Genomic DNA, 71,779 nt, shown 5'->3' with positions numbered 1-71,779 from the left:
TTGACATGAAAGAGACTTTTTTTTTGTCGATCAGTGTCAAAAAAAACAAATTAATTCCACTGTGAATCAATATTGTAAAACAGTAGAATATGAAAACTGCCAAGTGGGGTGAATACTTTTATAGGCACTGTAACTCCCTCCCCAACACGCAACCTACCAGTCTACACATAATCCCTACCACACACCCAATCAAGTCTACAGGTAACTTCATACTCACTCCCACCTCAGTCAAAAGGTAGTTCCATCCTCACCCCCAGAGCAGTCTACAGATAACTCTATCTCCAACACTGACCCAGCGCAGTCGACAGGTAATTCAGAATCCAACGCTAATCCAGCCTAGTCTACAGGTAACGCCATCCCCACTCACAGTTCAGTCCACAGGTAACTGCATCCCCAATCACAGTTCAGTCTACAGGTAACCCCATCCCCACTCCCTGCCCAGTCTACAGGTAACTCCATCTCAACCCCCTGCCCAGTCTACAGGTAACTCCATCCCCACTCACAGTTCAGTCCATAGGTAACCCCATCCACACTCACAGTTCAGTCTACAGGTAACCCCATCCACACTCACAGTTCAGTCCACAGGTAACCCCATCCCCACTCACAGTTCAGTCCACAGGTAACCCCATCCCCACTCACAGTTCAGTCTACAGGTAACTCCATCCCCACTCACAGTTCAGTCTACAGGTAACCCCATCCCCACTCACAGTTCAGTCCACAGGTAACCCCATCCACACTCACAGTTCAGTCTACAGGTAACCCCATCCACACTCACAGTTCAGTCCACAGGTAACCCCATCCCCACTCACAGTTCAGTCCACAGGTAACCCCATCCCCACTCACAGTTCAGTCTACAGGTAACTCCATTCCCACTCACACTTCAGTCTACAGGTAACCCCATCCCCACTCACAGTTCAGTCCACAGGTAACCCCATCCACACTCACAGTTCAGTCCACAGGTAACTCCATCCACACTCACAGTTCAGTCTACAGGTAACTCCATCCCCACTCACAGTTCAGTCCATAGGTAACCTCATCCACACTCACAGTTCAGTCTACAGGTAACCTCATCCACACTCACAGTTCAGTCCACAGGTAACCCCATCCCCACTCACAGTTCAGTCTACAGGTAACTCCATTCCCACTCACACTTCAGTCTACAGGTAACCCCATCCCCACTCACAGTTCAGTCCACAGGTAACCCCATCCACACTCACAGTTCAGTCCACAGGTAACTCCATCCACACTCACAGTTCAGTCTACAGGTAACTCCATCCCCACTCACAGTTCAGTCCATAGGTAACCTCATCCACACTCACAGTTCAGTCTACAGGTAACCCCATCCACACTCACAGTTCAGTCCACAGGTAACCCCATCCCCACTCACAGTTCAGTCTACAGGTCACCCCATCCCCACTCACAGTTCAGTCTACAGGTCACCCCATCCCCACTCACAGTTCAGTCTGCAGGTCACCCCATCCCCAATCACAGTTCAGTCTACAGGTAACCCCATCCCCACTCACAGTTCAGTCTACAGGTAACCCCATCCCCAACACTCAAGCCAACACAATCTACACAGGTCCAGCCTGGACCTTGACCAACAGCACCCCAGGCCGGGTCTACACAGACTGCCACTGGAATCCCAGTCTCCCCTTCCCCCACCACCACTCAGCTATCCCGTGTCTTTCAGGGCCCAACTCTAGCTGTTGGGTCCACAGAGACTCCATCTTCCTCCCACCCTACCTTCCCTGGATACCTCAACCCTCCCCTCTCCTCAAACACTCAACCCCCTTCCCCTCTCCGATCCCAGCTCCCATCCATGCCTGATCTTCACCATCCCCTCTGACCTTCCCCTCTCTGAGGCAGAATGTTCTGCTCTCAGTAAGGGCCTCACCTTTGTCCCCCTGCAGCCACACCTCAGTGAGTTTCATGCCTGCCATGACACTGAACTCTTCATCTGCTGCCTCCAATTCCGTGCCTACTTCTTTGGCAAGGAATCTCCACCCCACACTGATGCCCTCTTTCTACTGTCTTCAACCCTCCTCCTGCAGGACACCCCACTCTGGTCTTCTGCCTGTTCTGGACCTTTTCATTGCCAGCTGCTGATGGGACATCAACCATCTCGACTTCAACACTCCCCTCTCCAATTCCAACCTCACTCCTTCAGAAAGCTCTGCTCTCCACTCCCTCCGCACCAATCCTAACCTCACCATCAAACCTGCAGATAAGGGAGGTGCTGTTGTAGTCTGGCGGACTGATCTCTACCTTGCTGAGGCCCAGTGAACGGAACCCCTCTAAGGAGCAGGAGGCCATTGTCACCTGTACTGACCTGATTAGCTCTGGGGTTCTCCCATCCATTGCCACCAACTGCACCTCTTGTTTCCGGCACCCAGCACCTCTTGTTTCTACGTCCTACCCAAGACCCAAAAACCTGCCTGTCCAGGTAGACCCATTGTTCAGCTTGTTCCTGCCCCATTGAACTCATACCTGCATACCTCAACTCAGTTTTATCCCCCAGATTCAGTCCCTTCCTACCTACGTCTGTGATACTTCACACGCTCTGGATCTTATCAATGATTTCAAGTTCCCTGGCCCCCATCTTATCTTTTACTATGGATATCCATCCCTGTACATCTCCATCCCCCCACGAGGAAGGTCCCAAAGCGCTCTGCTTCTTTCTGGGAACAAGACCCAACCCCAGTTCCCCTCCACCACCACCACCATCCTCCTCACCCTAGTGGAACTTGTCCTCACTCTAAATAATTTCTCCTTCGCCTCCTCCCACTTCCTTCAAACAAGAGGTGTAGCCATGGGCACTCGCATGGGTCCAAGCTATGCCTGTCTGTTTGTTGGCAACATGGAACAGTCTATGTTCCAAGCCTACACTGGTATCGCTCTCCCAACTTTTCCTTCGCTACATCGACAACTACATTGGTGCTGCTTCCTGCACCCACGCCGAGCTCACCGACTTCATCAATTATGCTTCCAGCTTCCACCCTGCCCTCAAATTTACCTGGTTCACCTCCAACAACTCCCTCCCCTTTGTCAGTCTCTCTGTCTCTGGAGACAGTTATCCACTGATATCCTTTATAAACCCACCGATACTAATAGCTACCTAGACTATACCTCTTCCCAACCTGCCACTTGTAAAAACGCCATTCCCCTCTCTCAATTCCTCTGCCTCCACTGCATCTGCTCTCAGGATGAGGATTTTCATTCCAGAACTAATGAGATTTCCTTTTCAAAGAAAGGGGCTTTCCTTTCTCCACCATCAACGCTTCTAATTCACGCACGTCTGCCCTCACCCCATCCACCTGCCACCCTACCAGGGATAGGGTTCCTCTTCTCCTCACCTACCACCCCACCAGCCTCCACATCCAGCACATAATTCTCCGTTACATCTGCCACCTCCAACAGGATCCCACCACCAAGCACATCCTTCCCTTCCCCTACTTTCCACTCTCCACAGGAATCACACTCTACGTAACTCCCTTGTCTATTCGTCCCTCCCCACTGATCTCCCTCCTGGCATTTATCCTTGCAAGCGGAACAAGTGCCACAACCTGCCCCTACACCTCCTCCCTCACGACCATTCAGGGCCCCAAACAGTCCTTCCAGGTGAGGCCACACTTCACCTGTGAGTCTTCGTCTTAGCCCACTCTTAGTCCAGTCTTTACCCTTCGGTCTGTTTGGCATGGATGACCCCCACCCCCAGGAGCACTAACTCCAGTCAATGTAGTTCTCTGGGTCATTGGGGCACCCAGGCCCACTAACCACGACAAGGTCACGGTACTTTTGCAGGCTGAGATCACAGGGAAGCCCTCCAACAAGCTATCATTCCAGGCCAGGAGACCAAGTGAGTGGTATGGTGCTTTGTACAAAAAATACACGTGTGAACATGTAAGTTCTGATGAAGGGTCTCAGCCCAAAACATCCGCTCTTTACTCCTCTCCACAGAAGCTGCTGATTTTCCTGAGTGCGTTACTCTGGATTTTTGGTGGCAGAGTGGAGATATGTCTCTGTCAAACGAGGTGTAAGGTGCTCCTTCCCTCCGCTAGCCTGTAGGTCACCCTCGGGCAAGGCGTAGCACCTGCTTAGCCCCCTCCCCGGATCAGGGTGACGTGAAGCCACGGGAGCGGGTGGTGGATGGTCGTACGAGCAGCCGGTGCACATCACAAGTCCTGGTTATGTGACCACTGACACCAGGCAGACAATCTCTGAAGAGCATTGATAATGGCCGCGGTCACCTGTCTTGTACAGACACTGCCCTGAGAAAGACAATGGCAAACTACTTTTGTAGAAAAATTTGCCAAGATCATGGTCGTGGAAAGACGATGATCTCCTACATCATACAACACGGCACACAATGATGATGACTCTGGGTTTCCATTTCCACCCATCCACCCCGTCTTCTCTATTCCCCACTCTGACCTTTTACCTCTTCCCCCAAGTCCCGTCCTCCTTCCCTTTCTCCTATGGTCCACTCTCTGCTCCTATCAGATTCCTTCCTATCCAACCCTTCACCTTTCCTACTCACTACACCTATCACCTTCCAGCCAACCTCTTTCCCCTCCCCCCCGCCTTTTAATTCTGATATCAACCCCCCCCCCACCCCCGAGTCCAGAAGAAGGGTCTCGGCCCAAACCGTCGACTGTTTATTCATTTCCGCAGATGCTGCCTGACCTGCTGAGTTCCTCCAGCATTTTGTCTGAGTGCTCTGGAGAATATTGCATGCTTGGGAATACTATTAAAAGGATAGGCCAATTGACACCACATTGAACCGGGCTGTTACCAGCCTCTCCCTGGCTTCAGGGGCCACTGGAATTTACCCCAGAGGTACATTTGATGTTCAATTCCCAGCGTAAACACCGGTTCCCATCGCTCTTGCCCAGCCGTTACTCCAGCTCCAGCCTCAGGAGGCTGACTTCCACTCGAAGAGGAATTTAGAGTTGGCCAATTGGCATGAAAGGTTAAGGGTGAAAGGTGAAAAGTTTAAGGGGAACATGAGGGGAAGCTGCTTCACTCAGAGGGTGGTGAGAGTGTGGAACGAGCTGCCGGAAAAGTGGTGCGTGTGAGCTCGATTTCAACGTTTAAGAGAAGTTTGGATGGATACAGGGATGGTTGGTGTATGGAGAGCTATGGTCCCAGTGCAGGTCGATAGGAGTGAGCAGTTTAAGTGGCTCAGCATGGACTAGATGGGCCGAAGGGCCCATTTCTGTGCTGTACTTTTCTATGACTCTATGTGGGGGGAAACCCACAGGGTTACAGGGGTATCACTGCCCACACCCTGACGATGGCACCAGAAGTCTAGGTCAGAATAAGAATCAGGCTTACTATGTCTTATATGATGGGAAATTCGTTGTTTTATGACAGCAGTACAGTGCAAGATATAACATTTAGTATAAGTTACAAAAAATAGTACAAAAGAGGAATCATGAGAAATTGTTCATAGTTTCATAGACAGCTCAGAAATCTGACAATCGAGGAAGAGAATCGGCTGTGGGTCTTCAGGCTTCTGTAGCTTGTCCCCGATGGTAGTAACAAGAAGAGAGCATGCCCTGGGGCGTGAGCATCCATAGCGATGGGTGTCACTCCCAAGACTCCACCTTCTGAAGGTGTCCTTGATGGTTGTGCTCGTGATGGAGCTGGAGCCTCTTGCATTCTTGTGCACGTGGAGTCTTCACACCAGATGGTGATGCAGCCGGTTAGAATGCTCTCCATCCTACATCTGTAGGAAATTCTGTAAAGAGCTTTTGAGCACATACTGGATCTCAAAAGTTCAAAGTAAATTTTATTGCCAGAGAGTGGTGAATCTGTGGAATTCTTTGCCACAAGCAGCTGTGGAGGCCAAGTCTTTCTATATATCTAAGGTGGAGGTTGATAGATTCTTGATTAATCAGGGCATGAAGGGATACTGGCAGAAGGCAGGAGACTGGGGCTGAGAGGAAATGGATCAGTCATGATCAGACTCGATGGGCCAACTGGCCTAATTCTGCTCCTATGTCTTATGGTCTTATTGTCAAAGTACATACTGTATATGACACCATATATAACCCTGAAATTAATTTTCCTTTGGGCATACTCAGCAAATCTATGGAATAGTAACTATAACAGGATCAATGAAAGATCAACCAGAGTGCAGAAGACAACAAACTGTGCAAATGCAGATATAAATAAATAGCAATAAATAATGAGAACATGAGATAATGAGATAAAGAGTCCTTAAAGTGAGATCATTGGTTGTGGGAACATCTCAGTGGATGGACAAGTAAGTGTAGTTATCCCCTTTTGTTCAAGAGCCTGATGGTCGAGGGGTAGCAACTGTTCCTGAACCTGGTGGTGCGAGTCCTGAGGCTCCTGTGCCTGATGGCAGAAGCAAGAAAAGAGTATGGCCTTGATGGTGGGGATCTCTGAAAGTGAATGTGATTTCCTACGACAGTGCGTCAAGCTCTTCAAGGTCTTAACAAAATAAATCAGTTAGACTGCCTCCTTGGTGGTTGCATTAATGTACTGGGCCCATCAAAGCTCTGGGTAACATCCTCGTGAATCGTTTTCTAACCCCCCCCCCCAACTTAATCATGTCTTTCCTACAGTGTGGTGACCAGAACTGTGCAAATGGTGCGGCCTAGACCACTTTTCATTGCCGTATAACAGCTGCTTTGTGGAGATGGATGTTGGTTGAGGGACGAATATTGGCCAGAGTACGAGGAAAGAGATCTCCTGGTCATCTTTAGATCAGTACTGTGCTCTTCGGTAAGCAGGCTGGATCTTGGGAGAGAGCTCATGTGAAAAATAGCACACCACACCTTGCAGAAGGAAAATTGGGGTGTCTGTGGTGTCCAGGGAGGGGTAACACCTCTGGTGGAGGGGCTTGCCATGTCTATTCTGGGGCAGCACACGCACCACTGGACACTCAGACCTCACCTGTAGCTGTTTGCTTGTGACAGCGGCTGCAACCCAATACACTGCTTCGACAGGTGGCTAAACCAGGTGAGGGTAATCAGTTCCCTCATAGCCTGGTGAGATAGGACCAGGCCTGTACCAGCAAGTGAAGTAAACTCCGAAGCACTGGGCAGATGAGATCTCCAGTGAGATCCAGTGGCTAGGAAGATGGTACTGCAACGCTCTGACAAGGCACAGAATATGCCATGGTCATCCTCCACAACCAGGGAAGACCCCAGCTTGCGCAGCTTGTTCGTGCCACTGCACCTGGACTTCTGAGGTCAAGAGAGTGGAACTGCCCCAGTGTGAAGGCCTTTCCACTTTATAGACTTTCTGGTCTATAAAGGTCTGCTGTCACTGTCGGACAACCACCACCATCGTACAACACTGAAGTGATAACATCCCTTGTTGACTCTTCAGAGTTGGAGCTGAACTTTCTACCCTTAAAGTACAATGATGCCATCACAACTCTACACCGAGAAGACTTTCTTTCAATTAAATGTCACGGGGAAAAAATTAAAAATTAATCTGTAGAAGTGGGAAATACGAAATAAAAAGAGAAAAGGCAGAGATATTCAGCAGGTCGGGCAGCACTTACAGGGAGGGAGACGAAGGGGACATGGGAAAATTTTGAATGGGACTTGGACGCTAGTCTACATATTGACTGACTGTCAGAGGAAGTGTTTGAGACAGGTCGAGCAACAACTAAAAAATATTTGGATAAACATGCGGACGGGTTAGACCATAGGATGTAGGAGCAGAATTAGGCCAGTCGGGTCATCGACTCTGTTCCTCCATTCAATCCTGGCGGATTTATATTCCCTCCCAAACACATCCTTCTGCCTTCTCCCTTAACCTTTGACACCCTGACTAATGGAAAACCTGTCAACCTCCGCCCCAAATATTCCCAATGACTTGGTCTCCGCGGCCGTCTGTGGCAATGAATTCCACAGGTTCACCACCCTCTAGATAAAGAAATTCCTCATCGCCGTTCTGTCAGTTCAGTGGGATATGGGCCAAGCCCAGTAACTGGGATGAGATTGAGACTGGCACAATGTTCAGTAGGGACAAGATGGGCCTAAGGATCTGTTTCAATGCTGAATTACCTTGTGACTCTCTGATGTCAGGCGGGATCGATGGAGGGAGAAGTGGAGTCAGCATATCGGGCCGAAGACGCAAGAGGCGGCAGTACTGGAAGCTGGAGAAACAGCCATCCCACCAACAACGACATATATAGGGTAATATGCTGGGAAAGGACCAGTAATATCATGAAGGATCACACGCACCCTGCTGATGGACTGTTGTCCCACTCCCATCGAGGAGGCTACACAAGACCTCCACGGCAGGACCACAAAACTCAAAAACAGTTACTTCCCCCACGTGGTCAGGCTGATCAGCTCCTCCACCCATTAGCCCAGCCCACCGCTGCTGCCACTTTATCATCTCTCGTCAGAGTCACGTTACGTGCGGGTGCTGGCGACAGTCCGCCCATGCTGGGAGGGGCACGTTCCTATCTCACCGGGGTACGAGGCCTGACGGCTACCCTCACCTGGTTTAGCCCGTCTGTACCGGGGAGCAGCCGCTGTCGCATGCAAACAGCTACCTGGAGCGACAGGTGAGAACTGAGTGTCTGGTGGGGATCAAAGGTGAGTGAGCTGCCCCCGAATGGCCATAGCTAGCCCCTTCACCAGACCCTCCCTGGTCACCCCACATACAGTATAAGTTAATATTACTGTATGTATTTATATTTCTTGTGGTCTACATGTTTATTGTGTTTTTCTATGCTGCATCAGATCCGGAGTAACAATCATTTTGTTTTTCCTTAAAGTTGATTGAGTATTCCTGCAAGGAAATGCATATCCGGGTTGTATATGGTGACAGATGTCTACAGAACTTTGGTAAAAAAATTTACTTCGAATTTTCGCGCCCAGGAGCAAGATAGATTAGCTAGTTGAGTGGTATCACAGCAAAAACCTTGCACTCGACACCAGGGAGACCAAAGAACAGATTGTGGACTTCAGAAAGGGTAAGATGAAGGAAGAACCACCAGTCCTCATAGAAGGATCAGAAGTGGAGACAGCGAGCAGTTTCAAGTTTCTGGGTGTCAAAATCTCTGAGGACCTAACCTGCGCCCAGCATATCGATGCAGTTAAAGAGAAGGCATGACTGCCCCTGTATTCCATTAGGAATTTGAGGGGATTCGGTATGTCACCAAAAGCACTCGCAAATTTCTGCAGGTATGCCACGGATCACATTCTAACCGGCTGCATCACCATCTGGCATGGGGTGAGGGGGGGGACTACTGCACAGGATCGAAGGAAGCTGCAGAGAGTTGTAAACTCAGTCAGCTCCATCATGGGCACTGGCCTCCGTAGTGTCCAGGACATCTTCAAGGAGCAATGCCTCAGAAAGGCAGCGTCCATCGTTAAGGTCTCCCATCACCCAGGGCATGCTTTGATCCGGTTACTACCATCAGGGAGGAGGACAGAAGCCTGAAGACACACACTCAGCGATTCAGGAACAGCTTCTTCCCCTCTGCCATCCGATTCCTAAATGGACATTGAACCCACGAACTCTACAGCACTACTTATTTAATTCAATTATTTTCACACACACACACACACACACACACGTAGTTACTGACATTCACAGTTTTTATTATTATATATTGTAATGTACTGCTGCCACATAGTAACAATTTCATTCCAGATGCCAGTGATATTAAACCCGATTCTGATTCAGTACTGATGAATGACAACAAACAATTTTGAATCCAGAATCTTGAACATGACAAGAGTTGGAAGAACTCAGTGAGTCAACTCTCAGGGTTGAGACCCTTCTTCAGATCTCTCCAATGAGTGATTAGGGCTGCTCAGCACATCAGTGGGATGCAACTACCAGACCTGAAGACAATTTACAACTCTCACCACCTACAGTGCACTCGTAACATCATTAAAGACCCATCCCATCCCGGACACTGTCTGTTCAATCTTCTGCCATCCAGTAGGAGATACAGAAACATCTTAGCCAAGACAGTGAGACTGAAAAACAGCTTCTTCCCGAGGGCTGTTATGCAGCTGAATAATGCTACACCCTGGCTTGCCAAAGGCCTTTGAGTGTTATGGACCATCAAAATCACTTGTTGCATGTATAAGTGGGATTTTTTTTTTACTTAAGCCATACTGCATGCAATGTAAATATCTGCTTTTGCATGGACTGGAGTAGCACCATAATCTCATTTTCTTGAGCAATGACAATACTTAGTTACTGCCTTTTAGGCCACTGGCTTTTAGTGAAGCAATGAAGATCCTCCATTCTGTCTGTTCTTGTCCAGTTTTGGTCTTGGTCTTGGCAGTATTCATCGTGCTAGTAGCTTCCTCTTGATTTTCGCTACTGTCAGCCATGCAAGTCCCGGGTGGAGACTCAGGAATACCGTCACACTCAGATGTAGAAGGATTCTTCATTGCTGTCTGCGTAACAATTTTGTTTTACCAGTCAGGGTTGTTGGCCCTGAGGTGAACCCTCTGAACCTGGAGGACTGGTCGTCCACTCTTAGTCTGACCTCTATCCTTTGACCTGTTTGGCATGGGTGACCCTACCAAGAGCCAAAGCATAAAGCCCTGACTCCAGCCAACATAACTCACCAGGTCATTGAGGAATGTAAGCTTCCAAACCCAAGGGCAAAGTTTGAGGTAGAGCAACGACAATAAAGTTTGATTTTATTCGGGACTTGAAAATCGATGGAATATAAACAGCAAAATGTGACCTGAAGCGTTTACTCTATATTTCTCTCCCTCTGCTTGGAGGTGCAAACCTAACCAACTAAGTATTTCCACAGCACTTTTGTTAGATGTGGGAGAAACATTGTTGGCCTTAAATCCTTCGGTCATATATGGCTTTGGAAAGCCTTGGAGTTTATTGGTGAATAACACAACTTTGGCAGCACTGAAATATTTTCAGGTTGACCTACGAAATATTAATGCAAAAATATTAGTTGCTGCGTTTCGTTTCTTGAGGCAAAAACGAGCCATTTTGCAACAGTAATCTCCAAGCAGCTGCTGTCCTGCAGTTGCTTCCTGTCAAGGTTCAGCTGGATTATATTCAGCAGCTGACGTGCCACGAGGGTACCGAATCTGTTTTGCCCCGTGTGTTGAGGCGGAGGGATGATGGCCATTGTTGGGTTTCCTTGGTTGAGGAAGTGGGGGGGAGGGGGGCACGGGAACGAAAGAGCAGAGGAATGCAGGTGTCATGGTGCAGAGGTCACGAACTACAACTCCCGGCACGCATTGCTGCCCTCTGGGTCACGTGGAGTCGCCGCGCTCTCGCGCCGGAAGTGGAATTGGCGCAAACCAACGCAACGAAAGTAAATAAACGAGATAAATATCGCCCGCAAAATGACAGTCGCAGCCGACGGGCTCGAAAAAATTATTCTCTGACGTGAATGTGAACTTTTGTTGCTTGGCTTCCAGTCTAAGTCGGTTTGTTTTCATCCGATGATCGTCGCGTGGAAGAAGATAGGGGGCCACGCCAATGCCTGTTTGACAATCGCAAAACTCTTTTTAAAATTGGTATCCTTGCTGTTGCTCTGTCTTCTGAGACCTGTTCTGGAAAATATTTCCATGAAAGTGGGTGAAAAACTAGTACCGCAGAAGTAAATAAAAAATATTTTCTTACTAGACTCCTATCTTCCCGAGGAGCTAGCCCTCTCCCACAATGTCACCGATTATTGGTTGAGTGTGGAAGGCGGAGTTCCACCTGGAACGGTCTCCTCGTCAGGTCGGGTGTCCATTGGTGAAAGGCCACGTCCGTCAAGGAAACCGAGGTCCAAGCCTAGTATAAAAACAGACGCAAGCGCAGTCTAAGGAGATAGAGCGAGTGTGCGTTTGTGGCTGCAGGGTTGTTCTGAGGAGTAAGGCTTTAAGAGGGGAAACAGCTTTCAAAGTGTTTTTTTTATTTTTTAAGAGAAACAGTTGTGCTGCTTTATCCGAATACGAGCCGCCGGCGCAGGATTTGTATCTGCACCCTATAAGTTCCACAAACTTGACAATTGAACCTTTTAAAGTTGCCATTTTGGATTTTTCTTTGAGTGCTGGAAAAAAAACTGTCAAGTGGAGGAGAGGAGAGGTAGTCGATAAATACAACAAAAAAACCCTCCCGTGCTGGAAGAGGAGGAGAAGAAGCGAGAAGGGGGCTGAATTGATTGTTCGCTGGGTGGCGGAATATGAATAATTCATTTATGCTGATGAGACGTGGCGACGTCATCGGCGACGTGGGATTCCGTTAGTCGGACGTAAACGCGGCGGGGCGACGCAGGCGGAAGGGGGGAAGCCCGAGTTTGGCGGCGGCGGCGAGGAAGAGTAGGGAGCCGGCGGCGGGGACCAGGGGGCGGGCAGGCGGGAGAAGAGGGGGCCGTGCATGGGCCGGGGGAGGCCGGCAGGAAGCGTGCATGAGCCCGATGATGATGATGATGAAGAAGAAGCAGCAGCCGCTGGAGGACGGGAGCGGCGTCCTGCTCAAGCCTGAGTACCTGTCCAAGGTGGCGGAGGAGGTGGTGGAAGGCGACCGGGTGGTTGAGTCGGCGGCGGCGGCTCCTGCTGCTCCCGGAGCCGAGCTGAGCCGGCCCCGCAACGGTCTGCAGGCCCGCGGCTGCAAGCGGCGCCACAGCAGCATCAGCTCGGGCTTCAAGCACCCGGGTTTCAAGCAGCAGCAGCGGCGGCAGCGGGCGGCCTCGGACTGCGACCCGGTGCTGCCCAGCAACTTCTTGCTAGGCGGCAACATCTTCGACCCGCTCAACCTCAACAGCCTGCTGGACGAGGAGGTGAGCCGGGCGCTCAACGCCGAGACGCCCAAGTCGTCGCCACTGCCGAGCCGCAGCCGGGAGCCGGTCGAAATCCTGGTGCCCCGCGACATCACGGACCCGCTCAGCCTCAACCGCGACTCCGAGGTACCGCCGTCGCCGCTCAAGCTGGGCCGCAAGCGGCGGCACCGGCACGGGCACCACTCGGTGGAAGAGCCTCCCGGGCCCGCGGCGGCGGCGGACGTGGCAGCGGAGCCCGAGCCCTACGAGCTGAACACGGCCATCAACTGCAGGGAGGAGATCGTGTCGCCGGTACTGCGGGGAGCGGAGCCGGGCTCGGCGGCCGGAGGAGGAACCAGGCACCGCAAGAGGCGGCGGACTTGCAGCAAGTCGGAGCCGGGCAAGCCCCCGGCCCCGGCTCAGGGGGAGGAGGGTGGGGAGGGCAAGAAATGGACGCCGGAGAAGCCGCGGGGTAAGGGCGGCCCGCCCAGTTTCCCTAGCCGCCAGCGGCGCTTCCAGTACGGGAACTACACCAAGTACTACGGCTACCGCAACCCGGACCGCGGCGACGACCCGCGCCTCGCCGTCCTGCGGGCCGACTGGTTCCGCGGTAAGGACATCCTCGACCTGGGCTGCAACTCGGGCCACCTCACCCTGCGCATCGCCCGTGACCTGCGGCCGGCCCGCATCGTCGGAGTTGACATCGACGGCGGCCTCGTCCACTCGGCTCGCCGCAACATCCGCCACTACCTGTCGGAGGAAGCGAGGGCCCCGGGCCGCCGCTTCCCTGTATCGCTGGCCAAGTGCAAGGGGCCGATCGCCGCGCCGCCCGTCGCCCTCGACTGTCAGACTGTGTCCGGCTTCCCCAACAACGTCACCTTCGTCCAGGTGAGAGGGTGCAGGGTGGTTGGGGAGCGACCGTCGGCGTACAGGGGGGTGGTGGTGGGTGAGACTGTCGGGGTGCTAGGGTGGGTGTTGGGGGGGTAGAGACTAGGGTGACTGAGTGGTTGGAGAGTGGCTGTCAGGGTATCAGAGGGGGTGGGGAGTGGCTGTTAAGGTGGGGGGGTTGAGATTTGGTGCTGGGGAGTTTGAGAATGTCAGGGTGGGTGGGGATTGGCTGTTAGGGTGCTAGGAGGTTCAGACTGGCTGGGTGGGATTTGCTGTCAGGGTGCTGGGTGTATTTGAGGAATGGGGGATGAGGGTGGACCTATCCAATTGTCACTGGTCTGTTCAGTGTTGGACTAAACTGGCATTTGTAGAATGTGCTGGCTTTGAGGGACTGGGGAACCAGTAGCCACAATGAGTGGGCTATTGTTTCACTGTTCCACATCTTTACTAATCTATCTGCTTTTCATCTGAAACCTTCATTTATTTAAATGCTGCTTGCCTTTAGAGTGTTCACCATTTCCCCTCCCAAACCAGGGGAAACATTTCTATCTTTTCTGTCAAGTGGTCAAAATTTTGTTTAGATTGTCTGAGATAGTTGCTGTTCCAGTAAACCTGTCACACACTATGGCAAGTATGTCTAAGGCAAAAATTGTCTTTTCATTCAGGTCCTCAGCACTGTTTGTGGTTGAGCCTCAGTTTATCACTTGTGCTGAAGTGTAGATGTCAGTTTTTGCTTGGGCTGAAAAATCTTGGGCTTCCACCTGTTAGAGTAAATATCACTGACTGGAGAAGATCCGAATAGCTGAATTTTTGTGAACTAGTGTTATCTGTCACTACATAGAGGCTTTAACATTCATGAGTTCCCATTTACCTGGCTGTTAAGTGTGCGCTTGCTTTCAAAAGAATTGAGCACTACTTGGTTTAAGTTTTTTTTGCAAGGCTATTGTTAAACATTGGAAGTGCCTTGTCAAGTGTACTGTGCTAAAACTGGTATAGTTTGCTCTGAGTTGAGAATGGTTCACTGCAGTGAAACCCCGACAGACAGACACAGCACTTTTTAAATGAAGCGTGCAGTGAGCATCGTCCCGCTGCTCCAGGGACTGGTCCATCTTCGCACAGAAAATGTCCATTAGCTCTACAGCTGGATGGTTTACCCCTCATCTAAAGACTCTGTTAATCAGCCCTGCTGACACTGAAAAGCATCAGTTTGGTCCATTTCCTGACAGTTGGCCATTGGTCCTTGGAGGCTGGATAGGTAATGCGAGACAATGATTTCAAGGTTCTGAAGTTTCATGGGGTGAATCGGCCAGCATGTCGACCCTTAGATTGGCTTGTTGCTGATGGAATTGTGAAAATTGATGACCACTTGGTCTACTGAAGTAAGTGTACTGGTGAAGTTAACGCTCTGCCCTGTAACATGCCACTGCTTTTGCATGTAAAGCCCTTGTGGCAATTGTATATTAAACCAGCATTTTTAAATGAGGTGGGTATCTTTTCAACTTCAAAGCTGACAATAGCAGCCACTCAAATCCAATTTTTGCTAGAATTTCACAAGAAAAAGATTTTCTGCTTGCATTTATCAGTCAAACTTCCCAGTAGTGGACATCAAACTGTAGGTGTTGTAATTGTAAAAGGCACACCATTCAAATTTATTACCATACTATGAATTTGAGCTTGGCACGGTTTCTCTCAATTTGACATACTTCTGGTAGAATTGACATGCCCAGTTGTTGGTCAGTTTGCTATTTTGATTCTTCTACAAATCTGGTGAAATTAACACTTGTGATGTGTAGTTAATGGTTATTTTATAGCTGTGTACTGAATTAAGTCTTGAGGCATTTGATCCTTGGCATGTTAATTTGAATTTAATATCTCTCCTCGATTAAGTGTCACATTAACCACTAATGGATCTTGGGAGATTGAGCACAAAAGCTACATCTGAAAGTTGTCCTCATCTTCACAGTACCTTCTAAATTGGGGCTGTACAGATTGCCCAATGTGGTCCTGTCAGGCTGGGAAATCAGCCGGTTGCTGAATGGGTGATCTGACTGTCAATACACGTGTTTCTAACTGTGGATTGCAGAGTTATTAATTCTATCTGCAGGCTACTATAGGGAAAAACTCTTCAGTCCACTGTCAGTTCAGTACTAGTTTACACTGATCTTGTAATCTCTCCCAGATCCCACATCACATATCCACTAGGGGGCAGTTTACAACTGTTTAAAAATAAGTGTTTAAGGAAAATGTGCAAATATCACACTGCCCCAGAGGTGAGGATTGAACCTGGAGTGCTGGAGCTATGTGGCAGGCACCTGTGCTGTTAAGACAGTACTAATTGCTTAGATGCTGAGAAGGTGGAGAAGTCACTGGTAGCAGTCTGCCACAAATTGACCTCGGTATTGATGACTTGGTGTTGTAGTTTACTGCTTGATTGCCAACAGGTTCAACTGGTCTTTATTTTTATCCCAAACTTTCAATTTTGCCTTTAACTTGGGACTTATTGACTTCTACTTTCAGTCTTTATCTGCCATTCTCTTGACCAGGGGTTCCCAACCTTTTTATGCCATAAGCGAGGGGTCTGGACCCCAGGTTGGAAATCGATGCTTTAGAATGAAGCTACTCCATTTATTTTGTATGGGTGATATATTTCCCAAATGCATCACGTGCTGCTCTTGGTTTGGATACCGCACTTGAGTGGTTTATGCTATGTAAACTTGAAACCATTTAGCTTCTCCAAAAAAGATGTATATTAAACTACTTTCAAAAGTATGAGGTATATTTAAATCAACTGAGAGAATGAGGGAAGTTGAGTTTTTGGTTGGCAATATAGCAATAAGTAATTCTCTCCAGTGATTGGTTTTAAATTACGTTAGTGCCTGTAAGGCTTGTGTAATCAAATTAATGGGACATGTTTAAAGCGGGGTCAGTTGTCCAGCTTGTAACTTCACTAAAGCAATGACTTTGCATTTAGTTCATATTCCCATCATATCTATTGGTAGTACTTGTATTACTGGGCAAGTAGACAAACCTGTGCAGCCACAGATTTGTACAGTAGGGATTTCCAGACTGGGGTCCACAGATCTTTGTTTAATGGTATTGTATTGGTCCATGGCGCAAAGTTTGGGAACCCCCTGCATTACAGATGTAACAAACTATATACATTACACAGTACAAGACAGGAATGAGGTTGGGTTTGTGGATTACAAGGGAATCTTTTTTACTGTGATTTCAGCTTACTGTACCTCAATGGGAGTAACAACACCACCTTCCTATAATTGTAGATTAGTTGTGCAGTGGATTTGTGATCATAGATTGGCTGATCTTGTCCCAGTCTCTGTGCACAGAATCCATTTTAACTTTAAAACTGTTGGCAGCCAGCATTGAAGACCATACTAACTTTTCACCTTCCTACAGGGAAACTACGTGCTGGAGAAGGATGAGTTGCTGGAGACGCAGAGACCCGAATATGATGTCATCTTATGTTTGAGTCTGACAAAATGGATTCATCTCAACTGGGGCGATGACGGGCTGAAACGAATGTTCAAGCGCATCTACAGGCATTTGCGGCCGGGTGGGATTTTCATCCTGGAGCCACAGCCCTGGTCTTCCTATGGAAAACGACGAAAACTTACGGTAAATAGTTAGACTTGATGCCTTTGCAACCTGAGCTTTTGGTATGGTGACATCTGAATGCCGTGTACTTGGAATGGATGAGATGAAGGGGAGGAGTTGGAGAATTGAGGCTTTTGGTACAGTTGATGTAATTGAAAAATTTTACTGCCATTGGTTTGCTTTTAGAACTGGACATAAAATCCATGAGCTAAAATTACCATTGCCCGTCACCCCACTATAAGAAGGAAGTTAATGCTTTGGAGAGGGTGCTAAAGAGGTTTAGTGGGCATGTCCTTTCACAAGAGGCTGGAGTAGCAGAAGTTGAAGGGAGATGTGATGAAGATTTACAAGACTAGAGGCATAGATGGAGTGCTTCCCAGGGTTGAGATGTCTAATACCAGTGGGCATGCTGTGTACGTACATCTACTGATGTGTGGAAGGTAGGTTCAAAGGGGATGTGAGGGGCAAGTTTTTTTTTCACTCAATAGTCAATGTCTCGAATGGTCTCTGTGTAGAGGCAAATGCATTAGAGGCTTTTAAGAGAAGTTTGGTTAGGCACATGGATGTGAAGATGAGGGATATAGACATTGTGTAGGTAGAAGGGATTAGTGCTTTTGCTTTTTAGCTGGTTCGGCACAACATTGCGGGCTGAATGGGCTGTTCCTGTGCTGTACTCTAGTTGTCTGAGAGCAATTCCAGCTGGTGGCACAGTGACCCTTTGCCCTGGAGCAGCAAGTTTATCATTGGTGCACGAAAACTAAGTGGCTGGCTGTTGTTCACTGTGGCAGACCTACCTGTGCTTCAAGAGTTTTGAAAAATGATTCTCAAACTTTTGCTGAACTCTGTGATGGAGGGTTTTTTTGTTGGGGGATTGGTACAAGTTTGTTGCCAAAAGGTGCTTGCCAGTCCAAATTTGGATGCAACATAGCAAGCAAGGAATCATAGAATTGTAATTTAAAAGTTAGGGTATTGTCAGTTCATCTACCTGCCCCCCCCCCCCCAACTGAACTGCAAGTTAGACTGGGCTTGGTATCTGGTTACCTTGCTCTGTCGGATTAGCATGGTGTTTCCCATGGTCCTTGAGTGAGCTCATGGTAACAGGTTTATTGCTAAACAGCAAACATGGGCTCTGGTTCTAACAGGTTCTTTAGAACAGAGACCAGTACAGCACAGCATTGGGCTCTTCAGCCCCACTAGGCCAAACACAAGTTATGTTATTTCTCTTCTGCCTGTGTTTCTCCAATCCCTACATTTCTCTATTGTCTGTGCTTTCACTGGCAGACTGTTCAGGGTACCTTCTACTTTTTTTTTAAAAAAAAAAGGCCCTGCCATCCTCCTTTTAGACTAGTCAACTTTAAATACATCTCCAAGTATTTGACATTTTCCCAGTCAGGTGGGGAGAAGAGAAACTTGTAGGACCAATTCAGATTGGCTTCCTGACCGTGAGTGGTAACGGAATTGAGCTGACGTGTATCACTGTCACATCTTTCTGATATGGCTGTTGTGCCTGGTGATTGCTCTTGCTGGCCAGTGATGGAAGATTCTTTTATGACTCCTGTGTGAAAGGAAAGCCACAAGTCAAAATGAATTTGTAGCGCACAAACATTTGTCTTGTTAGCCTGACTCCCAGCACGTTGGAAACTGTTTAAAATTCCCAGATGGCAAACAAAATGTTACATGTAGTTTTATTACATTCAGACAGCTTTTCCTGCATCGGGAGTTCCCAACCTGGAGTCCAGACCCCTTGCTCCATGGCAAATGGTTGGGAACCCCTGCCCTAGATTAATTCAAGACAATTTTGTGCTATTTCATATTGGTGCAGTGCCCAATATTTCTGTAGTGGCAGTATATAAGATTGGAATAGAAAATTCAACTGGTTATGTGCAATGTAAACCCACTACTGATTTTTTCTGGAGAAATGCATCTCGTCAAGCAGCAACTGTGGAAGAAAGGAATTGGGGTTTATCTCCTGAGATACTGCTTTGTCAGTGAGATCTCTGTACACCAGGGATTCCCAGCCTTAATGCCTTGGACCAATACAATCAAGCACGTTGGTCTGTGGACCTCGGTTTGGGAACTCCTGCCCTAGAAGGTGGTTTATTTTAGTAGTAGGCGGCAGCTGTTGACCCCAGTGGATCATGTCCTCTCCTGGGCAGGAAGATGAGCGGGTTCCCCCTCTCCACATCACTGATGTAGTCCAAGGGAAGGGCAAGTGCCGATACAGCTTGGCACCAGTGTCATCGCAGAGCTTGCCAGAGTGAAGTTGTAAACAACAAACTGCCTTGGGGACCCCGGCCCTGGATTTCTTCCTCAGGGTTTACTCCCAAAGCCTTCCTCCTGGGTGGGTATGGCTGCAAGGCAGTAGAGGTTTAAAATCAGAGGTTTTAGTATCAAGAGGGTATTGCACCCATGCACAGTGCTGTTCAATTTTCTCATGCTTAATGTAAACTTTCCTGGTAGTGATCTTAACCAGAGATGATGGGTGGGTCACTGTACAATTATAATTAAAGTTGTTTAATCTATACAAATTGACTGAAATATGTAGATTTTGATAAAGGTCAAAGTCTTTGACCTATGCAGTTATGCATTGAGGGCTGTTATTCATTTGTGGAGCTCACCAAGAGGTGAGATGTAGTGGATTTGAATACAGATGGTCTAATTCCCTTATGGGTGTTTTGCTTGTTGTATTTTGGCTGCGGAAGAGTTACAAATCTGGGTTTGTGCATATTCGTGTTGTCAGAGTGAGCTTGGTGGTCCAAATCACCTTGGTCCAAAATCTGAACTGTTCTTCCTGTTGCTTTACTCTTCAGCTGCAGATGGTTTACACTATTTTAACTTGTTGTTCTGCAGGAGACAATCTACAGGAACTACTATAAAATCATCTTTAAACCAGATCAGTTTACGTCTTATCTTTTGTCCCCAGAAGTTGGATTTTCCAGTTATGAGCTGGTGGGAACGCCTCAAAGCACATCTAAAGGTAAGAGGGTGGGTTTAAAAGAAAAAGCAGCGTCTTATCCTGTTAACAATGTTCTTTTATTGCCTGCTCAGCTGGTGAGGTTTTTGAGGGGTGGAGTATGCACACGGTGCAAAAACACAGGTTGTGGCCTCCTCCAGCACTGAACACTTTGCAGAAATTCTGGGTTGGGAGCGGGGTTAAAAGCAATGAAATGAAGGGTTGCTTTTGTTTTGGATCCTCACAGTACACGATGCCTAGTGGGGTGCAGGAGGAGGACAATACTTTTTCAGATACACCAGGAATTACCACCTGGAAGTCGTCAAGTCTCATTGGTTAAGTACTTGCCTTGAGTGATCAATGGAACTGTTTTGGATGGTTGGACGGTAAAGTTGGTACCTGCAAGAGTGAAATCCAATGGGCAAAGAACCATCTTCACCTGAATCTCTTGTGATTTCCCCCACTAGGCTATGGTGTGGCTGTGCAAGGCCTTATGAAGGTAGGCGTTAATAGTATTTGGATTTTGGTACGTTCTGCTTGGCAATAACCTGCATTTTCTGCCAGTTGGAAACTAGCAGCCCTATTACAAACTAGGAGGTGAATGCTTACCATTTAAATTTCAGTGTGTATTGGTGTTCTACAGAGTACCTCACAACTTGGAAGATGCCAAAAAGGGTGTTAAATTAGCAGTGTTGACCAAATTCAGAAATATTTGTCTTAGTTTATCAACCCAGTCTACCTCTGTATCTGAGCTATTTTGGCATGTAGAGGGCATTTTGGAGCTAGTTACCTTTCTACAATGATTAGTTATGTCCATATTGAACATTGCAGCTTGCTTTTGGGTGAATTTGTACAGGAGTGAGTTTCTAAACTATCAAAACAATTGCCCATATTATAAAATCAATATATTTAGGTTTATAAACTAGGAGCTGAATATAGGCATTGTACTTTTGGACATCCAGAGCATTTCACAATCAAAGTAAAACTTATTATCAAAATACATTGGTAACCATGTACTACGTTGAGATTGATTTTCCTGTGGGCATACTCAGTAATTCTATACAATAGTAACTATTACAGGATCAATGAAGATCAACCTGACTGCAGAAGGTGCAAGTACAGATATAAATAAATCTCAGTAAATAGTGAGAACTTGAGAATGAGTTGGTCATTAAAGTGAGATCATTAGTTGTGGGAACATTTCAATGGAAGGGCAAGTGAGTGAAGTGATCCCCTTTGCTCATGGCTGAGGTAGAACCTTGTACCTTGTACCTTCTACCTGATGGTAGCAGCAAGAAAAGAGCACGTCCTGGGTGGTGATGCGCTCCTGCGGCAGCGTTTCATGCAGATGTACTCTATGGTTGGAAGGGCTTTGCCTGTGATGCACTGGGTCATAGCCACTACTTTTTCCATTCAAAGGCATTGGTGTTTCCATAACAGGCCATGATGCAGCCAGTTAATACACTTTTCACTACACTTCTATAGAAGTTCGTCCAATACTTCGTCTATTTGTAGCATAATCTGAAATTGTAAGTGGGAAGTTGCAGCAGAGGGGTTGCTGAAGACTTAAAAGTAGGAAAGGAATGTATTTCTGAATTTTGGTCAAAGAATTTTATTTTGGCATGCTTCATGTCTGGTTCCAGGCATTGACAAATCTACACAAATCATTTATGGGTTTTGTATTGTACTGAGAAACCAACATTCTGGGTATCGTCTGGTTTTATAATTCATTGTTTTTACTGAGTTTTTTCCCCAAAGACCAATTAAACTTTTTCTTTTGGCAGGATTCCAGCGTCCCGTTTACCTCTTTCACAAGAATCGTCAATCCAGTGCAAGCTAAGACTTCCAAAGCCAGTTTCTGGCTGCTGTTTGTTTTTCATTCATCGGTGGCTCTTTCCTGACCATCTCCTCTTTTTAAAGCCAATGGAAGATTCTACAGGGGATGCATAGTCCATCATGAGCACTGCCTTTTTGGTTTTAAATTGACATGCTGTTCTTTCAGTCTGCTTTATAAGGCTCACGAATGTAATAAAGCATTTTAGGGTTGTAACTGCATTTGCTGGGTTTAGGCACCTCTGGGCAGGGAAATGCATTAAATAATCGAAGAGCAGTTTTCACCGTTCAGAATAGTGGCATTGCCTCCAGCAGTACTGCACTTGTCAAATTCCTGCTGTTTTGGTAGGTCTTCAATCCAAGGTGGTGGAGAAAGGCATATAGAGCACATTCAAAGGTGTATTACACATAAAGCAATAGAAATATTTTCATCGGCCACCGAAGGGAACTAGCCACATCATTCCCACCCACCCTTGTGGAGGAGAATGAACTACTTCCTGAAAGCAATTTATTTAATGGATGTGACTATTTTTCAGGTTGCCAGCGTAGTTCATTGTTTTGGGTTATGTTGTGGCTTTCATTACCATGGGAATGTCATAGTTTACAGCCAGTGGAATGTATTTTGGGAGATGGTTGCAATAGGCTGTATGTAAACCCTCGCACTAACTATGGTCTGTTGAGGTTCCCAACCTGGGCTCCATGTCATGGCATAAAGTTGGGAGCAATTGGTCTATCGGAAATTTTCCATGAGTGACTTCTGGCTGATATTATCAGTTGCACTGAACTAACTACTTAATTTGAAAACAAAAAGTAATTCCTCTATGTCCCTTTCTCATCCAATCTCTCAAATTTTCTCCACTGAGCACTCACATCCTTGGGAGGGAGAGAATTGGCAAATCCAATGTCCCTCCTTCCAAGAAGCACCATGACATGGTCTTCACCAGCCACACCCTTGAAATATTTAACTCCTCTGGTACATGTTTGTTGAGTGGGAGTTTTGGATAAAGCTCCCCGTAATAGGCTGCGTTTGAAAAAAGTGAACGGGGCAGGAGTTCAGTTGGTGAAGGCATTAAATGCAATCTTGCTGTGTAACTGGGCAGGGCACAACTCTGTTGCCCCTTTCACTTTGCTCTGCTGTGGTGGGATATAGCTGTAGATACACTCTGGACATGAAACTCAGTGTTGAGGTGTTTTGATATTTGTATAAACTTGATTCTACTGAACTTAAGGATGTTACTTGCAACAAAAAAGTCAATCTGCTACTTTAATTCATTAGGATTAATTACTTGACTTCTAATGTTTAAAAATATGTACCAGATGAGTTTGATTGCCTCAGGGGAATTGTAACCTGATCTAAATACAGGAAAGATGCAGAATAAATGTATTCAGAGTTGATGCTTGCCTCTTCCCTATACTTTCCTCGCCCTTCTCATTTAGACCAAGTAAGAAGAAAGGGGAACTTTCATGATGACCTTGGATTTGTTGCTATGCACTGTAAATAACTCCTGCAGTACAGTTTGGAAATTCTGTTCTGAAAGTATGGGCCATCCATTGCTTTGGGCATGAGTACCATTTCTGCTCTTGACTCTCCTGTGCTTCTGATCTGGTTTATGTGAAATTGGAGTACTTGATTTTGTAAGATAGAATTCTTTAGGGGTTGGAAATGGGAAGCTTAAGCCTTGCCAATGTTTAGATCCCAGGATCAGAGGAGAGTTGACCATTCTATTATGCTGTACAATGATGTTTTTCCCCCATTGGTAGACCAGTACAAATACAAACCAGGGCTAAATGGCACTAGGCTTCTAGATCTAATTACAAAATCCATCTGCTCACAACCTTTGGGGCTTGCTGTAGTCTGTTTCTCCACCTCCATCCTGTCTGCAGGGACAGTGCTAGAGCACATCTGATTACTAATCGTCTGACTGGACCTTGAGGTAACCCAGGATTTGTGGTAAAGGGACATTCCTCTCGCATCTCCACCTGAGTAGCATTCTTGATCGTCATATTTTGTCCTTGTTTCATGGGGCTGCTAGTTCCAAATATACCTCAAGTATGTGATTTTTGTTTTTTGGTTTAGATTCAGACATCCGGCTGGTGGATATCCCCAGATTAAATCAGTTTAATGGTAGGTTTTGGGAGGGTGAATGATTCAATGCTGTTCCCTTTTGGGTGACTGACCTACATTCCTGGGCATAATGAACAATTTCCACTCTGGAAATTAACCTGGCAGTAGAGAACTATCTTGATCCAGTAAGAATGGCTATTTTCCCTCAATTTTGACTGACATCCTGTCTTTCAGTCCCATATTTTAAGCTGTAGTCTCTACTACAGGTTTAATTTTCTAGCAGTCTTGATGAAACAGCTACAACATTACCCTGATCTGTCCTGGTCTTTCAGGCCCAGTTCCATGAACAAAAGACGATGGTGCTTCTGAAGAGCTGTGACGCCTTAAGACCTAGGTCACAGCATCAGCTTCAGTGAGGTAAATTGATTTAAAGACAGACAGCCTCCAGGTTAATTGTACTGGTCTATTGGGTACATTAAGCCATGGCTTCCAAAAGAGGTGCTTTTTCCAGCTATTTACCAGCTCCATTAAGAAATTTTCTTCAGTATGATAAATTGTATCTTTGACAAATGGTTCACTGCAGCTTCTAAATGGGGAGGGTGGGCAACTGTACATGTCTACATTTGGGGGGGGGGTGTTGGGTGGTAAAGTGCAAATAAACTTGAGATTCTAGATTTTTAAGAAAAGTAAAAATGTTGCCTTTGATAAAAAAAAAAGTTTCAGGAAAAAAGTCATTTGTGAATTTTTGTAAAAAATGCTGCAAAAATCCAATGTCAAACGTACATCAAGTGTCATTACAATAAAGGAAGAGTGTTAAACAGTTGTGACTCACTTCTATTAACTTTCCTGACTTTTCTAAACTGGGTAGGAGCACCATTAAGTAGAGAAATTGAGAACTTGTCTTGCAGTCTCCTGTGATAAATTGGTTAATTGTAACAGACAAATGTCAGGGGAACCTAAAAGTTCCAGCACATCCTGGATCAGGACATTTGGGAAGTCAAACCATGTGAGATCTTGGTATTCATACACTACAATTGTGCATTTAGGCTGAATATTTTTAAAGCCCACTGTGGGTCACAGCTTTGTACAAGTATAACACATTTTAAAAGACTGATAGATATGTAGATAAGGGAAAAATAGTTTGTAGCTTGAATAGACATCTTGTTCAGCGTGAATGAATTGAATGTTTCTGGTCTATTACTCTGCAATCATGGTTACTAAGTTAGAAAGCAAGGTCTTGGGGAAATGGAGAAGTTGATTAGATTAGTTCCAAGTTTTTTTTTTCTGGTTGCCAGGTAAGTCATTTCCCCATGGAGCAGAAGAGTAGCAGTTTGTGTATGGGCTGTTATGATAGGTAAAGAAAAGCACCTGGTTTTGAAGGATTTGGGGAAATGGTTTTGGGTAAAATGGAGAGGGGGAAAAGCTTGCCCAGTGGCTGGTGGAACTTGCTGATTGCTAGCATGGTGGAAGCAGAGATCCAAGACTTCTAGAGTATTGTACAGAGATTACATCTGTGTACAGTTCAAAGGTGTTAATGCATTGGAAATGGTTCAGATTTACTAGACTGGGTTGGCTAGGCTTGCATTTCTAATTTGATAGATGAGAAATGTAAGATCCTGAGAGGTTAACATAATGAGGATATTTGTATTACACTGAAGGAACGTGGGGGCAGAGGAGATGGCTGCCCAGCCCATAAGCAACATTTTAAACAATAGCAGAGGCCCTGCAGTAGAGCTGAAGTGCTCTAAGCTATATTTGTGACTCCTGTCATGGGAGGACCAATTGAGATGACTGGTCCTGGAGGTGGGCACTTTGAATTGAGTGATTAATTTGTGTATGTAGGTTTTGGTTGTAGGATAATTTGTTATCACATTGGGGTTGAATAGCTCTGCCAGAGGGTTAAAGGCAGTGGCATAAAGTTGTAGGAAACATGTAGAACTTAATTTGAGAAATGAAAATAGGATGTGATGGGCTGGAGAACAAATGATGGGGAGATTGTAAAACTCTTGCTGAATGTGAAAATGCAAATTGATAAAGGAGGATAGATCTACTTGTCTAATCTGATCGGGTTAGGAGACCACTCATAATAGAAACATAGAAACATAGAAAATAGGTGCAGGAGTAGGCCATTCGGCCCTTCGAGCCTGCACCGCCATTTATTATGATCATGGCTGATCATCCAACTCAGAACCCAGCCTTCCCTCCATACCCCCTGACCCCTGTAGCCACAAGGGCCATATCTAACTTCCTTTTAAACATAGCTAATGAACTGGCCTCAACAGTTTGCTGTGGCAGAGAATTCCACAGATTCACCACTCTCTGTGTGAAGAAGTTTTTCCTAACCTCGGTCCTAAAAGGCTTCCCCTCTATCCTCAAACTGTGACCCCTCGTTCTAGACCTCCCCAACATCGGGAACAATCTTCCTGCATCTAGCCTGTCCAATCCCTTTAGGATCTTATACGTTTCAATCAGATCCCCCCTCAATCTTCTAAATTCCAACGAGTACAAGCCCAGTTCATCCAGTCTTTCTTCATATGAAAGACCTGCCATCCCAGGAATCAATCTGGTGAACCTTCTTTGTACTCCCTCTATGGCAAAGATGTCTTTCCTCAGATTAGGGGACCAAAACTGCACACAATACTCCAGGTGTGGTCTCACCAAGGCCTTGTACAACTGCAGTAGTACCTCCCTGCTCCTGTACTCGAATCCTCTCGCTATAAATGCCAGCATACCGTTCGCCTTTTTCACCGCCTGCTGTACCTGCATGCCCACTTTCAATGACTGGTGTATAATGACACCCAGGTCTCGTTGCACCTCCCCTTTTCCTAATCGGCCACCATTCAGATAATAATCTGTTTTCCTATTTTTGCCACCAAAGTGGATAACTTCACATTTATCCACATTAAATTGCATCTGCCATGAGTTTGCCCACTCACCCAACCTATCCAAGTCACCCTGCATCCTCTTAGCATCCTCCTCACTGCTAACACTGCCACCCAGCTTCGTGTCATCCGCAAACTTGGAGATGCTGCATTTAATTCCCTCATCCAAGTCATTAATATATATTGTAAACAACTGGGGTCCCAGCACTGAGCCTTGCGGTACCCCACTAGTCACCGCCTGCCATTCTGAAAAGGTCCCGTTTATTCCCACTCTTTGCTTCCTGTCTGCTAACCAATTCTCCACCCACACCAATACCTTACCCCCAATACCGTGTGCTTTAAGTTTGCACACTAATCTCCTATGTGGGACCTTGTCAAAAGCCTTTTGAAAATCCAAATATACCACATCCACTGGTTCTCCCCTATCCACTCTACTAGTTACATCCTCAAAAAATTCTATGAGATTCGTCAGACATGATTTTCCTTTCACAAATCCATGCTGACTTTGTCCGATCATTTCACCGCTTTCCAAATGTGCTGTTATCACATCCTTGATAACTGACTCCAGCAGTTTCCCCACCACCGACGTTAGGCTAACCGGCCTATAATTCCCCGGTTTCTCTCTCCCTCCTTTTTTAAAAAGTGGGGTTACATTAGCCACCCTCCAATCCTCAGGAACTAGTCCAGAATCTAACGAGTTTTGAAAAATTATCACTAATGCATCCACTATTTCTTGGGCCACTTCCTTAAGCACTCTGGGATGCAGACCATCTGGCCCTGGGGATTTATCTGCCTTCAATCCCTTCAATTTACCTAACACCACTTCCCTACTAACATGTATTTCGCTCAGTTCCTCCATCTCACTGGACCCTCTGTCCCTTACTATTTCTGGAAGATTATTTATGTCCTCCTTAGTGAAGACAGAACCAAAGTAATTATTCAATTGGTCTGCCATGTCCTTGCTCCCCATAATCAATTCACCTGTTTCTGTTTGCAGGGGACCTACATTTGTCTTTATCAGTCTTTTCCTTTTTACATATCTATAAAAGCTTTTACAGTCCGTTTTTATGTTCTCTGCCAGTTTTCTCTCATAATCTTTTTTCCCCTTCCTAATTAAGCCCTTTGTCCTCCTCTGCTGAACTCTGAATTTCTCCCAGTCCTCAGGTGAGCCACTTTCTCTGGCTAATTTGTATGCTACTTCTTTGGAATTGATACTATCCCTAATTTCTCTTGTCAGCCACGGGTGCACTACCTTCCTTGATTTATTCTTTTGCCAAACTGGGATGAACAATTGTTGTAGTTCATCCATGCAACCTTTAAATGCCTGCCATTGCATATCCACCGTCAATCCTTGAAGTGTCATTTGCCAGTCTATCTTAGCTAATTCATGTCTCATACCTTCAAAGTTACCCCTCTTTAAGTTCAGAACCTTTGTTTCTGAATTAACTACGTCACTCTCCATGTTAATGAAGAATTCCACCATATTATGGTCACTCTTACCCAAGGGGCCTCTCACGACAAGATCGCTAATTAACCCTTCCTCATTGCTCAAAACCCAGTCCAGAATAGCCTGCTCTCTAGTCGGTTCCTCGACATGTTGGTTCAAAAAACCATCCCGCATACATTCCAAGAAATCCTCTTCCTCAGCACCTTTACCAATTTGGTTCACCCAGTCTACATGTAGATTGAAGTCACCCATTATAACTGCTGTTCCTTTATTGCACACATTTCTAATTTCCTGTTTAATACCATCTCCGACCTCACTACTACTGTTAGGTGGCCTGTACACAACTCCCACCAGCGTCTTCTGCCCCTTAGTGTTACGCAGCTCTACCCATATCGATTCCACATCTTCCCGGCTTATGTCCTTCCTTTCTATTGCGTTAATCTCTTTTTTAACCAGCAACGCCACCCCACCTCCCCTTCCTTCGTGTCTATCCCTCCTGAATATTGAATATCCCTGAACGTTGAGCTCCCATCCCTGGTCACCCTGGAGCCATGTCTCTGTGATCCCAACTATATCATAATCATTAATAACAATCTGCACTTTCAATTCATCCACCTTATTACGAATGCTCCTTGCATTGACACATAAAGCCTTCAGGCACTCTTTTACAACTCTCTTAGCCCTTTTTAATGCTTGCCCTGGATTTGTCGGCCTGCCACTTTTACTTTTCCCCTTTGTACTTTTTGCTTCTACGCTCACTTTACACCCCTCTGTCTCTCTGCACTGGTTCCCATCCCTCTGTTGTGAACTAACCTCCTCACACCTAGCCGCTTTAATTTGATTCCCACCCCCCAACCATTCTAGTTTAAAGTCACCTCAGTAGCCCCCGCTAATCTCCCTGCCAGGATATTGGTCCCCCGAGGATTTAAGTGTAACCCGTCCTTTTTGTACAGGTCACACCTGCGCCAAAAGAGGTCCCAATGATCCAAAAACTTGAATCCCTGCCCCCTGCTCCAATCCCTCAGCCACGCATTTATCCTCCACCTCATCGCATTCCTACTCTCACTGTCGCGTGGCACAGGCAGTAATCCCGAGATTACTACCTTTGCGGTCCTTTTTCTCAACTCCCTTCCTAGCTCCCTATATTCTTCTTTCAGGACCTCATCCCTTTTCCTACCTATGTCATTGGTACCTATATGTACCAGGACCTCTGGCTCTTCACCCTCCCACTTCAGGATATCTTGGATGTGAGTCTTAAGTCTGTGGAAGAGCTAAACAATGTTTGAGTGTTAAGTGGAAATGCAGATAAAGAGCACTTAGATTTACTGAGACAAATGGAGCTCCTGGTTGGCATTGGTAATGTTTGAGTCCTTGAAGCCTCTGCCCTGCTCTTGGCTTCCAACAAGACCATTGTACCCAAGGCATTACAACTTCTGTTTGCAATCCCAAACATGTTGGCATTTACCAATGAGGTCCTGAACAGTAATCTTCAAGATGGTGAGTGAGCAGCAAACTGATTCATTTCAATACACTGGTACAGCTTGTACAGCTATTTGGAATGCAGTAAGGTGTGTCTTTAATTGTAGTTTTTAGCTCACTTCTGCTTCAGTTGCAGTGAAGGGAGTTAGTTTGCTACATTGCAGATTCTGTGACCGATGGGTTGGATTCCTGTGTTTTGGAGCAGCAAACTGCCTCTATTCAGGGCAACATGGTAGGGTATTGCTGTGTTTTACAATGCCAGTGATTGGGGTTCAGTTCCTGCTGCTGTCGTTTAAGGTGTTCTGCCTGGGACCAGATGGGTTTCTTCTCCCATCCCGAAGATAGATTACTAAATTGTGGGCATGCTTTGTTGGTGCCAGATCTCCAGTGACGCTTACAGACTGGCCCAGCGCATCATCCAATTCCATTGGTCATTGTTGCAAATATTGCATGTCACTGTTTTGGTGTACATGTGACAAAGCTAATCTTTACTGGACAAACATTCTGAAATGTAGAGGGTCCAAGAACTGGAAGCTAAATGCACAAAAATTAACACTGATTGTATAGTTGTGAACCAACACCTACTACCTTATCCAGTGGAGAAAGGTCTCTCCAGCACTGACCTTTAAGAAAGGTACAAACAGTTATATGGAATGTTGGTAATACTCAGGTCAGTCAGTACTATGGAGGCATAGGCAAAATTTTAACTTTTCAGGTGCAAGTATTCTAACAAATCAGAGCACAGCCACAATCAAATTCATGTCACAATAGATGGTTCACATACTAATAATTTACTTTGTATATTACTATAATCCTACCTTGAGTATTGCAGGAGTTTACAGAAAAATACAATGGCATTTATGGAAAAGCTATACATAAAGACAAATAACCAATTTGCAAAGAAAATACTAATTTGAGTTGTAAAGAGCCCTTGAAAGTATGGAGCTAGTGGTGATTGAAGTTTTTGTGTTCTGAGAGCCTAGTTATTTTTAAGGTGGCAGATCCAATAACAAATGTGACTCTAGAATGGTACAGTGACTAGATAATACCTGGTTGAAGCCACTCTGCAATCTGTGCACTTTAACGGTGTGTGTGTGTGTGTGGGCGGGGGTGTAAGGCAGAGTGTTATGGCCACAGATCACAATAGCACCAGTGTCACTGGTAAGGATGTGGTTCTGAGGCACAGTCTTGCAGAGGGCATTGGAGGAGTTCCTGGATAATTGTGGGGGGGGGGGGAAGAGGACAAATGTAGCTTTTGGGGTTTCATGGGATGAGGAATGTCTGAAATGTTTACCAATCTCCTTTCTCTATATACCCACACTTGTGTGGGAAGAAAAAGTTGCCCTCATAACATCTCATAAAACTACCCTCTTGTTTTACTGCCGGGGGGGGGGGGGGTGCTATGATCAGCCACCTTATCTATGTTGATCATGATTTCATGTACCTCTATACAAGGTCACCTCTCAGCCTCTTAGAAATGTCCCCACAAATCTCAGCACCCTTTTAGCAGGTGACAAGATCTGTACATAATTGAAGAATGGTCTCTGCAGCTTGTGTACTCAGTCCTGACTTCTAAAGGTAAGCTGTGTTCACCACCCTGTCTCCTCATATTGCCACCTTGGGGAACTATATACCTATACCACAAGGTCTCCATTCTGCAATACTCTCCAGGGCTCTGCCATTTACTGTGCAAGTCCTGCTCTGGTTTAACTTTGCAAAGTGCTGCATTTCTGAGTTAAGTATCATCTGCCACTCCCTTGCCCACTTTCCTAGGTGATCCAGATGCTGCTGTATCTTAGACATTTTTTCCCCCACTGTCCATTATCCCACCAATTTGGTGTCAGTTGCAAACTTCCTAACCATGCCAACTATCTAATTGAAATCATTAATATAGATGGCAAACAGAGGACTGAGCAATAATTCCTGTGGCATACCACTGGTCACAGGCCTCCAATCTGCAAAACAACCCTCTGACTCCTAGCACTAAGCCAATTGACTACTTCACATAAATCCCATGTGATCTGACCTTCCAGATCAGCCTACCATGTGAAGCTTTATCAAAAACCTTGTTTAAGCTATCATTAATCTTTTTGGTCAGTTTTTTTAAAATAAAAAAATTATACACGTGAAAGCATAGTGACTATCCCTAATCAGTCCTTGCCTTTCCCAGTGCAGTTAGATTTTTGTCTTTCAGAATCTTTTGTAACTTTCCCTCAACTGATGTCAGGCTTGTCAGTCTGTCATTCCCAGGTTTATCCTTGTAGACCACCTTAAGGGCACATTAAGCACCCTGTAGTCTTCCAGTACATTACCCATGGCTGATGAAGATACAAATATCTCTACTAGGACCCCAGCAACTGAGACCTGGGTGATTTGTCCACTTTTATAAAGCTCTGGTTAGGCTATATCTGGAGTAAGGCAGAGTTTTGGTTGCCTTGGAAGGATGTTGAGGCTTTGGAGAGGGTGCAGAAGTAGTTTACCAGGATGCTGCCTGGATTAATGATTAGATGGCCTGAGATATCACGAGAGGCTGGATAAACTTGGGTTGTTTTCTCTGGAGCACCAGAGGCTGAGGGGAGATCTGAGAGGTTTATAAAATTATGAGAGCAGAGTATCTGTTTCTGGGGCTGAAATATCTAATACCAGAGGGCATGTATTGAAGGTGAGAGGGGTAGGTTTTTTTTTTACTCAGTTGTGGTTGCCTGGTATGGTGATTACATTAGTTTTAAGAGATGTTGGTACAAGAATGTAAGAAAGATGGAAGGATATGAACAGGGTGTAGGGAAGGTGGGATTAGTGTTTGGGTGTTCTTGATTTGTCTTTTAGCTGGTTTGGCACAACACCATGAGCTGAATGTTCCTGTGCTTTACTGTTCTGCATTTTATGCACTTCAGAGTTCTAGTACCTCATAATGGGGATGTTGAAGACATCACTTCCGTGAATTCACTTAAGATCTCATCTCATGTTACTCCACATGTAGATGACCACATTAATCCTTAAAGGAACCTATACTCTGTCTAGTTTGCTCTTAATAACTATTAGCATTCTAAGAACTTGAGCCATCTCATCCTCATTTCACCTTCCCCTTTTTGATTTCTGCCTTAAGCATCCTTGATCCCAGCTGTTATACCTGATGTATCCCTCCTCTTCCTCTGATCAAAGTCCCTGACTTTCATCTATCCCTGCCAGCACACTCCTAACATCCAACATTATGCAAAAAAAATGCTGCACAAACCTTCTCCCCAAACCCACCTCTTCTCATCCTAAATGCTCTGATGTTAGACATTTCTACCCTGGGAAAAAGAAATTGGCTGTCTTTGGGATTCAGACCAAAACATCAACTGTTCATTCCTCTACCCCAATGATTAGGTCTGACCTGCTGAGTCCCTCTGGGGGCTGGGGGGAGGTGTTCGTTCATGATAAGGCCATTGATAAACTGCAGAACAAGGTAAGAGAGGAGCCTTGTAAGATTAAAATAATGAGTATTCCATGTATTTGACTAAAGAGAGGCTTTGACCTACAGTATTGTGCAAAAGTCTTAAGCACATGTATAGCTAGGGTGCTGCAGACTTTTGCACATACTGTATTTGTCAGTGTAGAGCAGAGTGAGTTTGTAAATCTGGCAGGAACAAAGGATGTTGGAAAGGGTGAGGGTGGAGCATGTGAGACAGGTGGCTGAGAAGGAGTGCTGGGGACAGGGAGTGACATTGGTGCAGACATACCCAACCCTGAGGTGCATTTGATCCAAACAATTGGTTTATTGATAGTTACAGAATGTGTCTCTGGTGCTTCCCACTCCCTCTCCCTTCCCACTCTCAGTCCACAATAGTGCCCCACATCTATATCAGGTTTATGATTACTCACATGTCATGATCTTTTTGTAACAGCAGTACAACACAATACATAAAACTACAGTACTGTGCAAAAGTCTTGGGTACCCTAACTATATGCACCTAATACCTTTGTACAGTATTGTACATGGTTTGCAACTGATATGCTTGCTAATTAAATAGGTAAGTAATTGGCCTTCACCCTGACTTGTGTAGGTGGATCCTGGACTTCCTGTCAGATTGCTGGCAGGTGGTAAGAGTGGGATCCCTCACCTCTGCCCTGTGACCCTTAACACAGGTGCCCCTCAGGGCTGTGTACTAAGCCCCCCTCCTTTACTCTCTGTACACCTGTGACTGTGTTGCCACCAACAGCTCCAATCTGCCAGTTAAATTTGCTGATGTCACTACAATGATTGGCCTAATCTCAATTAATAATAAAGCTGCCTTCAGAGAAGTCATCACCTTGACATAATGGTGTCAAGAAAACCTCTCCCTCAATGTCATAAAAACAAAGGAGCTGCTTGTGGACTACAGGAGGAATGGAAACAACAGGAATTCTGCAGATGCTGGAAATTCAAGCAACACACATCAAAGTTGCTGGTGAACGCAGCAGGCCAGGCAGCATCTGTAGGAAGAGGTGCAGTTGACGTTTCAGGCTGAGACCCTTCGTCAGGACTAACTTCGTCAGGAGGAATGGAGACAGGCTAACCCCTACTGACAGTTAGATCTGAGGTTGAGAGAGTGAACAGCTTTAAGTTCCTCAGTGTAAACATCACCCAGGATCACACATTGTCTGTACATACTGGCTGTGTGGTGAAAAAGGCACAACAGCTCCTCTTTCACCTCAGACCGAATCCTAAAAACTTTCTATAGAGGCACAATTGAGAGCAACCTGACTGGCTGCATCACTGCCTGGTATGGGATCTGTACTTCCCTCATTATAGGACTCTGCAGTGAGTGGTGTGGACAGCACGGCTGCAGAAGTGAACTTCCCACTATTTAGGAAATTTACAAAGATGTGTAAAAAGAGCCTGAAGGATCACTGGACACCTGAGTCACCCCAGCCACAAACTGTTCCAGCTGCTACCATCCAGGGAACTGTACTGAGGCATAAAAGCCAGGACCAACAGACTCCAGGACAGCTTCTTCCATCTGACTACTTAATTTATGCTGACACAACTGTATTTCTGTTATATTGATGGTCCTGTTGTAATTTATAATAAATTGTACTATACATTGCACATTTCACATTTAGACAGATGTAACAAAGATTTTTTTTACTTGGGTAAGTGAAGGATGTAAGAAATAGTCAATTGAGCTCAATTCCAGTGAGCTTATTATCACATGTACCAAGGTGCAGTGAAAACTTTTACTTGTCATCCATACAGCTAACTTCAGATCTTAAAGTGAATGGAGTCAAAGGAGAAGATGTTCAGTATCAGAGCCAGATGTAGGAGAATGAGGTTAAGGTCTCTGTTTAAGGAGATGAAGGGTCATTGTAACGTGAAAGAGAGGTGCAGAGGAATTGGGCATTTACAGTGAAAGATGCATTTACTGGGGCAACAAGTGCCTGATGCCTTCTAGTGTAACATTAGTCCAGAGGGTAGTAGAGGAGGTTCACTCTGCAAGATCCATCAATGTTGATTTAGGTAGTAGGTACAACTGAGAAGATAGATGATCTACTAGGAAGCTCAAATTAGACTATGGGTTGAAATGAGAAATAAAGGGAAAGTCATAACTGGGAGTGTACCATCTCCTCCCCACTTCATCTAGCAAGAGGGAGACAAACTAAAAAGGCCATATGAATAATCAAATTAATGGAGGCAGCAGCAAAGAGGATTGAAGGTATTCTCAATGTATTCAACAGTGAAATGCTGAAAAAGAGTGAATTGTTTGAGTCTCTGCTTGTGATAGGTTGGGGATAGCCTGCAAGTGTTGCTAGGTGTCTGGTGCTAATGTAGCATGCACACAACTAACTAACCTATACATCATTGGAGTATGGGAGGAAATCAGAGCACCTGCACAAAACATGGAGGAGGAAAGGTCAGGGCTTCAGAAAGAGTCATGCCGACTGAAGAGTTGGCACAGATGTTGCAAATTGAATGCAAACCAGAGAATTTAGGTAAAACCAAGATGAAGGAACACTTGGTTGAGGAACCAAGATATTACCTTGATCCATGAGGTAGGACAAGCGACAGGGCAGATTGTAACATTGAAACAGTGAGCTGTTGGTTTCTCCTCACGCTGTGGCAGGGGCAATAGATCTCTGAGTGCCTGTAGTTTTTGATGGACTCTTGTAGATCATGATCTCTGGGGACTTTGCTATTGCGTGTTGCGGGTGGTGGTGGTTAATGCTTTTGCTGGAGCAAATGGGGGAGGGTTTATGCTTTTGTTGCTGCGTGTGTGTGTGTGGGGGGGCTTTGGCATTCTACTATAATTCTATCCTTTATTCTTTGTGTGTGAGGGGGGCTTTGGGGTTTCACTGTAATTCTATCCTTTATTCTTTGTGTGTGAGGGGGACTTTGGGGTTTCACTGTAATTCTATCCTTTATTCTTTGTATGGGGGGGGCTTTGGGGTTCGACTAATTCTATCCTTTATTCTTTGTGTTTTTCGCTCATGGATGTCTGCAAAGAGTAAGGATTTCAGATATGTACTGTATACATTCTCTGATATTAAATTGAATTTGAAGTTATGACAGTGATTAAGGTAGCATACAAAATACTTGTGTTTACCTATTCAATCATAGGGAAGTCATGCCCAAACTGTTTAAAACAGTTAATCCACAGCTATTTGTACAGTTCTGGATGTCATACTACAGAAGGATGCAGTAACTCGAGGGATTTCAGAGGATGTAATGAGGAGAGACTAGTTAATTTATTCTGTGGAAAACAGGAGGCTATGAGGAAATTTAATTGAGATGTACAAAATGATGAAAGGCTGAAGTGAATAAGCAGAAACTAGTTGTCTCTACAGGAAGTTCTTTAATTAGGGATATAAATTTAAAAGAGGAGTTGAAATCATCTTTTCATCCCTGGTGTAGTGGGGATTTGAAGAGAAGAAGGAGGACAAAAATCCTCTGTTACATTTAAAAGGCACCTGGATGAGCCCTTGAGCAACAATGTGTAAGACCAAAAGCTGAAAGTGGGGTGATCTGAGTATCTGCCTTTGGTTGCCAGAGACAAATAGCTCTGTGGTACACGGTAATGGCATGATTTTACAGGACTCCCAAGGTTTTTGGATAATAAAAATGAGACTGCAAGATCTTAGAACTTTAGAAGGTGGTCCTAGGAAGGAGAAATACCAAAGGCCCTGGACTTTGGATGTACTGGGGGTTCATACATTAAGGATGGAAATATGATGGTGTCAAAGGATTGTGCCTTCTGTTTGGAGCTAATGGGTATTGCACTTTCTTAATATTCCCCAACCCCCACTAAGGCAGCATTGCCCATCCTAAGTTGGGTGGTTGCTTGGTAATAAAATCTAGGAAGATTATGATTTAAGAGGCCAAGATCAATGAGAGTAAGGTGTTTGGGGGGGGGGGAGGGGGGAGAGAAGAAAAAAGAAAATAAATGGAGGTTTAAATACCAGCAAGAGTAGAGAAGGCAACAGCTAGCTCCTGGGAGTGAGAAAAGAGATTCCAGATCATTTTTATTATCATTGACTTACCTGATATGAAATGTTTTGTGACAACAGTAGAGTGAGTCTATACGTAGTGTGTGTATATGTATGTATGTATGTGTGTGTGTATGTATATATATGTATAAGCCTCCAAACCCCACTATATATATATATAGTGGGGTTTGGAGGCTTATACACACACACACACACACACACACACACACAACGTAGTGGGGTTTGGAGGCTTGCAGGCCTCAATGACCCAGAGAGCTGTGTTGGCTGGAGTCAGTGCTCTGGCTCTTGGTAGGGTCACCCATGTCAAACAGATCAAAGGGTAGAGGCCAGACTAAGAGTGGTCCACCGGTCCTCCAGGTTTAGGGAGTCAGCTTAGGGCTAACAACTCTGACTGGTAAAACAATATTGTTACAGAAACAGGAATGAAGAATCTTAAAGTGGCACAGTAGTGTAATGGTTAGCAGTACTTTACAGCACAGATGACCCAGGTTCAATTCCCACTGCTGCCTGTAAGGAGGTTGTACGCTCTCCCTGTGACTGCATGGGTTTCCTCAGGGTGCTCTGGTTTCTTCCCACAGTCCAAAGATGTACTGGTTGGTATGCTAATTGGTCATTGTAAAATTGTCCTGTGATTGGGCTAGAATTCAATTTGGGAAATTACTCTACAGCCTGTTTCTGAAAGATATGTTTACGTAGCTGGAATTTATCTTGCGACAGAAAAGCAAAATTCCATGTTTTAATTGTGCCAGAAATAGGCAGGTCTTAAAAAAGTGAATTTAAAACAGAGTGAAAAATAAGTTTCTAAATCAGCTAATACTTTAAAAGAGAATGATATGCGAGTTTGCGATGATTAATTTATTTAAGTATCAAGTTACCAACACATTCAGTATTGCCTTTTAAACAGCAAAGGACCAAATAGCCCTTCAATTATTAGTAATAACTGAAACAAACCTACCCCTCCTACCCATACAACAGGATGCAGCTGGTACAGTAAAAGTGTCTTTCATACAGCTGTGGCAGCAGAAGGGAGAAATTAGCTGGATAGTTTCATTAAAACTCAGCTCAAGTTCTATGTGTAGAGATTCTATAGTCCCACTACAAATTGTTTTCAAGAAATAACATTGTCATGCCTCGATTTCCGACATTTCTCCCTGTAAACACACAGCCAAGCAAAGCAGGCGTTTTGCCAACATTAAGTGATGTGTTTCGCAGTGTTTCAGTGCAAATGATCCAGAAATTTCCTGGTAAAAATAAATTGGGCCTGAGAAGACGATTGAGAGTTTATGTACAGTTTATTAGACCCCAGAGTATCAGCATGTATTGGAAGAATGAATGCTTTGAGTTTTGTTAAGAGTGTGTTCAAATCCATCGAGCTTTCACAGCAACTGGGGCAGAAAAACTATCTGCTCCAGAGGCTTTTTATTATTGCAAACACTGATCTGGGCTGATGCTGATAAATAAACTGATACGGCATTCAATGCTTGTGATCCGCATGATCCTGGAATAATGTATTAACATTTTTGTTGTGCTGGATACCATAACAGAGGAAGCTCTTCAGCCCAAAGCACTCCATTCCCCTGCAAATTCATCCATGACTGAAGTAAGCAGAACAAGATGCTGAAGATTTTTAAAAATAGATAAGTGAAAATCTATGGTTGTGTAGACAGGTGAATAAACGTTTCCAAGAGGTTTGCTTTCTCTACCTCAGGTCTTCTCCCCATAGTTGCAATCCTTCGACCACATCACAAACACTCAATTTTGAAGACCATCAGCCTACTTCGTTGCACTTGGCAGTGAGCTCACGATGGTTGCCAGTCTGTTCTGAAACATACTCCACACCTAATAGAAAAGATAAGTAAGAATCCATGAACACTACCTCACTATGTTGTGCTACTACTACACACACACTCACTCTCACTCACTCAGTGGCTACTTTACTATGTGGAGTACGGTGTGGTCTTCTGCTGCTGTAGCCCATCCACTTCAAGGTTTGACCTGTTGTGCATTCAGAGATGCTCTTCTGCACCCCACTGTTGTAACGTGTTTATGTTGCTTTCCTGTCAGCTTGAACCACTCTGGCCATTCTCCTCTGATCTCTCTCAGTAGCAAGGCATTTTCACCCACAGAACTGCCACGACTGGCTGTGTTTGGTTACTGCACCATTCTCTGTAAACTCCAGAGACTGTGAAAATCCCAGGAGATCAGCAGTGTCTGAGATACTCGAATCACTCCATCTGGCACCAACAATCATTCCACAGTCAAAGTCACTTGGGTCACATTTTGTCCCCATTCTGATGTTTGGTCTGAACAACAACTGAACTCTTGACCATACCTGCAAGCTTTAATGCATTGAGTTGCTACCAGATGATTGGCTGATTAGATGTTTGCATTAATGCGCAGATGTACCACTGAGTGAGTATGTAACTATACATACAGTACTGTGCAAAAGTCTCAGGCATATATGTACATATACTTAATGTAATATATAGGAGAACATTATGTATTGTTCTTTAGTGCTGCCACAAAACAACACATTTCATGACACATATCTGTGATACAAAACTGATTCTGATAAGATCATGTTAGATACACCACTTTTGTATTCAATAACAATATTACAAAAGATTGCTTCACTTTCCTGAACTGCTCATCTTTTTGATAAGGCACATCCATAACACTATTGGATTAAACTTTGATAAAAATGCGGAGTATTAACAAAACTCATTTATAGTCTTAGTGTTTTTATCTCTACGTCAGAATGGAGGCCATCTAATACTGGTCAAGATAGGCTAATCCCATGATATAACTCTCAACCTGTAAACACACAGGTTACAGCACTTTAAACCAGTCTCAGTACTTTCTAAATGTTATGTGCTTCTGTCTCAAGTAGCAAGTTCAGATTGTTAGCATATTTGGGATCAAAAACACTTTCCTCAAGTCTACCAATTACCTTAGAACCACTGGTTACCGTTTATTTAAGTGATCTCTGGTCAATAAAGCCACATTCATGGATTGAATGGATCAGATCTGAGTGGCCAGTTTTTTTGCAGAGGAAAAGAAACAACAGAACATTCCTCCCCCCCCCCCCCCAGGATAGTCTTCATCAGAGAAAACGTGTACATATCGTTCAAGGACAGTGGTTTTACACTCCATAAAAACATCTGATAACAGAAATGAGAAGGGCAGCACATTAGCGCAACACTTTACAGCACAAGCTGAAAGATGGTGTTTCACTGTCTGTAAGGAGTTTGTACATTTCTCCCCATGACCGTGTGGATTTCCTCCCACATTCCAGAGACATATGGGTTAGGGTCAGTAAGTTGTGGGGAGGCTATGTTGGTGAACAATTGTGGTGACACTTGCAAGCTGCACAATCCTCGCTGATTTGATTTAAGTGACACATCTCACCATATGCTCCAACGTACGAGTGACAAACAAAGCCAATATTAATTGAGAGTTGCTTACAGCAGTAAATGTGTCATGAAGTGGGTTTCTCTGGAAATTGCCTTGGTTTGGTCATGACCCGCAATCTTTGATAACGATATTGTGAAACGGCTGGTTGAGAATTTTCAGTTAAAGGCAAAGTGCAGAGAATTGATAAAGAAAATGGGGCAGGCGTGGGATAATGGAAATTCCCACAATGTGTTACTACTGACAAAATGAGACCTTAACCCAATTAAGTGGCAGGTTCTCAAAACTTAAATCAGTGCAGTGTTGAGTAGATTCTCACACTAGTCAAGCATCACTGCTCAAGAGTAAAAAGTGGATTACATTAAGGATACACATGTTCGACAATGAAACATTTTCAATCACCAAAACACTATCAGAGTCTATATAGAACTGTTTGGATCATTATTCAAATCAACATAGGATGAATTTCAGCCACAGACCTGGGCCAATTTCTCCACATCCCCTGTTTTCTCAGCCCAGTAGGAAAGGTTCTTGTTCAGTTCACCCATCAGCCGTGCAGCCTCTTGCAGCTCCTGCAGGGAAACAAAGACCAGAGTGCAGTATAAGCCCAACCAAACGGACAAGCTCCTAATTAAACCACTTCCTGTCCCAGTTTAATGTTCTGAGCCACCAGTTGTGCCCCCCCACCCATTTACTTTTCAGGATGTAGGTGAAGGTGGCAAGACAGGAATATATTGTCCACACCTGACTGCCTTCGAGGACAAGTATTGCTCCACTTCCCCAAAAGGCTCAAGTCTCTTAGATAAGGTGCCTGTATAACTCCACTGAGTGGGAAATTACAGAACCTGACAAAGATTGATAGAGTCATGGAGCACCACAGCAAAGGAGCAGGCTCTTCAGGCAGCATGGTAGTGTAGCGGTTAGCGGATGCCATTATAGCACGGGGTGCTGGAGTTTGGAGTTCAATTCCAGCATCCTCTACAAGGAGCTTGTACGTTCTCACCACGGAACGGGTTCTCTGGTTTACTCGCACAGTCCAAAGACGCATGGATTGATATGTTAATTAGGCTAGGGTTAAACTGGAGGCTGCTGGCAGCGTGGCTCAAAGGGCCTATTCCACGCTGCTCTACTAAATAAAATAAATAGTTCATGCCGAATGATTATTCTGCCAAATCCTATCGACCTACACCTGGACCACAGCTCTCCATACCTTCCCCTCAGGTTTCTCTTAATCTTTCACCTTTTACCCTTAACCCATCACCTCTAGTAGTAGTCCCAACCAACCTCAGTGGAAAAGCCTGCTTGCATTGATCCTATCTATACCCCTCATAATTTTGTATACCTCTATCAAATCTTCCCTTTTTCTCCCACACTCACACTCCAAGGAATAAAGTCCTAACCTGTTCAACCTTTTCCTGTAACACAGATCCTTAAAACCTGGCAACATCCTTAAAAACTTTCTCTGCACTCTTTCAATCTGACAAATATCTTTCCTGTAGGTAAGTGACCAGAACTGGACACAATACTCCAAATTTGGCCTCAACGACACCTTACACAACTTTAGCATAACATCCCAACTACTTTGATTTATGAAGGCCAATGTGCCAAAAGCTGTCTTTATGATCCTATCTACCTGTGACGCCACTTTCAATAAATTATGAATTTGTATTCCCTTCTGTTCCACCGCACTCCTCAGTGCCCTACCTTTCACTATGTAACTCTTATCCTCGTTGGTCCTATTGAAGTGCAGCACCTCACACGTTGTCTGCATTGAATTTCAGCTTGCAAACATGAGAAAATCTGCAGATTTCCACTACACCTCCAAATCTGCAGTCCTGACGAAGGGTCTCGGCCCAAAACGTCAACTGTACTTCTTCCTAGAGATGCTGCCTGGCCTGCTGCGTTCACCAGCAACTTTGATGTGTGTTGCTTAAATTTTACCTGCCATTTTTTTAACCCAATTTTTTTTCTGCTGGTCTAGATCCCACTGCAAGCTTTAATACCCTTCCTCAATGTCCACTACACCCCCAGTCTTGGTGTGATCCACCAAGGAGGATGTCATTGCCACAGAGATGGCAATACGTTTCTCAGTCATCATAATATGTGGTTTTGAGGGCAACCTGGTGTTCCCATGCAAATGATGTACTTGTTTTGTTTTGGAAGCTGCAGGTTAGGGAGGTGCTGTCAGTAAAGTTAAGCACATGCAGTGTATCACAGATGGTAGACAGTACAGCAATGACAGAGCAAATTAATGCACAGGAATGGTGGACAATATGTCAATCAAATGGATAGCTTAGTCCTGGATGATCACATCCAGGCAAATGGAGTTTTCCAAAAGACCTGATGATGAACTCTTTTTCTTTATCCACAGACTCTGTGTGATCTGCTGAGTGTTCTTGCTGTTATCTTATCTGGCTCTTGATGTGCTTTGTCAGTGGTGGAAAAGCCTAGGGCATCAGTAACCAACTTCTGACCTGAGGAACGCACACAAACTGCTGGGGGATCTTAACAAGCCAGGCAGCATCAATAGAGGTAAATAAACAGTCAATGTTTCAGGCCAAGACCCTTCATCAGGGCTCACTGACTCGAAATGTCAACTGTTTATTCCACCCCCTCCCCACATATACTTCCTGAGGTACAGTGAAAAACTTGTCTTGTGTACTGTATGTACAAATTGTCTCATTGCAATGGTACATTGATAACAGAATGCACGATAAAGTATTGCAGTACAGATAAAGTATCGTACAAGTAGAAATAAGGAGCAAGGTCATAACAGAGTAGATTGTGAAGTCAAGTGCCCATCTTATTGTCACCTGATAACGGCAGGATAGAAGCTGTCCTAGTGCCTGCTGTACGTGCGTTTAGACTTTTGTATCCTCTGCCCAATGGGAGAGGAGAAAAGAGAGCATGTTCATCCTGCCCTCAAGTTTACCTGGTCCATTTCCAACATCTCCCTCCCCTTTCTTGATCTTTCTGTCTCTGTCTCTGGAGACAGCTTATCGACTGATGTCTACTATAAGCCTATGGACTCTCACAGCTACCTGGACTATTCCTCTTCTTACCCTGTCTCTTGCAAAAATGCCATCCCCTTCTCATAATTCCTCCGTCTCCGCCGCATCTGCTCTCAGGATGAGGCTTTTCATTCCAGGACAAGGGAGATGTCCTCCTTTTTTAAAGAAAGGGGCTTCCCTTCCTCCACCATCAACTCTGCTCTGAAATGCATCTCTCCCATTTCACGCACATCTGCTCTCACCCCATCCTCCCGCCACCCCACTAGGGATAGGGTTCCCCTTGTCCTCACCTACCACCCTCCAGATCCAACATATTATTATCCGTAACTTCCGCCACCTCCAACGGGATCCCATCACCGAGCACACCTCCCTCCCCTCTGCTTTCCACAGGGATCGCCTCCTCCGCGACTTCCTTGTCCATTCATCCCCCCATCCCTTCTCACTGATCTCCCTCTCGGCACTTATCCTTGTAAGCAGAACAAGTGCTACACATGCCCTTACACTTCCTCCTCACCACCATTCAGGGCCCCAGACAGTCCTTCCAGGTGAGGCAACGCTTCACCTGTGAGTCGGCTGGGGTGATATACTGCGTCCGGTGCTCCCTTCTATATATTGGCGAGACTTGACGCAGACTGGGAGACCATTTTGCTGAACACCTACGCTCTGTCTGCCAGAGAAAGCAGGATCTCCCAGTGGCCACACATTTTAATTCCACGTCCCAGTCCCATTCTGATATGTCTATCCACGACCTCCTCTACTGTCAAGATGAAGCCACACTCAGGTTGGAGGAACAACACCTTATATTCCATCTGGGTAGCCTCCAGCCTGATGGCATAAACATTGACTATTCTAACTTCCATTAATGCCCCTCCTCCCCTTCTTAACCCACCCCTTATTTAATTATTATTTTTTCCTTTTGTCTCTCCCTCTGTCCCTCTCACAATCACTCCCTGCCTGCTCTCCATCTTCCTCTGGGCTCCCCTCCCCCGTTCTTTCTCCTTAGGCCTCCTGTCCCATGATGCTCTCCCTTCCCCAGCTTCGTATCCCTTTTGCCAATCAACTTTCCAGCTCTTAGCTCCATCCCTCCTCCTCCTGTCTTCTCCTATCATTTCAGATCTCCCCCTCCCACTTTCAAATCTCTTACTATCTCTTCTTTCAGTTAGTCCTGACGAAGGGTCTCGACCCGAAACGTCGACTGTACTTCTTCCTATAGATGCTGCCTGGCCTGCTGCATTCCACCAGCATTTTGTGTGTGTTGCTTGAATTTCCAGCATCTGCAGATTTCCTCTTGTTGATGTTCACAGTGTGTCTGATCTTTGATTATTTGGCAGCTTTACTGAGGCAGTGGGAAGTGTAGATAGGTTCCATGGAGGGGAAATCTGGTTTCTGTGATGTGCTGAGTCACGTCCATGACTCTGCTGCTTCTTGTGGTCAAGGGCATAGGCATAGCAGTCGCCATCTGTATAGGATGCTTTCTATGGTGCATTGATAAAAATTGGTGGGGGGGGGGTCAAAGGGGACATGTCAAATTTCTGTAGCCTCCTGAGGAAATAGAGGTGCTGGTGAGCTTTCTGGGCTGTGGCATCAATGTGGTTGGATCAGGACAGCCTATTGGTGATGTTCACTACCAGGAACTTGAAACCTCCAACCCTCTCAATCTCCGCACTGTGGATGTAAACAGGAGGATGTACATCGCCTCCCACCTTCCAGAAGTCAATGACCAGTTCTTTAGTTTTGCTGACATCAGAGGAAATGTTGTTGTCATGACACCATGTTACTAAGCTCTCTGTCTCCCTCCTGTACTGAGACTCATCGTTGTTTGAGATACGGCCCACTATTGGCGGTATTATCAGCTAACCTGCAGATCAGGGGTTTTTATACCATGGACCAACACCATTAAGCAAGGGGCCTGTGGACCCCAGGTTGGGAACCCTGTTGGATGGAGTTAGAGATGAATCTGGCCACCCAGTAGTGAATGTTCAGTATGGACAGGTAGACTCGGGGTCTGAGGACACAGTGTTGTCGGGTATCCCCAGTGCTGAGGAGAATCACGGCAGAGCTGCCACTACCTATCCATACTGACCGTGGTCTGTTGGTCAGGAAATCAAGAATCCAGTTGCAAAGGGAAGTGGTGAGTCCCAGGTTTAAATGTTTGGAGACGAGTTTGCTTGGAATTATAGTACTGAAGGTGGAATTGTAGTCAATAAACAGTCTCACATAAAAGAACAAGGGAGGAAACATATCTGTTTGCTAATCTTTGGTTTCAGATGAGGACTGGGAGATATTTAAAAAAGGGGGAATAAATAGATCAAGTATAAAAAAAACTAGACAGCCCAAAATTAGTGATGGACAAGTTATCAGGGAGAAAAAATGACACCCAAAGGAAAGTACTAAATTGCATTAAAAATGGGCCCACTGGGAGAGCACAAAGGGCAAGTTCAGAGAGCTTCATGCAACTTAGTTCCACAGGCTCCCTCTCCTTTTTGTGATATATGTTAATTACTGGGAACTTAATGTAGTCATCATAGATGGTAAGGTTCACCAATGATGTCAAAATTGTCAATGTCATCAACAGTGAGGAAAAAAACTTGAGTTACGGGAAAAAAAGAATGTGGAACAAACTGCCAATGGGAGCGGTGGATGTGGCTCTGGTTGCAACATTTAAGAGAAGTTTGGATAGGTACATGGATGGGAGGGGTATGGGATGCAGGTCGCTGGGATTAGGCAGAGTAAGAGTTTACCATGGACTAGATTGGGCCAGAGGAACTGTTTCTGTGCTGTAATGCTCTATGACTATAATTGGCTGGATTAGAGGGAAGCAGCAGCTAACGGAATTCAATTATGAGAAATGCAAGGAACTGAAACAAAACAAATGCACAATAGATGGCAGAATACCGATAATGTGGAGGAAAATGGATCTTGGAGTGCATGTTCTTAAATCCCTCTTGAATATAATGGTTCGATGGTTAATAAGGCACAGGGGTATACTTGCCCTTCTCCAGCCAAAGCTTGTTTTTCATTTAGGACGCAGCCAGCGAAAGAGCGATAATACACAATAAATAGAGAATACCTAGAAAGGGCAGAGGGTAGACAAGTTTGAATTGATTAGAGAAAGTCAGAATATATTTTTTAATAATAAATTGCATCCAACTAACTTGAGACGTTTTAACGAGAACTAGTGGGCACAATTATCAGTGTGACACCTGTGGGCTTATGTAAATAAATTGTTGAAAATTGTAGGGCAGTTTGAGGAAATAGCTAAAATGACATGCTTATTCCAGGCTTTAATAACAAAGAGATCAAAGTTCAAAGTAAAATTAATTATCAGAGTACATGCATGTCACCACATACAACCCTGAGATTCTTTTTCTGTGGGCATACTTAACAAATCTATAGAACAGTAAATGTAAACAAACTATGCAAATGAAGATATAAATAAATAGCAATAAATAATGAGCATGAAATAATAATACAAAAGAGTCCTTAAATGAGTCTAGTCATCCTCTTTTGTTCAAAAGCCTGATGGTTGATGGGTAGTAATTGTTCTTGAACCTGGTGGTGTGAGTCCTGAGGCTCTTGTATCTTCTACCTGATGGCAGCTACATGAAAAGAGCATGGCCTGGGTGGTGAGGATCTTTGATGATGGATGCTGCTTTTCTATGCAACGTTTCAAGTGGATGTGCTCAATAGTTGGGAGGGTTTACCCATGATGTACTGGGCCGAGTCCACCAGCTAATGTAGGATTTCCTGCTCAAAGGCATTGATGTTCCCATACCAGGCTGTAATGCAGACAGCAGCATACTTTCCACCAGACATCCATAGACGTTTGCCAAGGTCTTCAATGACATCCCGAACTGCCACAGACTCCTGAGGAAGTAAAGGCCCCATTGTGCTTTCTTCACAATAATATTTATATGATGGGTCCGAGACAGGTCCTCTGAAATAATGACACCCGGGAATTTAAAGTTACTGACCCTCCAAAGATTACAGACTCATGGATGTCTGAAATCTACAATCAGGTTCTTGGTCAGTTGTTGGAGCTGTACTTATCCACAATCAGGTGTTGGAGTTGTACTTATCCACACAGTCATTGGTGTAAACGAGTAGAGCGGGGGCTAAGTACACATTTCTGTGGTGCACCTGTACTGATGGAGACTGTGGAGATGTTTTTGCAAATCTGAATTGACTGGGTCTACAAGTTTTGGGCAGAAGAGGGTATTGAGGCTTAGGTCTTGGAGTTGATGAGTTTTGAGTGGATGATGGTGCTAAAGGCTGAGCTGTAATTGATAAAGAGCATCCTGATGGCAAACAAATCATAATGAATGTCTATAAAATACTGGTTTGGCTGCAACAAGAGTAATTTTTGTTTATTGAGGTACAGGGCAGAATCGACTCTTCTGGCTCCTTGAGCCACGCTGCCCAGCAATCGCCCGATTTAATCCTGGCCTAATCACTGGACAATTTACAATGACCAATTAACCCAAATGGAAACCACAGCTGTACAAACTCCTTACGGACAGTGGTGGAAATTGAACCCAGGTCGCCTGTGCTGTAAAGTGTTCTGCTAACTACCACACTACAGTGCCACCTCATAGTAATGTGTGGCGTTCGAAGCAACACATTTTGAATCATGCATATGTGCTTTGCCAAGGAGGTGGTGGAAGAGTTTAACAAAATCACTCCAAGGATGAGGAACCTTAGTTTGGCGCAGGGAGTAAAGAAACTGTGTTGTTTTCCTTTGAACAGAGGAAGTTGCAAACTGACTCAACAAAAATAATTAAAATTATAAAGTAAATAGCAAACAGTAAAACTGTCGGCATTGGCAGGAAGGGGATCATGAATGTGTGATTGGCAAAAGAACCAAGACTAACAGGAATATTGTTTTCTGCCCCCCCCTCCCATAGCACGCACGGTAAAAGTCCAATAACCTAGCACCCTAGGGACTTGGAGGTGCTGGATGAGATTTCCCAGATTACTGTATGTTTCTCCTGTTATTCACCCAAAGCATTCACTTTACTGTTTTGCTCACATGCTATAACTTTCCCAGTGAACTCCACGAGAAGCAGGGAATATACAAGCACTCTGGACCCTCGTCACAAACCTACACATTCCCGATGTCCGGTGTTCTGGAACTTCGATTGCGCACTAGTCAACGGTCCAGTCTGTCAGCTCCCACCATGTACTCTGGACTCCCGATTATTCCAGATTACTGAATGAGACAGGTGCTGGACTCTCAGGATTTGTGAACAACCCCGTGCTGAATTAATGGCGTTTCACTGGTAATTGGATCTGGGATGCAATGCTAGAAGTAGCAGAAAAACCAGATTCAAAGGGGAACTGGTTAGTTATCTGAAAGGGAAAAAGCTGCTAGATCAGGGTGCATGGAGATGATGTGACTCGCGTGGTGAGGATACATGCCACCTTTTTCAGTATGTCACCAAGGACTCTTGCAAATGCCCTTTGACAGAAAATCCTGCTGAAGGTAGTGGATACGGCCCAGTCCATCATGGGTAAAGCCCTACCCACCATAGAACATATCTACACAAAGCATTTTTGCAGGAAAGCAGCATCCATTATCAGGGACCCCCACCACCCAGATCATGCCCTCTTCTTGCTGATGCCATCGGGAAGGTGGTACAGGACTTCAGGACTCACGCCAGCATGTTCAGGATCAGAATCAGAATCAGGTTTATTATCACCGGCATGTATCGTGAAATTTGTTAACTTAGCAGCCGCAGTTCAATGCAATACATAATATAGAAGAGGAAAAAAATAATAAATAAGTAAATCATTTACAGTACATGTTTTTGAATAGATTAAAAATCATGCAAAAAACAGAAATAATATATATTACAAAAGTGAGGTAGTGTTCACAAGTTCAATGTCCATTTAGGAATCGGATGGCAGAGGGGAAGAAGCTGTTCCTGAATCGCTGAGTGTATGCCTTCAGGCTTCTGTACCTCCTACCTGACGGTAACAGTGAGAAAAGGGCATGCCCTGGGTGCTGGAGGTCCTTAATAATGTCGCTGCCTTTCTGAGACATCGCTCCCTGAAGATGTCCGGGTACTTTACAGGCCATTACCCAAGATGGAGCTGACTAGATTTACAACCCTCTGCAGCTTCTTTTGGTCCGGTGCAGTAGCCCCTCCATACCAGACAGTGATGCAGCCTGTCAGAATGCTCTCCACGGTACAATTATAGAAGTTTTTGAGTGTATTTGTTGACATGTTGAATCTCTTCAAACTCCTAAAGTATAGTTGCTGTCTTGCCTTCTTTATAACTGCATCAATATGCTACCCCTCAACCATCAGGCTCTTGAACAAAAGGAGATAATTTCACTCACTACATCACCGAAGTGTTCCAATAACCCACGGACCCACTTTCTAGGACTTCATACTCTGCAGATGCTGTCAGTAGCGGGGAGGTCTGATGACAGAGCCCACTACTCTCTGCAGCCCCTTGTGTTCCTGTGCGTGGAATTGCCAGACCAAGCCACGATTCCCACAATCAGCACTGACGCAGCTCAGGGACATGTGCTTAGCCCACTGCTCTACATCCATGACTGTGTGTCTAGGCACAACTCAAATGCCATCAATAAATTTGCTGATGATACAATTATTGTTGGCAGTATTTCAGATCGTGACAACATGGTGTACAGGAGTAAGATACAAGAGGGGTGATTGATAAGTTCGTGGCCTAAGGTAGGGGTCAATTTTAGAAAACCTAGCACATTTATTTTCAACATAGTCCCCTCCTACATGTACACACTTAGACCAGCGGACGTGCAGCATACAGATCCCTTCTTTGTAGAAGTGGTCCACAGCAGGGTGATTGATAAGTTCGTGGCCCAGGGTAGGAGATGAGTTACATGCACGTGCAGTTCAACTCTGAGTGAAAATGCAGAAAGTTTGAAGTTAATAACTCATCTCCTTCTACTTTGGGCCACAAACATATCAATCACCCCTGCTGTGGACCACTTTCTGGAGGTCCAAGATGCCGACTTCTACAAAGAAGGGATCCATATGCTCCATGATCGCTGGACTAAGTGTGTAAATGTTGGTAAAATAAATGTGCTAGGTTTTCTAAAATTGACTCCTTCTACCTTAGGCCACGAACTTATCAACCACTCATTGTATTAGTTAGTTGAGTGGTGTCGCAACAACAACGTTAGTAAGACCATATAACTGATTGTGGACTTCAGAAAGGGCAAGACAAGGGACAAGTCCTCACTGAGGGATGAGAAGTGGAAAGAGTGAGCAATTTCAGATTCCTGGGTGTCAGCATCTAAAGATCTATCCTAGGCTCAACATATCGATGCAGCTACAAAGGCACAACAGTGACTATATTTTATTAGGAGTTTGAGGAGATTTGGTACGTTTCCAAAAACACTCGCAAATTTCCACAGATGTAGCGTGGACAGCATTCCAACTGGCTGCATTATTGTATTGGTGGGGGGGGGGGGGTACTGCGCTGGATTGAAATAAGCTGCAGAGTGTTGTAAACTTAGTCAGATCTATCATGGGCACTAGCCTCTGTAGTATACAGGACATCTTCAAGCAGCGATGCCTCAAAAAGTTGCGTCCATCATTAAGGACCCCCATCACCCAGGCCGTGCCTTGTTCTCATTGCTACCGTCAGGAAGGAGGTACAGAGGCCTGAAGACACGCACTCAACGATTCAGGAACAGCTTCTTCCCCTCAGCCAAACAATTTCTGAATGGACATTGAGCCCATGAACTCTACCTTTCTTTTATTTCTGTTTTTGCACTACTTATTTAATTTAACTATTTGATAAACATATTTATACTTACTGTAATTCTGTTTTTATTATGTATTTTTATTTTTGTATTATTATATACTGCTACCACATTACAACAAATTTCACTACATATGCCAGTGAGATATTAAACCCGATTCTGATTTTTTCTGTCGGGCAGGAAGAGAAGAAGCCTCAAGTCCCACACCACTTGGTTCAGGAACAACTACTTTCCTACCACCATCAAGTCCTTGAACTAGCTTGCACAATTTTAATCTTAGCCTAGCAAACGAACACTATGGACTACCATCGACTTGTCTTTAATTGTGTCTTTTTGTTTGCACTCTCATCATGTTTTTGCAGTCTTAAACACAAAATACTCTGCAGATGCTGGGGTCAAAGCAACACACTGGAGGAACTCAGCAGGTCGGGCAGCATCCATGGAAACGAACAATCAACGTTTTGGGCCGAGACCCTTCCTTAGGACTGAAGAGGGAGAAGGCAGAGGCCCTATAAAGGTGGTGGAGGGTGGGAAGCAGAAGGCTGGTAGGTGTCCATACATGGCCTCCTCTACTGCCATGGTGAGGCCAAACTCAGGATGGAGTAGCAACACCTCATATACTGTCTGGGTAGTCTCCAGTCCCTTGGCATGAACATTGAATTCTCCAACTTCTGGTAATTCCCTCCCCCTCCCTATCCCTATGTCACTCTGCCCCCTCTTCTAGCTGCCTATCACATCCCTCATGGTTCCGTCTCCTTCTACTACCCATTGTGCTTTCCCCTATTCCTTCTTCACCTTTCCTGCCTATCCCCTCCCTCACCCCTTTATCTTTCCCCTTACTGGTTTTTCACCTGAAACCTACCAGCCTTCTCCTTCCCACCCTCCCCCCCACCTTCTTTTTAGGGCCTCTGCTCCTTCCCTCTTCAGTCCTGACGAAGGGTTTCGGCCTGAAACGTCGACTCATCGTTTCCACGGATGCTGCCCGACCTGCTGAGTTCCTCCAGCGTGTTGTGAGTGTTTTTGCAGTCTTCTCTTTTCCTCTCCCTTCACTACCTTGTATAAATTACATCCTGTATTTACATTGTGTAATTTATGTTCTGTGTGTCAGCAGTTGTGATGCTGCTGTAAGCATTGTACCTGTACCTCACCATAAATGTGCACGTACACTGGACTTGATAGATAATTCTATATTAATTTAAGTCTATGTTGTGTTGCTGAGGCATTCATACCCTGGCTGTGTATGTATGGTCTTGACAATAAGGGGAGTTGGGAGACGCAAAGAGATTCTGTAGATACTGGAAATATTCAGCTGAACAGGAAATGCTGGAGGAACTCAGCAGGATCGCAGAGTTGACATTTCGGGTCGAGACCCTTCATATGGACTCGAAAGGAAGGTGGAGTACAGATGGCAGGCGATAGGTGAGGGAGAAGGTAGGACGATGCAGTTTTAAGGGAGGCAAAGACCCTCAGCGCCGGTTTATGGACCAAGGTCCCTGCATAGGCAGGAGGGACCGAACGGCCTCGGTCTCTGCGGCCACTACCTGCCCGTCGCGCTTGGTTTCCCCTCAGTGCCGCCGTACCTGGTTAATCCCCCGCTGACAGGCCCTCTTCGCCTCCTCGAACTCAGCCGCCGAGACGACCCACCCGCCACTTCGCGCCATTTATTTAATTCAAAACCACCGGGACAGCTACGAGATCCCGACTGCGCATGCGGGCGCGGGACGGTGGACATGATCGCGCATGCGCCTTCAGCATTCCGTTGGGGGGCGGAACCCCTCAGACGATCTCCGCCTACCTTCCCCACGTGGCCTCACTGCGCCTGCGCGGTGAGAAGGACGCCCTTTTCACCATCTCAACAAGTAAAGTTCAAAGTTCAAAATAAATTTATTATCGAAGTACATACAGGTTACCATATACAGCCCTGAGATTCATTTCTTGTGTGCATACTCAATAAATCTATAGAATAATAACCATAATAGAATCAATGAAAGACCGCCCAACTCGGGCATTCAAAGTGCAGAAGACAACTGTGCAAATACAAAAAGAAACACACACTTACTGTAATTCATGTTTTGTTTCTATTATTATGCATTGACACAAAGACAACAAATCTTCCAACATATATCGATGATATTAAACCTGATTCTGACTCTACCCGCTGAGTTTCTCCATCATTGTTAGGGCTCTCTGACTATTGGATGGTGAGTGTCACTGTGTTCAAACCCCTCTCCAGATCATGTTTATTTACTTATTGAGATAAAGCACAGAATAGGCCCTTCACGCCACGCTGCACAGCAATCTCCCAATTTAACCCTAGTCTAAGCATGGGACAATTGACAATAACTAATTAACCTACCAACTGGTAGTTACACCAATTGCAGAAAACGTCCAAACTTCTTACAGGCAGCAGCAGGAATTGAATCCGAGTCGCCTGTACTGTAAAGTGTTGTGCTAACCACTAAGCTACCATGCTGCCTATGTACAGTGAACAGGTAGTGTTGTAAGATAATATTTCCTTCAACAGAGGCCAGTCTATCTGCCCACAGTAATTCTGAATGGTCCATGTCAACTTTCCTTCCCACCATCTGAACAAGTTGTACATCTCTCCTTTCATTCCTAACCCGATGTTCCCATACAGATTCTTCCTGATTCAAAATTAACAATGTCAAAAATACAGCTGTGTTACATTATTCTCTCAAAGCCAAGAGAATCTGCTGATGCTGGAAATTCAGAGCAACACATAAAATGCTGGAGGAACTCTCTTTTTCCCATTCCCCATTCTGGCTCCCCTCTTCCCTTCTCTTCCTCCCATGGTCCACTCTCCTATCAGATTCCTTCTTCTTCAGCCCTTTCACTTTTCCACTTAACACCTCCCAGCTTCTCACTTCATTCGCCCCTCCCCCACTTACTCAATCACCCACTAACCTACCCTCTCATCCTGTCTCACCTATCACCCAACAACTTATCCTTCTTCTCCATCTTCTTCTTATTCTGGCTTCTTCCCAGTTCCCAATAAAGGGCCTGGGACAGAAACACGCCCCTCTATAAATGCTGTCAGGCTTGCTGAGATCCCCTACCATTTTGTGACCACTCTTCTCTCAACAGGGGTGGAGATATGTCTCTACCAAAGGAGGTGAAAGATGCTCCTTCCCTCTGCTAACCTGCACGTCACCCTTGGGCAAGGTATAGCACTTGCTTAGCCCCCGATCAGGACCATGTGAAGCCATGACAGCAGGTGGTGGATGGTCGTGTGAGCAGCTTGTGCATATCACAAATCCTGGTTATACAACCACTGATGCCAGGCAGACAGTCTCTGAGGAGTACTGATAATGGCTGGGGTCACCTGTCTTGTAAAGACACTGCCCAGAAGAATCAAGGTCCTGGAAAGACCACGATTATACAACACGCCGCATAATGATGATAATGATTTCTCTCAATAAGCCTGTTGATTCCGTCAATGTCAAATCCCCAGCATATTAACCATTTGTTACCTCAGCACCGTGATTGATATGAGATGATACTCTATTTTTCATAAAATACAATCAACATGAACTTCAATTTTGAATTTTTTTCCTGAAATACTGAGATGTGGCAAAGGTGCTAAATGGAAGTACTGCTTTTCCTCCCCATTATTCTAAGCACTTTGATAATTAAGAACAGATTGTAAATTGTTAAGTTAACATTACAAAGAAATATTGAGCTTAAGGATAGGAAACAGTTGCTTCCCTCAGGCCATGTGTCTGCTGAACCTCCTGCTATCACCAAGGTCTCATCATGCATGAAGCGCCAGTAGCGTTATACTGTTTATTTTTTAACGTGTGTCGTAAATGCACCTTATTATATGTGAATTTGTGATAATATTACTTATGGGTTGTGTGAGTTATATGCACTGTGTTTTGCGTGTTGGTCCAGAGCAGGGGTTCCCAACCTTTTTATGCCATGAGCCCTTACCATTAACCAAGGGGTCCGTGATCTAGAGGAAAGCTGTTTGGTTTGGCGGTATTCATGTGTGCGTTTGAATGACTGTGGTTGAACTTTAATTTAAAAATATATTACACACCATAGTTAGTTACGTAACAAATAATAATCTACATTAGAACTAACATAGGATGGTTCAAAGATAACAAAGTTTCACCAAAATGATAGCAAAAAGAAAGTATGATGAAAACATGCTTGTTGTACTCTTCAGACTGAGACAATTCTGTCAGAGAATGAAACATTTCACATTTCGACTATCCTGTTGTCAAACCTCAATCACGCAGAGATTACAAACACCCAGCATGAAAGCCGAAAGCTCCTTCAATAGTGTTTCGTACAGATTTACACAAATGGCGCATTTCGCACTGCCCAGTGGGACTGCCATCATGACCAGGACCCTTATGTAGCTGAGAATTAGCATCATGAACTTTACATTACAAATGGCAGACACGTCTCGGTAGAACATCCCAGGCAGGATTGACCCTCTGAATTATTGCATCCCCTTCCACCATTTCCTGGTGATTACAGACAGCTGATTGATGAATTTTGTGGTTAAACCATAAATTCACAGATTTCCCTGCCCTAATATCAAATTAGAAATAAATTCTGAAAACTAAAAAAAATCTTCAGCAGCTAGAAATTGTCAATAAAAGAAATAGAAAATTTTAGAAACAACCAGCAGGTCAGGCAGTATCTGCCGTGGGAGGCGGGGAAGAGAGGGGGGAGATGTAAAATCCTTCATCAGAATTGTTTATCTCTTTCCGCAGATGCTGCCCAATCTCTGGAATTTTCTCAGTAGTTTCTGGAGAAAATTTCCTGCAAGAGACTCTGGAATATTTTGCGAGATTGATGGCACCGTTTCAAGACAATTGCTAACATTCTAACGGTGACAGAGATAACAAAGGAAAAATAGCCAGCTCCTTGAGTTAGCAATAAACTAGAGAATTAATTCAAAGACAGCAACAACTGCAAGTGAGTGAATTGCAGTATTTTACCTACACTTTCAGTGGTAAACAATACCAAGAAATGCCCATTTTACAGACTCCAAGGATCCCTCTGAAACACTTTGGTATGTGAGCAAGCATACCTTATGCCTTGTATGCAGTTGTCTCTTTAAAAGCTGAATATTTAGATTCTGAATCACTATTCACAGGAGAGGGAAGAGTTCAGCTGGATCGCGTTGAACATTGTTTCTTCCACCATCAAAAACTCGACCATCTGACCACTCACATTCACAAAACAGTGGGGAATGGACATTCTTGTGAGTCAAATACTTAGGACTGATATTTAAGCAGTGATTTGTCTCATCTTTTTCCTTCTGCTGATCCACATGGGTGATTGACTGCTCTTGATTTACTTAGTGTAGCAACCACACCATCCTTCTCCTAGGCAATGCCTGGTGAAAATTTTTAATTTTAAACAGTCTTGCAGGAGTGTGGCTGGGATCAGTGAGTCAGTGGCTGGTTGATAACAAGAACTATGTAATAACAAACCTACTTCTCTTTACATCTCTCCGATTTGTTTTAAGAGACAAGCACAAGATTTGGAAAAGCTGTCCGTAGCACAGATGCCTCAGCGATGAGTACGTCATGGATTAGAAGACCAAGAACGACACATAATCAGAGTTAAGACAGTATTGGCTTCAAAAAAATTCTAGGAATTCAAAAACACAATAGGCACTGCAGACGCTGGAAATCTAGAGCGATACACACAATGTGCTGGAAGAGCTCAGTAGATCAGGTAGCATCTACAGATGCGAATAACTGGTTGACATTTCAAGCCAAGACCCTTCATCAGTCCTATAAAAGGGTCTCGGCCCAAAACGTCGACTACTTATTCCCATCCAGAGGTGCTGTCTGACCTGCTGAGCTACTCCAGCACCTTGTGTGTATTGCTGTAGGAATTCAGAAGTAGTTCTGCTTAAAAGTGGCCTGGTTTTGACAACGGACGATTGTGTTCTAAACGTGCTCTGCCTTGCTTTTGGTTTGTTGTGATATTGCAGCAGTGATCAGGGATCATAAGGGATCTAATAAATAAATGTGTACTTTTTACACAGTGAGTACTCCTGCAGCTAGGCCTCCCACTGCTTCAGCTTCCGATAGAGGTCAAAGGATGAAGCTGCCGGGCTTGGCTGCAGCTGTACCTTCAGTGGTGGAAGACCATCCACAGAGAGGTGGGGCTCCTCGACCAGCAGTTCTGAGGCCCTGTAGAACACCATCAGGTCAGGAGCTTCTACACCGACCGTGGGCTGAAAGTACAAACAGAAAACAGGTTACACCCTATACCATGATCGCAACCATGTTGACAATTCATTAAAATTTCAAAGTTTCAAAGTACATTTCTCATCAGAGAATGTATAAACTATACAACCTTGAGATTTGTTTGCTTACAGGCAGCCACAAAATAAGAAAGCCGTAAGAACCCAATTAAAAATGATAAAATAAAAGCCAACACCCGATGCGCAGAGAAAGGGGAAAAGAACAAATGATGCAAACGATAGAAGTGAGCAACAACATTCTGAACCAAAATGAGGGCTTAGATCCGAGGCTTGGAGCAGCCCAAGCCTCAGTGTCAGTCCATCATCTTAGCAGGCACGGACACAGCAGCTGGGAGCAGCCTTCATAGCTTCAATGCCACAGACAGCGAGCAAAACTGGCACTCGCCTCTGATGCCAACACCCTGTCTTTCCAGTCTCTCTGGGCCAGCATTTTAAATTGTACCTCACACTAGGACCCAGGTGTCACTGCAGCAAAAGGACCCGCTCTGGGCCGAGATTTCGCTGTCCAGCCCAAAGCCAAAGTCACAAAGGATCCAGAGCGAGCCTATTTGAGATACCAAAGTGCAGGTTTCTGGACGGTAGTTTGATGGACTCTGGATCAATGACTCTTTGGGGGCTTCTGTTGTTGTTTGCATGGTGGTAGTGGTGGGTGGTGGGAGTCAATACTTCCGCTGGTGCGGGGGGGGGTGCGGGTAGAGAAAGGTGGGAGGTCAATGCTTTCGCTGCTACTTGTGCAAAGGGTGGGGCTCAGGGCTTCATTGTTTCTATAATTCATTCTATGGGGTTTCTTGTTTTGTGGATGTCTGTAAAGAGTATGAATTTCAGGTTGTATACTGTATAAATTCTCTGATATTAAATGAATTACAAGCACCAGTTAAGGTACACACACACGACTGTAAGACAAGAGTAGACTTAGGCCATTCAATCACGGCTACTTTATTATCCCTAACACCCCCTTCACCCCATAACCCTTGACATCCTGATTAATCAAGAACCTAACAATTATATCCAATGACTTGGCCTTCACAAACTCCTGTGGCAAAGAATTCCCTAGATTCATCACCCTCTGGCTAAATATGTGTAACGATTAGATGGGAATTATGCAACAAATTCTTCTACAAATACACACATTTCAAAGTTTTGATTTGCAGAAATTGTATCAACTTTGCCATTAAGTTCCTTGGTCTTAAGTAAGATTCAAGTGCACTTAGGTATACGATACAATAAGTTACTGTGTGGTACATTCATCAAGTGGTCTTTAATATCTTTTTCTTCTCTTCACGTGAACGCACGGCTGGGGTAATGGTAGAGACAGATACATCAGAGACATTAAAAAGATACATAGAAAGTCACAAGGATGACAAAAAAATTGGAGGACTACACACCACCTCCAATGGGATCCCACTACCAAGCACATCTTTCCCTCCCCCCTCACTTTCTGCTTTCCGCAGGGATCGCTCCCTATACGACTCCCTTGTCCATTCATCCCTCCCTACTGGCATTTATCCTTGCAGGTGGAACAAGTGCCATACCTGTCCCTACACCTCCTCCCTCACTACTACTCAAGGCCCCAAACAGTCCTTCCAAGTGAGGCGACACCCAACTTGTGAGTTTGCTGGGGCCATCTACTGTATGCAGTGCTCCCAGTGCGGCCTCCTGTGTATCGGTGAGACCTGATGTAGATTGGGAGACCGCTTCATCAGGCACCTACATTCCGTTCGCCAGAAAAAGCGGGATCTCCTGGTAGCTACCCATTTCAATTCTACTTCCTATTCCCATTCTGTCATATCAGTCCACAGCTTCCCTACCGTCGCAGTGAGGCCACACTCAGGTTGGAGGAGCAACACCTTATATTTCTCTGGGTAGCCTCTAACCTGATGGTATGAACACAGATTTCTTGAACTTCTGGTATGCCCCCCTACCTCTCCTTCACCATCCCCCATTCCCATTTCCCTCTCTCATCTTATCTCCTTACCTGCCCATCACCTCCCTCTGGTGCTCCTCCACCTTTTCTTTCTCACATGGTCTTCTGTCCTCCCCTATAAGATTCCCCCTTCTCCAGTCCTTTATCTCTTTCACCAGTTGACTTCCCAGCTCTTTATTTTACCCTTCCTCCCCTTCCCACCCCCCATCTTCTTACTCTGACTTCTCGTCTTTTTTCCCCAGTACTGGTGAAGGGTCTCGGCCTGAAACATCGACTATTTACTCTTTTCCATGGATGCTGCCCAGCCTGCTGAGTTCCTCCAGCATTTTGTGTGTGTTACTTTGATTTCCTGCATCTGCAGATTTTCTCTTGTCTGTCTTCTATGTGGGAGAGAACAGTGACTTACTGTTCAATGTAATTCTTTAGTCCTGATGAAGGGTATCGGCCCCTTCTGCGGTGCTCCACCCTACAACTTCTACACAGTACTGTACATTGAAACATACAGTGAAATGTGTTGCATACGTCAACATCTAAAACAGTCCAAAGATTGTGCTGGAGCCAGCCCAAGTGTTGCCATGCTTTGTGTATGCCTAATATATCACGCTCACAATTCACTAACTCTAATCTTAGCCATACGTCTTTGGGATGTCGGGGAAGCCGGATCACCGGGAGGAAACCCATGCGGTCACCGGGAGAAGGTACAAGCTCCTTACAAAGAGCAATGGGGATTGAACACCAAGCGACAATTGCTGGCACTGTAAAGGGATTGTGATAACCGTTACGGAATGCAACACCCATCATTCAGGATGCCCACCACCTGGTCATGTCTTCTTCTCAATGAGGCCATTAGGCAGGAGGTACAGGAGCCTGAAGACCCACACCTCAAGATTAAAAACACTGTCATCAGGTTATTGAGCACCCTAAGCAGAGAGACAATTCAGAACTGTTTTGCTCACAGCAGCTTCAAGTATTCAGGTTTGGAGATGCCAGAAATGGCTGGGAGTGAAAATGAAACAATTTCACTACTTCAACAAGTTAGGGCCTATGAAGAGTTTGAAGGTATCAATAACCATCTTGAATATTACAATGGGCTGAATGGGAGCAGAATTAGGCCATTCAGCCCATCGTCCGCTCCACCTTTCCAATCTTCCTCTCAACCCCATTTTCCCCTGTCTCCCTGGAACCTTGGGCACCCTTATAATCAAGAACTTATCAATCTCCACTTTAAATGTACCCAACGACTTGGCCTCTACAGCTCCACAGCTTCATCATCCTCTGGTTCTGGACTCTCCCACTACAAGAAATACCCTCTCCACATCAACTCTATCTAGGCATTTCAATCAGATTCCACCCTCTCACTTCAGTGAGTACAGGCCCAGAGCCATCAAATGTTCCTCATACATTAACCCTTTCATCCTTTCGTTCCTGGCATCATTCTTGTGAACATCCTCTGGATCCTTTCCAATTCCAGTGCATCCTTTCTTAGATTTTTGGTCCAAATGTGGGCAAAGGGGCTATGGACCAATATCCACCCAGAGACTGCACCCACACCGTGCAAAGCTTCAGATCTATGTAGTAGGTTTTCCCCACCCACACCCATCCTCCTTCGACACCGTGCATAACGACGCTCTCAGCAACACTGACAAAGAACAGACGAAAAAGGATGCTTTAATTACAAGAGCCGTTGAGATGGAAAGTATTTACAAGCGCAACTTATAAACACAAGAGATGCTGGAAATCCAGCAACACACACAAAGCACTGGAGGGACTCAGTAGGTCAGGCAGCATCTATGGAGAGGAATAAATTACCCATGTTTCAGGCAGCCACACTTCATCAGGAATGGAAAGGAAGGGAGCGGAAGCCAGAATAAGGTGGGGGGAGGAGAAGGGTACAAGCTGGTAGTGTTGGGTGAGACCAGATGAGGGGACAGGCGAGTGGCCCAGTAAGAAGCAGGGAGGGTACAAGTACAACTTGTATACTGAATTTTGCGGTATCACCCCATCCATTCTTACTCAAAGAAATGATCTGGTTATTAGAACGTAGAACATCACAGCACAGTACAGTACAGGCCCCTCGTCCCATGATCTTCTGCCAGCCTTTTAATCAATCTAACCCTTCCCTTTTACATAACCCTCCAAATCTACATAAGGTACCCCATGCACGGCTTATTGAGAAAGTAAGAAGGCATGGGATCCAAGGGGACATTGTCTTCAGTGGGCAAGCCAGTTGTGGATCCACAGAGCAAAGAGTGGTTGCAAAGAGTCATATTCTGCATGGAGGTCGGTGACCAGTGGTGTATCTCAGGGATCTGTTCTGGGACCCCTTCTCTTCGTGATTTTCATAAATGACCTGTATGAGGACGTGGAGGGATGGGTTAGTAAATTTGCTGATGACACAAAGGTTGGGGTGTTGTGGATAGTGTGGAGGGCTGTCAGAGGTTACAGTGGGACATTGATAGGATGCAAAACTGGGTTGGGAAGTGGCAGATGGAGTTCAACCCAGATAAGTGTGAGGTAGTTCATTCTGGTAGGTCAAACATTATGGCAGAATATAGCACTAATGGTAAGACTCTTGGCAGTGTGGAGGATCAGAGGGATCTTGGGGTCCGAGTCCATAGGACATTCAAAGCTGCTGTGCAGGTTGACTCTGTGGTTAAGGCGGCATACGGTGTATTGGCCTTTATCAACTGTGGGATTGAGTTTAGGAGCTGAGAGGTAATGTTGCAGCTATATAGGACCCTGGTCAGACCCCACTTGGAGTACTGTGCTCAGTTCTGGTCGCCTCACTACAGGAAGGATAAGGAATCTATAGAAAGGGTGCAGAGATTTACAGGATGTTGCCTGGATTGGGGAGCATGCCTTATGAGAATAGGTTGAGTGAACTCGGCCTTTTCTCCTTGGAGCGATGGAGGATGAGAGGTGTTCAAGATAATGAGAGGCATTGATCATGTGGACAGCCAGAGGCTTCTTCCCAGGGCTGAAATGGCTAGCACGAGAGGGCATAGTTTTAAGGTGCTTGGAAGTAGGTACAGAGATGTCAGAGGTAAGTAGTTTTTTGTTTTTTTTTACACAGAGTGGTGAGTGCGTGGAATGGGCTGCCGGTAGCGATGAGCGATGGTGGAGGTGGGGTCTTTTAAGAGACTCCTGGATAGGTACATGGAGCTTAGAAAAATAGAGGGCTAAGGGTAAGCCTAGTTAGTTCTAAGGTAAGGACATGTTCAGCACAACTTTTTGGGCCGAAGGGCCTGTATTGTGCTGTAGATTTTCTATGTTTCTATTCTTCTATCATCCATGTGCCTATTTTACAGTCTCTTAAGTGTCCCTAATGTATCCATCTCCGCCATCACCCCCGCAAAGAGGTCCACACAGAGATTAAGAGCTTACCTCGGACATCCCCCCCTCCTGTACTTTCCTCTAATTACCATTAAAATTATGCCCCCTTGTATTAGCCATTTCCCTCCTAAGGCAAAGACTCTGGCTGTCCACTCCTTCTATGTCGCTTACACACCTCTATCATGACTCCTCTCATCCTCCTTTGCTCCAAAGGAAAAAAAAGTTCCAGCTCATTCAACCTATCCTCACAATACAGGGATCAGGAGTGAAGAGAGTGAGCAATTTCAAGTTCCTGGGTTTCAACATCTCTGGGCCCAAAATATTGATGCAGCTACAAAGGCACAACAGTAGCTGTATTTCATTAGGAGCTTGCAGAGTCACCAAAGGCACTCGCAAATTTCTACAGATTTTTTGCCGTGCCTCTGGCACTGAGTCTGTGGCTCAGTAGGGCAGGAAACAGAAGATTTGTTTTCCAACAAGACAATGACCCCAAGCATAAGGACAAAGCGACACAGGAATGGCTTAAAAACAACAAAGTTAATGTCCTGGAGTGGCCAAGTCAGAGTCCAGACCTCAATCCAACTGATAATTTGTGGCCGGACTTTAAAAGGCCGTTCACTCATGATCCCCATGCAATCCGACAGAGCAGTTTGGTAAGAAGAATGGTGAAAAATTGCAGTGTCCAGATGTGCAAAGCTGATAGAGAGCTATCCACACAGACTCAAGGCTGTAATTGCTGCCAAAGGTGCATCTACTAAATACTGACGTGAAGTGGGTGAGTAATTATACAGTCTATTATTTTGTATTTAATAATTGTAATAAATTTAGACCAACTTGTAGAAATGTATTTTTGCTTTGACATGAAAGAGTCTTTTTCTGTTGATCAGTGTCAAAAAAGCCAAATTAAATCCACTGTGATCCAAGGTTGTAAAACAATAAAACATAAAAACTTCCGGGGGTGGGGGGAAGATTTTTATAAGCACTGTATATATACTTGCTGTAATTCATGGCTTTTATTATGTATTGAATTGTACTGCTGCTGCACAGCAAGTTTCACAACATGTGATATTAACCCTGATTCCGATTCTCTTGTTCGGGCTGTGACAACATTATTATGTTATTTACTGTTGCTCATTCTGTGCTACTTGACTGCTGCGATTTCCATATTCCAGAAATTCTTCTTTGGCTCAAAACTGCTGTTGGAAACCACTGTTTTTATAAAATTTGTAGTTTTTAACAAATATGTATTTTTCACACTCACTGGCAAAAAGCGGTATAGCAGCTAAACTAACGGTTTATCATCTTCCTCATTTTTTATTGGCTAAGTGTTAGCACATTATCCACATGATGTAATTGTTTTAATTGTGTAGTCTATTAACTAATTTATCACTATTTAAGGAATTTTCCTTATCTATAAAAGTGATAAGATTTTTCAGAAGAACCATCTTTATTATGTCTTAGCATTAATTCCCCTCACAGTGTCGTTTCTCAGCTCTTTATTTAGTTTGCTTAGTATTTGTATGTTTGTTTGTACCCTAAAAAACTGAAATCATGGAATTAAGACTGCTCCTCATTCCTGACTCCCAGAAGAACCTAAAGGATTAGAAAATAAAGAGAGACCCAGCAGTGCTCTGAACCCTCTCATTTGGCCGAAAGTGACGCCTCACCCGTTACCTGCTTGTTCTCCACTCTGGGTTTGACCAGCTGCATTTTCTCCCGAACAGCCACGTTCAGCACCTCGTCCACGGGCACCTCCAGGCTGACCAGCCCCCTGTAACGCAGCTGGTCTTTCGGCACATTCAGGCCTGCAACAGAACCGGCAGGTCACAGTGATTGATGCTCGTCTGCCCTCTCGGATGCAGCCAGACCAGAAATGGCCTCAAACCCAGCTCCTTTAGCTACAGACTTACTACTGAGTGCCACCCGATGTACGGTTAGATCCCAATGCTCTATCCCCCTTGGATCACTCAGGGATAGAAGGTTATGGGCTAATTGCTGGAAGATGGGACTAATGCAGATGGGTGCTCACTGGTCAGTCTGAAGATAGTGGGCCGAGTGGTCAGTTTCCACCTTGTATGACTATATATGGGCAAAGAGGCTGTGGATTAAGTTCAGACCCCTCTAAGTAATGCTGATACTGGAAAGGCAGATATTCTATCCAAAAAATATCCCAATGAAGTATAGTCATAGTAGTCATACTTTATTGATCCGGGGGGAAATTGGCTTCCGTTACAGTTGCACCATGAATAATAAATAGTAATAAAACCATAAACAGTTAAATAGTAATATGTAAATTATGCCAGTAAATTATGAAATTTGGCTCAGGGTGTCTGACCCTCCAAGGGAGAAGTTGTAAAGTTTGATGGCCACAGGCAGGAATGACTTCCTATGACGCTCTGTGCTGCATCTCGGTGGAATGAGTCTCTGGCTGAATGTACTCCTGTGCCCACCCAGTACATTATGTAGTGGAAAGATGGCATGCAACTTAGACAGCATCCTCTTTTCAGACACCACCGTCAGAGAGTCCAGTTCCATCCCCACAACATCACTGGTCTTATGAATGAGTTTGTTGATTCTGTTGGTGTCTGCTACCCTCAGCCAGCTGCCCCAGCACACAACAGCAAACATGATAGCACTGGCCACCACAGGCATTGTTATACATTGTGTGCTGTGTCGTATGACGTGGATGACCCCCCCCGCCAAAGGAGGTTTCTTCCCTTCACTAGCCTGCAGGTCACCCTTGGGCAGGTGTAGCACCTGCTTAACCCCCCCACATCCCGGTCAGGGTTATGTGAAGCCATGGGGCAGGTGGTGGACAGTTGTATGAGCAGTTGGTACATATGACAAGTCCTCGTGATACTGACGCTAGGCAGACAAGCTCTGAAGAGTATCGATAATGGCTGTGGGGGCGGGGGTGTTACCCATCTTGTAAAGACACTGCCCAGAAGGCAATGGCAAACCACTTCTGTAGAAAAACATTGCCAAGTACAATCATGGTCATGGAAAGACCATGATCGCTCACGTCATACAACACAGAATGAACAAACGAACCCTATCTACACTTTTCCTAGTTTTAAGAGCTTCTACCAGGATCTCCCGTCAACCTCTGATGCTCTAGGGGAATAACTTGAGTTTATCCAATAGCTCATAATAATAGCTCATGAGTTTATCCAATAGCTAATCTTGGCAGCATCCTGGTAAACCTCTTCCACATGCTTTCCACAGTCTCTACAATTCGGGGTGGCCAGAATTGAATGCAACACTCCAGACGCAGCCCAACTAGAGTTTTACAAAACGTTTGAACTCAATTCCTCGAGTAACAAAGGCAAGCATTCCGAATAATACCTTTACCACACTATCAGCCAGTTTCAGAGAGTGATGGGCTTAAACAACTCTGCCATGAACAGTCCCAAGCCGCGGTGCGAGAGGATGTGGGCTACCCTATCCTGTAAAAATCCAGAGCTATAGAAACAGCAACAGAAGTTCCAAAGACCTCATCCCTGGGAAAGGAAGGACATCCCAAAAAGATGGGCTACACCTGGGGACAATTTGAAAGACTGGACCAGGACGGAGGACTCTGGCGACTACTGTCAGTGGCACATGTACCAGTAATGGTCACAGAGCCCAAGAACAGTCTGCACATTAACACTTTTACCCTCTTACCTTCTGTCACTTTGCCCTCCATGCACTGTCTCGTGACCAACGACCTCTTCAGCTGGTCAGCAGCAGCCTTCTTTGCATCAAAGCTCGCAGCCTTCAGCTGCTGCAGCTCCTGCCCCAGTGCCAGGCTGGTGTTGTACTCGGGCACAACCAGGGGACGGTCCTGACGATCGTCAGACCCTCCCCGCAGCCCAGACGGCTTGGCCGGCTTGCCCACTCTGGCTGGCTTAACTGCTCTGTTCTTATCCTTTGGGTCCGCTGAGAAAACGGACGCCGGGTTGGTCAGTGGCTGGACGACGGACTCACTCATTGCGGGATCTAACTCCAGAGCCGGGTTTACAGGTCGCTCATCTTCCGGCCTGTTCTCTGGATCTCCCAGGATTAAACGTTCCCCGCCAGGGCTCTTGGACTCACGGCCAGTGTCAAAGTGAACCTGAACCAGGAAGGAGATGGTCAGTTGAAGTCAGAATCCGAATCAGGTTTAATACCACTGGCATACGTTGTGAAATTTGTTAACGTTGTGGCAATGCAGTACATAATAAGAGGTAAAAAACTGAATTGCAGTATGAATATTTACATTAGTTAAATTAAATAAGTACTGCAAAAGAATTGGTGAGGTAGTGTTCACGGTTTCAGTACATCTGTAGAAGTTTGATTGAGTGTTTGGTGACAAGCCAAGCCTCCTTAACCTTCTATGGAAGTAAAGATGCTGGCGTGTCTTCCTTGTGATTGTGGCTGTGAGCTGAGCCCAGGACAGGTAATCCACGATAGTGTAGCAGTTAGTGCGACGCTATTACAGCTCGGGGCATCGGAGTTTCATTGGCGGAGTCTGTACGTCCTCCCTGTGGAGTGCATGGGTTTCCACCAGGTGTTCCAGTTTCCTCCCATAGTCCACATGCAGGTTAATAGGCTCTTTGGTCATCGTAAATTATGCCGTGATTGGGCTAGATTGAATCGGGGGTGGCTGGGCAACACAACTTGAAGGACCCCATTTTGCACTGTATCTCAAAGTTCAAAGTAAATTTATTATCAAAGTACATATGTCACTGTGTGGCGCGTGGACAAGTAGTTAAGGCGTTGAACTAGCGATCTGAAGGTCGTGAGTTCAACCCTCGGCCGAGGCAGCGTGTTGTGTCATGGAGCAAGGCACTTAACCACACAATGCTCCAGTCCACCCAGCTGAAAATGGGTACCAGCAAAATGCTGGGGGTTAACCTCACGATAGACTGGCGTCCTATCCGGGGGGGGGGGGGGTAGTCTTCTGTCTTCTCAGTTACTTCACACCACATAAACTGGCACAATCACCAGCCTGACGAGACAGACTTTAACATATACAATCCCGAGATTCATTTATTTGCCGGCCTACTCAACAATCCATAAAATAACAGAATAATAGAATAGTGAAAGACCGCACCAACTTGGGCGTTCAAACACTGCGGGAACATTTCAATGATGGGATAAGTGAAACTGGTTGAAATGGAATTATTTTTCTATTTATTAGGATACAGCCTTTCCGGCCCTTTGAGCTGTGCCACTCAGCAATCCCCTAATAATTTTTTTTGAATCCTAGGCTAATCACGGGACAATTTACAGTGACCAATTAACCTCCCAAACGGTAAGTCTTTGGAGTGCAGAGGAAACCAGAACACCCGGAGGAAACCCACACAGTCACAGGGAGAACATATAAACTCCTTACAGGCAGCAGCGGGAATTGAACCTGAGTCGCCTGTACTGTAAAAGTGTGGTGCTAATCACTACGCTTCTCCAAAGTTATCCCCTTTCGTTTAAGAGCCTGATGGTTCAGGGGTAGTAACTGTTCCTGAACCTGGTGGTATGAGGCTCTTGTACCACCTTCCTGATGGCAGCAGTGAGAAGACAGCATGTCCTGGGAGGTGGGTCTCTAAGTAAATGGAATTAAATAAATAGGTCATCTAATATGTAAACACCCAGGAATTTAATGCCCCTGACCCTCTCTACAACAGATCCATCAATGCAGATTTGTGTATATTGGGCCCCTTTCCCACTCCTGAAGTCAACGAGTAGTTCAGTTTATAAATCAGAAAATTCACCAACAATCGGCCCCTGACCCTCATTCTCTGCCATGATTATTTTTTCTACTGCCTGTTACACCGCTGGCGTTTAGGGTAGCAATGAAGCTCTTCCATCTCTGGTGGTGTTCAGAGCTTCCTTCATCATGTCAGTAGCTTCCTCTCCGTTTTCGCTCCTGTCAGTCATGCAAGTCCCGGGTGGAGACGCAGGAATACCGTCACACTCAGATGTAGAAGGATTCTTCATTGCTGCTTCCATAACAATTTTGTTTTTTCAGCCCTGAGGCGAAACTCTGAACCTGGAGGACCGGTGGACCACTCTTGGTCTGTCCTCTACCCTTTGACCTGTTTGGCATGGGTGACCCTACCAAGAGCCAAATCATAAAGCCCTGACTCCCACCAGCATAGCTCTCTGGGATACTGAAGCACGCAAACCCTAAACCCTACGACAAGGTTGTGATCCTCTTGGAGGGCATACTTAATTGGTATTCACTAATCCCACAATCGTCATAATTAGGGACTCTACCACGTCATCATAAGTCTGCGTGGGATGGGGGACTCCAGGGGTGCTGTTATACACTGAAGTTGGATGGTCCAATTACCTGTCGACGTCCAATTCTCCCGCTCACTCCTTCACCGACCCTTTTCTCCTTCTTCTTCAGTATTCCTGTACATTTGGTCATCTTGTCCGGTGTCAGTGAGACATCCAGGTCTGAAACAGGATCCACCTGAGCTGGTCCCATGAGCAGAGGTTTTGGAGCTGCCCAGATGGGAAGGCTGTCTTCGTCAGCATAGTTCTGAGGGGTGTACATCTTCACTGGGAAGTGCAAGGCATCAAACTTGCTCATCAGTGGTAGCAACACGCAAGTGTCTGCTTGTAGAGCAGGGAAAGGGTCACTAGAGCTCATGGTCACATCTCTCAAAACAAGGCCAGCCTGTTACAGAGATAAATGTTAGCGGACTGGCAATTTACAGTAAAGTACAGAGGGCAGTGACATTGTTGAAAGCTGCATCTCAGACCAAATCTGATCTCATTAACTGTATTTTCCACCTTCCTACTTCTCTCCCTCCCACTCCCCTCATCTTCCCTCTTGTTCTCACTAACCTTGTCTGTCACTACCTTCCCTCCATCACTACTGGCCCTCCCCCATCCTCATCTTCCCCTCCCTTTCAACCCACTCTCCGCCTCTCTTATCTTCCCTTCCTGTCTCCACACACATCCACCCCCTTCCACTTTCCCACCCTCTCCTCCACAAAACTCCTCCCTCCCTCTAACCCGGCCCATATCATATCATAAGCTCTCCCTCCCCTCCATCCTCCATCCTCCATCCTCCCTCTCCACGCTTCCTCTCACCTCTCATTTCTCTCTCCCTTCACTCAGGAACCTTTGAATCTCCCGCCGCCATCTTCCCCGCCTAACCCCCGACCTCCACCCCCTGACCCCGGGCAACAGCTGGTTCTCTCCCCCCCCCCAACACCCGCTCCGGTTCTCCAATTTCCGCTCCGCCCAAGGAATGTCGATCGAACAAAAAAACCGAGGCAGGAAACATTTAAAAGAAAACTTTTGTTTTATGTCGGGGCGACTCCAGGAAATCAGTCGCTCCAACGTCACGGCTGGAGGCGGGGATACCGGCCTGACAGACAGCTACAGCAGCGAATTAGAGCGCGGCTCAGCCGAGAGGGCGCCCTGAGTGACAGGGGAGGACGGGGCGGGTTAAACTGTATTTCCATAGCGTGGCTCGGCCGGGCTGCTGTATTCAGCATGGTTTTCAAAGTACTGCTGTTTCCTGCAACCCGGGCAGCGTGATCACCCCTTTATGCACAGATTGCTGTGCTCCTGCACTCAGTAATAGAGTGACTCAAGAGTCAAGTACATTTATTATCAAAGAATGTATAAATTATACAACCTTGAGATTTGCTTGCTCTGGGTAGCCATAAAGCAAGAAACTCGAAAGAACCCAATCAAAGAAAAAAGAATAAAAATAAAAGACCAACACAATGCGCAAGAGAAAGGAGAAAAAAAACACACACAGACAAATCCATTGAAGCGATCAACAACATTCCAGACCAAATTGAGCCCTCAGGTCCAAACCCTAGAGTAGGCCCAAAGCCTCGGTTATCAGTTCATCATTTTAGCAGGCATAGAGCATGCAATCAGGGCAGTCGTCATAGCCTCAACGCCTTGGAGAGAAGAGTGACCATCGCGGAGAACAAGTGAAATCAGCTCTCGCCTCAGATCCCCACACCCTGTCTTTTCAGTCTATTTGGGCCAGAGTTTAAATTGACCTAACAATGGCACTGGGAAAGACTCTGGCATCCTGGAGAGAGGAGTGCACCTCGTAGAGAGCAAGTGAAATCAGCTCTCAGCTCCAATCTGGACCATCATTTAAAATGGTCTAAACAGCAAATCGCATCATGCACTGGGACCTGGGGTCCGGACACGTTTTTGCTGCCCAGCTCAAAGCCACTCTCAAGCTCTTCCAATCAGCTCGGCGCCAAAACCGGTGCAAACTCGCACCCGGGCCAGTGGCATGGGCATCGGAAATCTGTCTACAACGATATTGCAACATGCCATCTTGACTCATCCCCCTGAACTCACGTCACCATCACTTGCCCCTTCACTGTTTGCAGCAAAAATTTAACACACATTACGGCAGAGAGTGTTTTTAGTCATGGTTGTAGTCGGACTTCCTATCTTTTTGACTACCAGAGAGCTGTCGCACATGTTCAGTAGTGCCATCCTAACCAGCTCTTTCGGTGGTGAAACAGCTTAAATCCATAGCATTTAGAGTTCACAGTGAGGGAATTGGAATTGGTTTAATATTGTCACTTATCAGAATCAGGTTTAATATCACCAGCAAATGTCTTGAAACTTGTTCACTTTGCAGCAGCAGTACAATGCCTCATAATAACGAAAAAGCTGTGAAATACAGCAAGGGTGTGTGTATATATTATATAAAATAGTTGAAATAAATAAGTAGTGCAAAAATAAAATAAAATAGTGAGGTAGTGTTCATG

General features: G+C 45.3%; 2 protein-coding genes across 6 annotated transcripts; one reads left to right on the top strand and one right to left on the bottom strand.

The window, feature by feature from the left end:
• Positions 1–12,256: 12,256 nt before the first annotated feature.
• Positions 12,257–24,928, top strand: LOC134346942 (7SK snRNA methylphosphate capping enzyme-like). 4 transcript variants are annotated; one of them, XM_063048822.1, is made up of 5 exons: positions 12,257–13,627; positions 17,042–17,260; positions 20,163–20,216; positions 20,660–20,691; positions 21,977–24,928. In XM_063048822.1, the coding sequence occupies exons 1-4, from the start codon at positions 12,389–12,391 to the stop codon at positions 20,687–20,689; spliced, it is 1,542 nt and encodes a 513-aa protein (XP_062904892.1). In that variant the 5' UTR covers positions 12,257–12,388; the 3' UTR covers positions 20,690–20,691; positions 21,977–24,928. The 4 variants fall into 4 exon arrangements, with proteins under 4 accessions (XP_062904892.1, XP_062904891.1, XP_062904890.1 ...); XM_063048819.1 differs by having other exon boundaries at positions 12,314–13,627; positions 20,090–20,216; positions 21,977–24,927; XM_063048821.1 differs by lacking the exon at positions 20,660–20,691 and having other exon boundaries at positions 21,977–24,927.
• Positions 24,929–37,551: 12,623 nt separating this feature from the next.
• ppp1r35 (protein phosphatase 1, regulatory subunit 35) lies at positions 37,552–70,188 on the bottom strand. 2 transcript variants are annotated; one of them, XM_063048817.1, is made up of 7 exons: positions 70,116–70,188; positions 69,364–69,696; positions 66,717–67,146; positions 64,728–64,858; positions 57,662–57,766; positions 41,253–41,345; positions 37,552–39,201 (listed from the first exon to the last, which is right to left on the bottom strand). In XM_063048817.1, the coding sequence occupies exons 2-7, from the start codon at positions 69,667–69,669 to the stop codon at positions 39,136–39,138; spliced, it is 1,131 nt and encodes a 376-aa protein (XP_062904887.1). In that variant the 5' UTR covers positions 69,670–69,696; positions 70,116–70,188; the 3' UTR covers positions 37,552–39,135. The 2 variants fall into 2 exon arrangements, with proteins under 2 accessions (XP_062904887.1, XP_062904888.1); XM_063048818.1 differs by lacking the exons at positions 37,552–39,201; positions 41,253–41,345; positions 57,662–57,766 and adding an exon at positions 64,154–64,262.
• Between the last annotated feature and the right edge of the window lie 1,591 nt (positions 70,189–71,779).

The sequence above is a fragment of the Mobula hypostoma genome, chromosome 5 (genome assembly GCF_963921235.1).
Source record: "Mobula hypostoma chromosome 5, sMobHyp1.1, whole genome shotgun sequence".
NCBI lineage: Eukaryota > Metazoa > Chordata > Chondrichthyes > Myliobatiformes > Myliobatidae > Mobula > Mobula hypostoma.
Note: the sequence above shows the minus strand (reverse complement) of the source record. Positions and strands in the feature narration are given on the sequence as shown.

Coding starts and splice junctions, on each gene's coding strand:
- LOC134346942 (XM_063048819.1), top strand. CDS start 12,389: ATGAGCCCGATGATGATGATGATGAAGAAGAAGCAGCAGCCGCTGGAG. Junction 17,261..20,089: donor GAAAACGACGAAAACTTACG/GTAAATAGTTAG, acceptor GTTGTTCTGCAG/GAGACAATCTACAGGAACTA. Junction 20,692..21,976: donor CTGTGCAAGGCCTTATGAAG/GTAGGCGTTAAT, acceptor TTCTTTTGGCAG/GATTCCAGCGTCCCGTTTAC.
- ppp1r35 (XM_063048817.1), bottom strand. CDS start 69,669: ATGAGCTCTAGTGACCCTTTCCCTGCTCTACAAGCAGACACTTGCGTG. Junction 64,859..66,716: donor GGAGGGCAAAGTGACAGAAG/GTAAGAGGGTAA, acceptor GTTCTGTTGCAG/GCCTGAATGTGCCGAAAGAC. Junction 39,202..41,252: donor ATGTGGAGAAATTGGCCCAG/GTCTGTGGCTGA, acceptor CTTTTCTATTAG/GTGTGGAGTATGTTTCAGAA.